This window comes from Akebia trifoliata, chromosome 5 (assembly GCF_017979445.1).
Source record: "Akebia trifoliata isolate Shusen 1 chromosome 5, ASM1797944v1, whole genome shotgun sequence".
Taxonomy (NCBI): Eukaryota; Viridiplantae; Streptophyta; class Magnoliopsida; order Ranunculales; family Lardizabalaceae; genus Akebia; species Akebia trifoliata.
Window position 1 is genome coordinate 20732104 of NC_141379.1, and position 72089 is coordinate 20804192.

The 72089-nt window shown below is 34.7% G+C and overlaps 1 protein-coding gene across 1 annotated transcript; it reads right to left on the reverse strand.

Annotated features, from left to right (window-relative positions):
• Nucleotides 1–15418: 15418 nt before the first annotated feature.
• Nucleotides 15419–26207, reverse strand: PFD5 (prefoldin 5). Its single transcript, XM_086442973.1, has 4 exons — nt 25990–26207; nt 25786–25889; nt 22354–22431; nt 15419–15754 (listed from the first exon to the last, which is right to left on the reverse strand). Exons 1-4 carry the CDS (start codon nt 26144–26146, stop codon nt 15671–15673), a joined length of 423 nt encoding a protein of 140 aa, XP_086299099.1. The 5' UTR covers nt 26147–26207; the 3' UTR covers nt 15419–15670.
• Between the last annotated feature and the right edge of the window lie 45882 nt (nt 26208–72089).

The following is a 72089-nucleotide window of genomic DNA, read 5'->3' on the forward strand; positions in this document are numbered from 1 at the left end:
CATCTATCGTACCTTAATTTTGAATACCATCGTTATTATAGTGATCACTAGATGGTAGTATAGTTTTTTTCATAAGTCGATCTTTTATGAACCCTTTTTCTATGGATTATGTGATTAGCAAAAGAATATTTGTTTCGTGGATTATGATTTGGATTTATCATATATGGATTATGTTTCTATTTGTTTCTGATTTGTGGATTGTTTATTATGTCTTATGGATTATGGTTTGGTTGTTAAAAATATTTTTTTAATATTTTATGTGATTTCTTATAGATTGATATATTTATGTGATTCTTAATATGAAATATTAAATAATATTTTTTATTAATAATGTAAACAGAAATAAGATGGATTATTTAGATTCAGACGATAAGATTATATGTATGATTTCACTTGTTATAGCAAATCATTATCATACAGCTTGTAAAAATAAATTAGTTCGACAACCCAAGACTAATTGTAATTTTACTAGACAAAATTATATGAACTATGTTTTATTTGGGAATAATGCAATATGTCATGAACAATTTCGGATAGAAAAATATGTATTCAAGAAATTGTGCAAAACTCTGCACGAAGAGGTGGGTCTCGAAAGAATAAAGAATGTTTCTTTGAAAGTATCCTCAGGAATGTTCCTAAAGATATTGGGACAAAATGAAGGCATGTGAAATGTTGGTGATCGATTTTAATGTTTCGAAGAAACCGTGAGTAGATACTTTCATAGAATCTTGAAAGTTGTCATTGAATTATGCAAAACTCTCATTGTACCTCATTCTTTGGATGAGATCCCTCTTCAAATTTGTATAAATCGAAGATTCTGACCTTTCTTTAATGTAATTTTAAAGTTACATTAAAAAAATTTATAATGTTAAATCTTTAATATAAAATTTCGTATTATATGAAGAATTGTGTAGAAGCAATTTACGGTACTCACATTGGGGCACAAGTTTCAATAACGGATCAACTTCGATATTTAGGTCAAAAGGGTATAACGTAAAATGTAATTGTTGTATGCTCTTTCGATATATTTTTCATATATGTAATTGCTGGTTGGGAGGGACAAACAAATGACGTGACATGTTCTTAAAAATCATAAATAATCATAATTTGAGATTTCCATACCCTCCGCTAGGTTGGTATTCAAAATTTTACTTATAAGTATATTTAATTATATTATATATATAATAATGAAAATATTATTCATTTGTAGGAAAATATTACTTGGTTGACTCTGACTATCCATTGATGGATGAGTACATGACACCATATAGGAGTGTTTGTTATCATTTACAAAATTTTCAACAAGATGCATGACAGAAGGAAAATAAAAAGTTATTTAATCATCTTCATTCCTCATTATGCAATGTTATAGAGATGTGTTTTGAGGTATTAAAGGCAAGATAGGAAATTCTTAGGGACATGCATACATACTACATTGATACACAAAGGGACATCATCATTGTTTACATGAGATTGCATAATTTCATTCGAATGGAAGCTTTGACAAATGTTGTGTTTGTTATATACTAAGAATTAGATTATATAGATGAAGTCGTCCCTAGGAGTATAGATGAGCTTGGACCCTCAAGACGTTTACAACGAGAAGGACAAAGAAATGGAACGCAAGAGAGAAGTCATAGTTGAAGTTATAAAAGAAGTTTATGATCGACGTAATATAATTATATAATTTTATGACTTAGAAGGTACTATTAACTGAATAAATTATATTTTTGGGTAAATTCAGTATGTTTTTACTATATTAACATCTTTTTTTATTGGTATGATGATCACATGTATATTTTGTTGATGGATATTTTCTTTTTATTTTACATATGTTAGTATTATTATTACATATAGTTTTATGTATGATGATACATGTTTTATAGTATAACAGCTGAGACATTTTTATACAGGTTTTATTTTTCATATGTCCAATATTTAGGGGAGATTCTGTAAATTTAAAAAAAAAATAAGAATAAGTATATTTTGAGTTTAAAATGATGTTATAATATTTTTATTTAATAAAAAACAATACCTGTTACTTCTTTTTAGCATAAGTTATTGAGTTATAATGTTAAAAATAATAATTATTACATATAAGGGCATTCTGGTCATTTTAATAGAACCCAGAATAGTTTTCAGACACAAAATTCTATGAGAAGTACTTCTGGCAGTACTTCTCAGATCCTACATGCAAACCTATGACATGCATCCAACTACTTCAGACAGTATTTCAAAAAATACTTTTGGGAGTACTTGTATTTTAAGTACTTCTGGCTCCTGTATCCTCATGGGCCCTTAGTGGTTGTGTTTTAATTCATATTGTAGGATTCGATGTATTTTGAGAATTTGCATTTGGGAGATTGTTATCGCGTGATTTGTTTATGAATTATGGATTTGATGTAGTTGATTGATGATGATTAGTTTTCACTTTACCCTGATTTTCTTAGTTTATCAAATATTCGTTTTTGCTGCATATATTTTCATTTCATAAGTATCATTGTCTGCGAGTTTTCTATTAGGTTGTGTGTGTGTTTATTTCATACCTCATGATTTTAACTGATGAATCCTCAATGTTCATTTTAGAGATTGGGTTGATCATTTCATGCCCAAGGTCAAGTTGAGCAAGGTTTCATGTGTATTGGTGTTTGTCAAGTTTGGGTTGGGCGAGGGTTGATCCCCAACCAGGCCAAACTTGCCCAAGTATCAACCCTATGGTTTTGACTTGAAATGGATTTGGTGAAAAATTTTAAAATTGAATACAAAAAAGACCTTTGACTTGAAATGGAAATAAAATCCCATCCTCCATTCCACTCTATCTAATGTGTCACATTGTGAGAGCAAGCTATAACCACACAAGCATAAAGCATTCCTCTTGAGATCAAGGACAGACCCAGAAAAGTTTAGGGAGCCGTATTGAGTTTATGAAAATAAAATTTTAAAAATTATAAATAATATACATATATATATATATATATATATATATATATAGGGAGGCGTTCAACGCCATCTCTTTTAACAGTCGTTTTAACAAATAAAACTCCATTGTTGGATATAGAGGAATTGGACGGTCGAGATTGCATTTGCGTTTAAGTTATGAATTTATGGGCTTTTTACAGCGCCATCCCTCGATTTTACAGTAATTAGTGCCACCTCCCTGGCACAATTAAAAAACTGATTGCTGTTTAGAACAAAGAGCTCTCATTCTCTCTAACAACTGAAACCCTCCTTCGAACCTCACTCTCTCCTTCTCGCTTGCTCGAGCCTTCTCGTTGAAACCCTCAAACCTCTCTCTCTCTCTCTCTCTCTTTCTCACTCCGTTGAAACCCTTGAACCATTAATGTTCCTATTGAAGAGATTGGACTGTAATGGTGGGGATATGTTCCTACAATCAATTATTACAGTCAAATTTATTACTTTGGGCTTCATGTATGAATCCACTAAAATCAGTTATTGCAGTCCAATTTATAAATGGAAATACCCAAAATGGAATTTTGAGTTCAGAAACCATACCCATGGAAGTATGGATTGAGGCGATGACAACAAAGAGATTCATGCATCCAATGGTAAAGAATGACAACAATCTCAGATCTTCTTAGATGATGGTTCTGCAAACAATTGTAGTACGTCACCTCTATATACTTGCAGTCATAGTAGATGAAGGTCTGCCTGTAATGGTGACAAATGGCCCCATATAACACATTGGGCTTCGTATGTCCAATGGGCTACACCATATCAAGTCCAATCTCTTCAAACAGAAGGCCTTGCAATTTGTAGGAACATATCCCCACCATTACAGGCAGACCTCTTCAATAGGAACATTAATGGTTCGAGGGTTTCAACGGAGCGAGAGAGAGGGAGAGAGAGAGAGAGAGAGGTTTGAGGGTTTCAACGTGAGGGCTCGAGCGAGCGAGAAGGAAAAAATGATTGTTCGATGGAGGGTTTTAGCTGTTAAAGAGAACGAGAGCTCTCTGTTCTAAACAGCAATCGGATTTTTAATTGTGAAAGGGAGGTGACACTAATTACTGTAAAATCGAGGGATGACACTGTAAAAAATCCATAAATTCACAACTTAAACGCAGATGCAATCTCGACCGTCTAATTCCTCTATATCCAACGACGGAGTTTTATTTGTTAAAACGACTGTTAAAAGAGATGGCGCTGAACGCCTCCCATATCTATCTATCTATATATATATATATATATATATATATATATATATATATATGTATGGGAGCGGTTCAACGGCTCTAAAGTTTGCCAAACATTATGCCAAACATTTTTCAAAACATGGGTTAGAAGCTTTGGAATGAGCTGATTTTTTGTAAGGATGATCTTTATGATGAGGAAATCATCCTAACTAAAAATCAACCTATTTCAAAATTTCTAACCCCATCAAAAGTGATTTACAAAAATTGGACGGTCCACAATTCTTCAATTTGTAGACTAGGGTTAGAAATTTCAAAATAAGCTGATTTTTGGAGAGGATGATCTCTTCACTGTAGAGATCATCCTCACAAAAAATCCGCTCATTCCAAAACTTCTAACCCATGTTTTGAAGAATGTTTGGCAAACTTTAGAGCTGCTGAACCACTCCCTATATATACCCAACAATTTGCCAAACATGTTTTGTCCTACATGGGTTAGAAGTTTTGGAATGGGCTGATTTTTTGTGAGGATGATCTCTACGGTTAGACAATCATCCTTACCAAAAATCAGCCCATTCCAAAACTTCTAACCCCATGTTTACAAGTTGAAAAATTGTGGACCGTCCATTTTTTGTAAACAATTTGTGATGGGGTTAGAAGTTTTGGAATGGGTTAATTTTGGTGAGGATGATCTCCTCACCATAGAGATCATCCTCACCAAAAATCAGCCTATTTCAAAACTTCTAACCCATGTAGGACAAAACATGTTGGGCAAATTGTTGGGTAAATGATTGGGTGCCGAACGGGACCCTATTATAGAAGTCATATCATATATATATATATATATATAAAATAGAAGTCATATTAAACTTGTTTTTAATGAATTTAGTAACTCGTTGCTGGTGAGATTTGAACCCAAGTCTTTGGTATCATCACCCAAAGACTTGCAACTCCTATGTGTTCATGTTGGTTGTTTTTTAAAATTACGAAACTCACGTTTTCACTAGGTAATGTTAAAAGGCTAAGATGACTCACGTACTTATCTCAGTATCCAACGGTGTATGTGGTCCAACTCGTATCCTTGAACCAGAAAAAAAGAATTGAAGAATTAGAAAAATAAATACCTATTTTGGAATCTCATTTCATTCATGAACAAAAGATCGTCTAATTAAAACAGAAGAGATTTGTTATTTCAAGATTTATGTGTTATGTTGATGAACCAATGGCATGACGTCATGTGTATTGAAAAACTACTGAAATAAAAAAGTTAAACTGCTCCAAAAGAGCCATGATAATATTACTCGCCAGGTGGCATACTCAATCGACTCCCTAACATGGACAAGTTCAGAAATTGTAAATCTATATGTGTCGGGATACACGATTCCCTTGGGATACATTTTTTATGGGGAAATGCTATCATGTATCCCGAGGCCTATAAATCTACAATTCCAGAATTTGTCACGTCAGGGAGTCGATTGAGTATGCACCCAACGAGTCATATTATTATGACTTGCTCCGAAATTCTCTCAACTAACCGATCACTCTTGCTCATTTAATACACATGGCGTCATGTCATTAGTTCATCAACTTAGAACATAAATGTTTAAATAGCAAATCTTTATACCACTAATGATTAAATAATTCTTTTGTCAAATTGGCCTAACTATAGTTCAATTTGGTTCGACTAATTTATATTTAATAAAATTGAGTGCTAGAGGAAACCATAGAAGTATAAGTTGTAGGAGTGTCAATGGTCGTCAGGGTCAACTAAAGCATAAGGCCACTTCGGCAATAGCCTAAGGTCCCACCACTGGAGAAGGCCCCCATTTTTTTAATACTTATTAATTTGATTTAAAAAAAAATAGAAAATAAAAACATTAATTTTTTTATCTCACCTCCTTAGGCGATGGAATTGGGAGGGGTTGTTTCCATAGTTAGCAATTTGGTGGACGGAGAAAAAACGGTACATAAATAAATCGGATACCATTCAGAATAGTGATGCATCGGTTCGTTCGAAAATTTGGCGAAAAAACACATGACAGTAAAAATACGATACGGAAATAATTTGAGAATGATTCGAATCCAACAATTTTTAAAACTTTAAAAAAATCGGAGATATATATAATATATGATATGACTTAACAATTGTAATCTACTAATCAAATTATCAATATTTAAATTAAAAATATCTTAAGCAAACAAATAAACAATCAACAATCACATTCATCCAATAAAATATATATTTGTAATTAAAGATTTAGTTTTAATCCATCTAATAATCAATGTAAATGAAAAATATAAAATATGATATACTAATTAATGCAAAAATCACCATGTCTCATGACCTAATTAAATTTTAAAAAAAAAATTTCTTGTCATTTCTAAAATGTTACTAATGCGAAGTAGACGAAAATTTCACCAGACGATAGACGGCCAACAAGTGAACTTCACGGTGGGGGTGATTTTCAACTTAGGATTTTTTTTTTTTTTTCCCTTCTCTTGAGTCTTGAGTTTTGAAGTAAGAACAGGAAAATACAACGTATTTTAATAAAATACTTACGAAATATATGTACATATCGCGATTTAGTCGTTAGGATTCAATGATCCGCGAATTAATCTAAATCTTTAAATCCAACGGCAATTTTGATCGAGAAGAATAATATACGTCTAATTCGTGAATCAATCGCAAATTTACTATCTATGGTTGTGCCTATGTAGCACGTGCTTGCTGGAAAACAAATACATTGGATTGCATGCCATGCAAGAAACAACTTAGTTAAGAGCTTAATGTGTCTCAAACTCCTACCAAAACATACCAGGTAGACAACATTTCTACAACAACACCGTCATTGATCCTAAGTCTTTCGAAAAAACAAATTATGAGCCTAACTAGCCTTACTGTGTTAGTAAGGATTTCACCCCTTCTAAGGGTCCTTGGACTCATCCTATGGCATTCACAAACATGGTCCGATGCTTCAAGATTGTAGAGGACAAAATTCTATAAACTTTCGAAAAACAATTTCCAAACAAAATTAGTTTTCACCGTTGAATTTTAATTTTAGGTTTGGGAGTTGGATGGAAGTTCAATATCATCCATTTTCAATACTTTGGATGAAGCTCAAATGAAAAAAAAATAAAAAAATTTATATTTCCGATGAAATTTAGAGGGATGTTGTAATCCTTTTAAGCAAAACAACTCTTAGCAAGGCTTAAAATCTTACTATGTTAGTAAGGAAGGAGTTCTTGAAAAATTACTATACCACTTACAAGTGAAAAATTGTTATACCCCTTACAAGTTGGACGTGCTGGAACTGAAAGAGTTTTCCAAAAAAAAAATTTAATTTTTTATTAGACTTACCATATTCTTACTCTAAAATTTTCATACGATCTGTAGTCGGTAAACTTGGGAAGCGTACGTAACCATAGATCTTTTGCTTCATAATACACAAGGAGAAAGATCTATGATTTTCCACGGACCCATAAATCTTTTGCTTTAGGGTACACAAGGAAAAAGGTCTAAGATTTTGTGAACTTGCCAAGTCAACTGAGTAAGACCAAGTGAAAATTGTACAGTTATATTATCATTAGTCAATTTATTACACTCACATACGTGGGAATTGGGATAGTTTTAAAAAAATAAAAAAAAACTAAGAAGAGAATCTTCTAAGATGATTAAATATTAGTTTTCAACCAAAATAAACTCTTTCATCTTAACCTCATCCATTTAAAGTTACATGTAAAATATAAATATAAAAAAGGTGATTTAGACATACCCACCTATGTTTTGTTGAATATCAGAGGATATCCTCTTATACTTTGAAACTAATGACATGCATCCCTTAACCTCAATCTTTTAAATAGACTAAGGGAAAAAGACTCAAATGCCATCATTTTCTATCTCTAACCAAAAATTCAGATTTTTCTTCTTCAAATCGTGATTTTTAATCTCATTGAATAAAAAATTAACCCTCATAATGAAAATTCAAAAAAATTAATAAAATTATGAAAATACCTCTCGTGGGTTCCACACTTTCAAAATATCTCAAAAGTACTTTTATTAATTCTAGAATGTGATTTCAAGTCTAACGAGATTAAAATTAGTGAAAATGAAAATATTTACAAGAAATTGCAACAATGATTAAAATACCCCTAACATTCGACTCTTACTTAGAAACCTCGGTTCCTATAAAACATGACTCTGGGGCTGAAAATTTTAACACTATTCACACAAATTGATAAAATTTAGAGACCTCGACGCTTAGGAAGATAAAAACATTTCACATGAAATGATAGAAATTTTTTACATAAGATAACGATTTCCATCACCTAAAATAACAAATTTTCACATACAATAATTAAAAAAATCACATGAAATGACAACCCTCGATCGCATGAAATAATGGAATTTAAGCTATGACAAAAAAAATCGAAACTCTAGCTTGAAATGGAAAATATATTCTAAATCTAAACCAAAGATTATAATTTAAACATCAAATCGTCTAATTACCTGATTGATCTCAAAGTTAAAACCTCGATCAAGACAATCTTCAATTACTGATCTACAATCAAGATGCTCACTAGGAATAAATTGAATTCGATGACCTTTTCATCCAAATTTTAAGATCAAACACATCATAAAAATCCTTGTCAAATAAATCCGTTAATTAAATTTGGCTGTAATCAAAATTTTCTTTACAAAATGCTAATCAATCAAAATTTTGAAATATTGCCCACGTGATTTGCCGAAATTAGTTGATGAGTTCTAATTCAAAGTGGGCGAGATCTGTAGGATCATTACCCAATGTCTAACTTCTATGTGAATAGGTGCGGCCAAGCAAACTTAGTGAATATGTAGAACAAGAATCCCACAAACTCTAAATTGATTCAATTTCATTGAATATACAGCCAAGAGAGAGTTCTATTAGAACTCAACCTCATGAATTGAGAAGAAGAGTTAGAGAGGAATTCAGCCTCCTCACTCTATAAATCAACAATCACCAATCCAAAGGAAGGGGGAATTGAGCCAACTAAAAAAAATTCTGGAAGAGAAGAAAAACAAAAGAGAAAAAAATAGAAAAAGATAAAGAGAAAAAGGAGCTTACCTGTGTCCTTCTTCCCATTTCATCTCTCCCAACCTTCTTCTCATTCTTTTTGCACAGCACACCATAACAGTAAATCGCCAATCTTCTTATTCTTCTTTGCACGCATAGCCCAACAACCAACTCCCAACTGTCTCCTTCTTCTTTGCACGTACAACCCCTATTGATCTTCTTTTCTTCCTCCTCAAGCAGTCCCTATCCCCTTTTGTTTTCAGTTCCTTGAGCAGCCCTTACTCAGGGCGGAGCTAGTAAGGAGTTGGTGCGGGAAATTGCCCCCACAGAACTTTGAGACACCCCTATATTTTCAACTAATTACATGCCCCATTTGCCCCACTCCTTCACCTCTCCCCCACACCCTCACCTCCCTCCAATTTTTGCCCTCCTTCAATTTTTTGTTAGTGACATTGCCTCTTGACCGGGCCTTTTCACATACTAATTTGAAATGACCTAAATATCTTTTCCTTCAACTTCTAACCAAAAACCTCTGAAAAATCAAAAATAAAAAAAAGACAAAATTGAAGAGCCTCAGGATGTGTTTGACCTCGATGAAGATCAAGCACCCACCCATTGATCCTATCTTAGCTTATCGAATAACTCAGATTGAAAATGTGTTGAAGAATATTAAGGACCTAGATGATCTCGTTATTGAATTAGGGGCAATGACATTGTTTCCTACTATTCATATGCCAAAAAAATTCAGTATGTCAGATACAAATAAGTTTGATGAGATTAGATGCCCCAGGACTCACATAAAAATATACACCAGAATCATACAAGCTCAAAGTCTAAGTGAAAAATAGATAGCTCAACTCTTTCAAAAAAATTCTTATAAGGGCTACTTTGTGTTGGCTCATGTTACTAGACTCATATTGTGTGAAAACATGGCATGAATTGATAAAAGAGTTTATTGATTGACATTCGTTTAACATAGATATCGAACTCATAAGATAAGATCTAAGAATGACTAAGCAAAAGTCCAAGGAGACCTCACTGAATTCATCGCCCAATGGAAAATAAAAACTACTTAGTTGTGGGACTAAAAGTGCCCTTAATTAGTGGGTGCGGATCCACTTTTAATTCCGCTCAAGGTTTTATCTACTTAGAGGAAGATTCATCACTCATCGTAAAAGGAAAAGAGAGTGTTGTCATCAAGGTCTTCGTTACCACCGATCATTTTGCACTCAAGACCACCCAACCTTGATTTTTGTGTTGCCAACCTTGACTTTCGTGTTGTTCATTCACCTCCAACAACCATAATCTTTCGTAAGGGACTCTCAATTCCTATTACTAATCGTAGATTGCAAAAATTGCATTTAGGGCTTTTATCGAAATTGTGATGTTGTTTCAAAATGTAGATTTTTTTCTGTTTGTTTCAAATTCATACGAGACCTACATATTTAATGTGTGTTAATTGTATTTTAAACAATTGATTCATGGGTGGGATCATGGATCGAAAGACCGGTGAAGAAATCCAAAAAAAATTAGACGAAAAAAAACTTTTCTCGTAGATTACAACTTGTTGTCGACACCGCCGTCAAGAGCAATTTTTGTTAGAATTTGAAATCTGATTCTTGTTTCGTTCTTCCCACAACTTTTATGTATATTTCCAACCTTATTTTCATTAAAAATATTTAAGTAAATATTATATTTTAATTAAGTTTTTATTAAAAATGAAATTAAGGGATTACCCCACATTTGGAAACAACGGGAATGATTTAAAATCTAAATCTCAAAGGATCAAAATTTAATTTTTGGTTCTAAGAATAAAACGTAAATTTCAATGTTTTCGTCAGATTTTCAAACCGAAATATCTTTTATGTTACTTTTTAATGGAGCTATAAAAATTATGTAATGTCTGTGCATTTATTCAAGGCTTTCAATTTCAAAAACCTGTTTCCAATTTAAATAACTTTGGAAAATCACTTTTTCAATATTAAGCCAAATTTCCATCAACTTTTCATAGTTTTGGTAGTTTGGCTTCACACATTTCTCAGGACCCCGTCTTGACTTAACTTGCGATGATTTTTTAGTTGAATTGTCAAAATGACTTTTAAAGTTGGGAAAATAATTTAATATTCAATGAACTCATATTGAGTTGATGATATCAGAAAAAGAATGTCGTGTTTGAAAAACTAAAAAGTAAAAGTATCAAAAAATGAGAAAATGTAATGAAATGGTAAAATGTCAAAATCACACCCGAGGGGTGATGTCTGCATTTTACATTGTTGTGTGTGGGTTAGTGAACGAATATACAGGGATAATTATTTTGATTGCATGTTTATTTGCTTTCTATTAATGCAAGGCGTTTGTTTACTTTCTTTATTATTATTTATTTTAGGTCGATGGGCCACAATTGCATGGTAGGAAATTGGATATCCATTCTCAACTCTATAATATTAATTTCTCTTTCGCTTTTAAAGAAAAATGATATACATATATGTGATTATTTTGTGAGATGTTAAAGAACTTGTAAATGCTTAAAGGGATAGTTCGTCAAATCATTCGGAGTGATGTACTATTCGGGGATGTACGGTAGGGACAACCAGCCCATATGTGGTATGGGATACGTATGAACTTGTAATGTAAAGGTGGTACACAAATTGGGGATGTATAATGGAACCACATGTACGCCTAGATAAGCATAGACAAACATGATTTGTCAATGATCACTAACAATCTAAAGTAATCAAATGTTCTGACACATTGAAAAGATACCCATTACTTACGATCATGTCAAACGACTAGCTTGAGTCGGATAAATGGTAAATCAAGTCTAGTAATGCAACGACCAGGCACAAAATCAAGAACTAAAACTAGTAGAGGTTTGGAACATCATGTCTCAACATGGAGGGATCTAGTCGTAGAATCTCAACCCTCTAATTCTAGTATTCCACCATTGTGTATTATGTATTTTTTACGTTATTTTGAATTATAAAATAAGAAGCATGTTTAATATTTCAATGTTATCAATTAGAATTGTATAAAAAGAAAATGTTATATTTTCAGTTCTACTGCTCATTGTAATGTAAATTTTTAATTGTTTAGTTGCATATCCCTGGCCATATGTACCAATTAAACGAAGTTTATCTTATAAAATTATGCATGTATTTAAATGATTAAGAATGCTTACTCGTTCATAGTAGGAGGGTTATTAGTGGGAATTGTTTATTTACCTATTGGATAACCATTGTTACTCACCATTTTCTTTTTTTCTTTTTTAGTTTCAGAGCCTGTACTTGCCAAGGTAGGCATGAAACCGACAAATGAAGAACATCTGATTGTTTATATAGATGACCAGAGTTTACTACTTAGTGAGCATTGGGGCTATACCTAGCCGTGTCAGTTCGTCTGGGTTGTATATAGATTTTGGGTCGAAGGTTAGGATTCTGTTAGTAAAAAGACATTTTTGTAATCCTATATATTTCTAATCCTTCCGTACTCTGATCTATCTTTATGTTGTTAAATGTATAAAGTCTTTTACTACTTGTTCATTTCTTGGTATATCTATATGCAGGAATTTGTGTGTTATGATTTCATTTTTTTCCTAATTTTTAATAAAAATATTGAGTTTTTTAATTGAAAACTAGGATACATCGAAATCTACAACTACTAGGAAGATCTAGGAGTCCCTACCTTAGATCCAAGCTTTGAATAAGCTAGGAAGGGCGTATTAGGTCGATTTCAGTCGAAGATTCACTCTCAAATATTGACGAAGCTTTTCTCTTTTTTTTGTTTCCTTTAAAGTTTGCAACGAGTGGACTGATCCTCCCTTCTACGATGAAACCCAACGGAATCTCTAAGTACATAATACCCGAGGTAAAAGGTGGAAGAAAGTTAGGGTTTTTCTAAGATTTGTCTTTAGAAGAGAAAAGAAATAAGAGATAGAAAATTCTAAAAATTCATTTAAGTTTGGTATTTATAGTATCTCAGAGATAAAAATGTTATTTTTGTATTTTTTTTATTTTAATGATTACTTGTCGATCGAGATTCAAATTTTTTTTAAAATTATATTCTATTTTTAATAATTGTTTGCAATGTATGAAATGGTGTGATCGGATTTCCCAAATTCTAACTCCAATAATCATTTCCTCTTTTGGATACAAATTTGACATAAAATTTGAGAATTTGACAATTTTTTTATTCGACTTTGATTAATGCATACTTACAAGCTAAAGTATGTTTCTCAACAACTTTGAATTTATTGATGAAATCGGATTTTATAAATAGTTTGGAAATCAAAATCTATAATTCAAACCATATCAAAAATCTTAGAATTTAAAACCTTAATTTTTCCAATTTTTTCTCCAGTCACGAGATAAAAATTCAAGTCATTGCAGGGGACGATGACAGAGGGTACAGTGTATATGGTAGAGGAGGATGGTGGGATAATGAATTTGTTTTGAAAATTGTGGGTCCCACATAAAGGGATTTGTCTCCCACAAAAGTGAGCCCTACAATTATATTCTATTATATAAATGGCTTGTACACTGATTAAAAAAAGTAACTATTTTATTATAATAATTAGTCACCAAATAAGAAAAAATTTCTATCTTCATAGTTTATACTTAATGACCGAAGTAAAGGAGTAGGAGATCAATCTAAAATTATGTATATGCACAATGTGACCCAACTTCCACATAATGAATGTCAATTCCCTAGGAAACAAGTTCTCCATTTTCACTTGACAATAATTCCGGAAAAAATCTGACTCCAAGGGGGGATCCCTTTTCATTCCATATTCAAAATTGCAATCGGATCTATCCATTAAAAAAAATGATTCAATACATTTCTTATGTATCTATAGGTGCTATATTGGATTTGAATCAGATTTTAGATCAATCTATATTGATTGACTGCCTTCATTATGTTGTTGGCAACAATAACAAATAATTACCAATTGAGTAAAATTGTTTCTATCTTTATTTTTTCTACTGTGTAAAATAGTAACATAACAACTATTTTACTTTCTATATGTATGCATGCTTTGTACAGTTGAAAATAAAGTAACTATTTTATTGTAATAAATAGTTTCCAAATAGGGGAAAAAAAAGGTCTATCCTTCTATTTTATACTCTGTAAAATAGGCAGTAGAATAATTATTTTATAGTAATAATTAATTACCAATAAAAAAAAAATTGTTTTATCTATACATTATAAAATACTTCATACAATAGAGAAAAAAAGAGAATAACTATTTTCTGATAATAAATTTTCACCAATCGGAAAAATAATAATATATACTTAAATAGTAATAAAAGAATTATTTTGAGAGATTTTAAAAATATGTTTTTAATGGATCTGAACCCAACCCAACCCAAAAAATCTGAGTTTGGTTCGGATTTATGTTTTGTATAAAAAACCAGACCAAACCTGAAATTTTAGATTCGGTTCCAGTCATAGAAAAACCCAAAAATTTGAGATTGGCTCGGCTCAGGTTTACCCGAATATACAACAAAAATAGTAATCTTGTTGATTTCTATGCATTGGATTTGGTAATTCCATTAAGACATGATTGGAGAAACCTGAGTAATTTAAGACGATTACCTAACTCTCTAAGACCCTACACATCACCAACTGCTCAAGTAAATTAACGATCCAAATAGAGATTTTCCAAACCCAAAGGTAAGGATTAAAGCTTTGATGAAAATCACAAAATGAGCAATTAGAAATTCTACCGTGAGGAATGGAGGTGTACACGTAATCATAGATGATTTTTACTTGCATCTTGAGAAAACACATCTATGATTATATGCGTACCTCATGTCAGAAAGAAATGTAAAAATCGCAATAAATCCAATGTCACCCCAGCACGACTCAAAAAAAAAAAAAAATGATACGCTAAGAGTCAATTAAGACATCAAATAAAAACAGATTATAACCTCAATTAATAAGAAAGTATATACCAGTTAAAGTGTCGCCAAGATCTGAGGATGATGATAACAAAGTTCGGATTCAGTAATTAATTCGCCGCAGCTAACCCCTAATTTGAAGAATTTTGTGACTATGATGCTGATGACAGGAAATATTCTCCATAATATTAAGTTAGGAAATATATATATATATGGGAGAATGAACTTCAGATTTTACTAGGTAATGTGCAGGTAAACAAGCAAGAATTGACTGTCTTTGAAAGATAGCATGACATTCAGACGGCGAGAACCACATACCATAGAATCACAACGTAAACAGGGTCTCCTTGAATAGATGATTCTTGTTTAAAACAAGAAAGACTTTTCCACACCCAACAAAAAAGAAAAGGAAAAATGAAAGGACACGAGGGAAGATAATCTTTTCCTGAAGAAATACAACCTGATTCTGATATCATAAACTAGTTCTTTGAGGAAGAACTCAGAATTCCATGTTTTTTTTTTTCATGTCCTCTGGATACCATATTTAATACCATTACAAAATGGATTTGATTGCTTATGTTGTTGGAGCTGTCTGTCTCAACTTTGCCTGCAAGATAACTCCAGCCTCATCTGCTATGCTTTTTTTCTTGGATGCAACCTGCATTATGCATAATCCGCTGTTATTAGAAGGAAATCACTATATAATGGGTAAGAATAAGAGGGAGGAGGGAATTTGTTGGCAAAGCAGATTAATAACGCTTTACATGTCATTTAAGTATGTTGCCAATCAGAATAAATGAATGTCCTAAGGTACAATAACAGAAAAAAGTGAAAATCTAAATGGATATCTAATGACATTAGGCCATGAAACCTATCAAAAAGAAATGGCATTAGGTCATGTAAAACACATTGGTTGACATTATCTCCAAACAACACTAAAACCTTAACTATTACATAGAGGCAGAGCAAGGATTGGTTAATGGAGTTCGTCGGCTGATTTATCTGGAGTTTCAGTGTTGTCAGGCTTGGTTTCAACAGATCAAAAGATTGAAGGATGAAGGGTTGAAGCTAGAAAATCCAGGTTTGTTCAACTTATAAGTATAGATGATGCAAATTAAAAGGGTCATGTCTGTGCCACATGGACTGGTCATATGCAAGGTGGAAAGCACAGTCAATGGGACAGTCAATGGCACAATCAATGCGAGAAGGGGCAATTACGTCATTTCATATTCTTTTGTGCCTATAAATAGGACATTAGGACAATAAAGGAAAATGGGGGCCTTCATTCTTTCGATCTCTAGCTTTATTTTCGCTCACAAGGGGGCTCTCTCCCTCTCTTTCTCATGTAACATAGATATTATAATAGCTTCAAGAATAGTGAAATAACTTTTGGGAGTCCGAAGATGTAGTCCGGATTTTGGACGAGCCTTATGAACAAATCTCTCTCTCTCTCTCTCTCTCTCTCTCTCTCTCTCTCTCCTCCTTCTTAGTACTTACTACACCACTCTCAAACCAAACCCAATGCGTCACTCACCTAAGACGCCATAGGCTAAGATCGTACAGAGATAATCAGAACCCGATGCAATACCAATACCGAACGGCCATGAAACGTGATTTAAGCGATGAGAAGACTACCCTAAGTACCACTTGGCATGTGACGTGCATAAAGACCTTATCCTCCGTGTACCTACAATAATTGCCCATCAACATTTGATGACTCCAGTGGGGACGGTAGTAAATAACAACTATGTATTGGTACACGAAAAACTATACTAAAGCATTACGAGGAAGATTAGTGTCTAAGGTGATAATGGCATGCTCAAATTTCATCATAAACGTCATAACCATTAGACTATGGTGGAAGGCGACAATCCTATGGTCTTATTTCATTTTAATGCAGCATTTCACAATCAAATTCAACCAAGGCATCTAAATAACAAGAGTATTGCCAAAGAATATGTCAATCCGCCTAATGATGTCAAAACGTGCCAAAAATACAAGAGTATTGTCAGAAAAGACACCAATCCACTCTAAGGTGTTAGACTTGCCAAAAGCTAAATTATAGCAAAAGTTCTTTTTTACGTTTTAGCTGCAAAGAGGATTTAATTACATAATTTTACTTTTTCCCAAAATAACATTTAATGCTACTTTACACAAAGACTATTCAAACAATACCCATTTTGACATATAAAAGTAAAAGTAAAAATAATATATATATATATTTTTTAATAAGTGTAAATTTATTAATAAAATACAAAAGGTGGTCAAAATGACCCACTAAAAGGAACTAACTAATCTCTCATAGGGAGTCCCATCTAAAAACAAACTCCTCAAAAAAGACACTTTCGAAATCAGGGGTCAATTTACACCAAAAAATTAACAAACCAAGAATTCTAAGTACCACATATTGAAAAGAAGAGAGATAATACCTTTGAAAATTCTTCCATTTCTTTATAACCATACCCCCCAAGTAATGGCGAAGGGAAAGAGTCTCCACAAGATTTTTTTCTGCCACGGCAACTTTGAAAAAGAGACAACTAGGAGCTAGGAACCACCCAATTGAATTTAAAAAAATTGAGGAAATGATGCCAAACTGACAAAGAGAAATTGCAATGAATAAGAATGTGAACCACCGACTCATTACTTGAGTTGCACAAGAAACAATAGTTTGGGGTCACTATCCCCTACTAATAAGAAGGTCAAGAGTGGGAAGTTTGCCTAAAGTGGCTAGCCAAGTGAAAAAACGCGCCTTAAAAGGAGCCTTCAATCCCCAAATGATCGTAGAAGGAAAATTTTCGATCAAATTTGTGGTGTGTACTAGCCTTGACGCAGAGGATCGAACAGTGAAGCCATTTCCTTTAGTACGAGTCCACTCCCTCCTACCCTTTTCTGTACAATCCCATCTTGCATAATCAAGGAGACTCGTAAGTTCTGTCACGTCTTGAAATTTACAATCATTGAAGTCCCTCTTAAAGCCCAGATTCTAAACATGCATGTTTCCCTCGAGGTTCAAAAAAGTAAACACTACTCTTTCTTTGACAAGAGATTGTAGAGGCATTATTTTTTAATTCATTGATACTTGATAGCAATGTTACCTCTACAAGTACAACCTTACATGTTTAATGCAATGCAAGCTCCATGTAATATTGGTCTCAATGTTATTTTGTCTTACTTGATTGTTCAGGTCTTTAAATAGTAATAAATACCCGAAGAAAAAGAAAGAGGTGAAAATGAAAATCTACAACAAGGGGATATGAGCACGCCGTGATCTTTAAGCACCACCAAAAATAATATTCAAATCTTTACAACGTCGTCAACTGAAACAAGTAGCCATGAAGGGATCGTGGTGATGTCGTCACTAAAAAATAAAAACAAATAAAGGTCTGAGGCACCCTAACAAAAGATGAACAGTCATGTTGGAGCCAAAATGCCATCGTGTACACTTTCGATTTTGCCGAATGTTCAATACCATTCACAGTGCCTTTTAACAAAAACTTGACAACATTACTCACAGCCGAAAGAATAACAGCTCATGGAACCCTCGTCGAAGGCCTTACTACCAATAAACTAGGCCAAAGTGGCTCACAACACCCTCACCAAAGCTCAATAGCATCACCCACGACGCCAAGCGACTTAGATCTGAAGCGCCCCTCAAAAAATCTTGCATAGGTGGTTAAGACAATAGAGCAAGTATGACGCCATACCCTGCGAAGACTCTAGAGCGACCCACAACCATTACCTCGACCTCATAAGTAAGAATAGGTGTCGTCGCCTATCCCCAAGGGCACCAAAGGGAGGGGGATGATGCCAACAAACCCAAAGTGTTGTCGTCAAAAACAAAAGACAAGTTTAAAGGCATTCAATGTAAAATAGGAAGTGAAAAAAGAGTTAGAAATGAAAAAATGTGTGTAGAACTTAAAGTGGTGGGACCTTTGCACATGGGTTTCTTTATTTATAAAGCACAACCTCAGGAATCATATGCAGTGACGACTCTCTGGCTACTTTTGCAAAGTGTGTAGGCCTTAGCTTAATAAATAGCAAATGTTCCCATGTTTCAGACAAACTTTAGGTGTTTGTACAACTTAACTTAAAGAAAGGATGACGTCCTATCCCATTAGTTGAGCAACACCAATCAAAGAGGATTCTTTTAGACTATTGTGGATGACGTTTGCTACCTTTCGCATGAACTGAAAGCAAACAAGACATGTAATATTAAAAATAAAATATAAAAAAATTGAGAGTTGGGGGGTGCTCAAAGACCATGGCGTGCTCATACCCCCTTGTTGTAGATCGTCATTTTCACCTCTTTCTTTTTCTTAAGGAATTTAATGCTCTTTAAAGACTTGAACAATCAAGTAAGACAAAATAACACGGAGACCCAATAAAGACATAGAACTTGCATTGCATTGAACATGTAGGATTGTACCGATAGGACTAACATGTATTAAAACATGAACTTGATTATCAAATATCAATGAATTAAAAAACAATATACAATTTTTACTTTTACTTTTATATGCCAGGATGGGTGTTATTTGAATAGCCTTTGCGTAAAGTAGAATTTATTTTTGGAAAAAGTAAAATAATGTAATTAAACCCACTTTGTAATTAAAGCGTAAAATTAAAAACTTTTGCTAGAACTTAGATTTTTGGCAAGCTGACGCCTTAAAGTGAATTGGAGTCTTTTTTTGGCAAGTTTAGACACTTTTGAGCAAATTGATGCCTTCTTCAACAATACTCTTGTTGTTTGGACGTTTTCGTTAAATTTGACCGTGGAATACTGCTTTAAAGTGAAACAAGACCCTTAACTTGCTGCCTTTCGCCATAATCTAATGGTCATCACACTTCGGATGAAATTTGAGCATGGCATTGTCGCCTTAAACAATAATCTTCCTCGTAATGCTTTCATACGTCTCGTGTTTCGACGCATGGTTATTACTAATTACCGTCCCTAGTGAAGTCACCAAATATAAATGCTCAATTTTGGTATGTACATGGAGGATAGGATCTTTGCGAGCATCACGTGCCAAGTGGTACTTATGATATTCCTAACATCGCCTAAATCACATTTCACGGTCGTTCGATGTTGGTATTGCATTGAATTCTGACTGACTCTGTACGACCTTGGCTTATGATGTCTTAAGTGAGTGACGCATTGGCTAAGGTTTGAGTGTAACGTAATAAATACTAAGAAGGATAAGAGAGAGAGAGTACAATACAAAGATTTGTTCACGAAATTTGTCCAAAATCTGAACTATGTCCCTGTATTCCAAAAAGTCATTTCACTATTCTTGAAGCTATTACAATATTACATTACATGAGAAAGAAAGGGAGAAAGCCCCTTTGTGTGAGAAAATAAAGCTAGAGATCAAAGAATAAAGGCCCCCATTTTCCTTTATTAAGACATAATTGTCCCTTCTCCCATTGACTGTATTTTCCACCTTGCATATGACTAATCCATGTGGCACACATGGCCACTTTAATTCGCATCTACAGTTGCACAAGAAGCTACTTCCATACTCATGAACCTCATTCTCAAAAGAAATGAGAACACACAAGAACAAATCAATAAATTCCTTAATTTCAATATCCTTCGAAATTCTTCAAAAGTTTGAAAGTGAAGCGCTATGTCACCATCGATTTCAAAGTAATCTCTAAAAGCCGTTTACTTTCTTGGGACTACAATGTAAATTTGCAAGAAAAAAAAAAAACCTATAAAGATTTTTAAAACCACTCACTTCTTCCCATGTTATAGCAAGTACCTTTCCTGAGATGATCAACAACCTTACTCAACCCCTCAAAATTTCCCTCTAGCAACACTACCCACAAGATATATTGACTTCTCATGGTCCCATACTCCACTCTATTTAGTTTGCATAAACCCCCTCCCTCTACCCCAATAATCAATTCCACCAAGTACCACACTTCCTCAAAAGAATTTCAGTGGTGATTATAGGTTTCTAATATCGAGGCATTCCAATTTTGTAAGATCTGTAGACCTATTTCCACTCCACAAGATGATACTTTTTCTTTATTTCCACTCCACAAGATGATACTAACATTCCAACCCTCTTGAAAAGGCTTGTCCTCAAGGTCGAAATAACCCAGATCCCATACTGCATTGGAAGCAAATATGCATCCATTTAACATGTATCTTGCAAGCTACTTTTCCCTTGTAGTTAAGAATGATGTTCTAACAAATAATGTAGGTAATTTCTTTGTCTTGGTGCTTCTCAAAAATGTATGACTTGATAACATACAACTCAAATTCAATAGGGAATACAAAGTCGATTCCCAATATCTTTCAAGAGTAGCAACTTAACCAACAATCTTGAATGCGGATAAACAACCAGCAATCCTGGTTGATGGTGATGCCATCAATATTGAATTGGGCCTCATCATATTTAGTGACAGGCCCCTACAAAAGATGCATGATTTTGGGACATGAAATAAGGTATAATTGACACTATGTTACAAATATTGATTTGAGCCTCATCATAATCATAGTTAAATTCCTAATAAACAGATTTTTCTTATTTATAAACCGTAAATAGATTCAGCATAGTTTGTCAACAATACTGGTTTATTATCATTAATGGAAATTCATATGACAGATGGTTTTGATAATTATTAATTTACCCAATTGTCTTGTTACTTTGGTGCATCTTTTGGAAGAATGTCGTGGAATTTGTACAAGATTCTAAGGAACGCTCCATATTTGAGGATCTTTAGAAAGTTCAATTAGAGATTGGCATGGCTTTATTAGGATGAAACCATGTGATCATTAAAGTAAGAAAGGTTAGATAATGGGTTTGATAAAAGCTTTGATGTGTGATGAGAAAGGTCAGATAAAAGCAGAATTAAATGCATACTTATGTCTTCTCTTACAAAAATTACAAATTACGAGTTTCTAACGCCTAGAGTGCACTTTGACAGGCTGTGTTTTTGTTACAACACAAATTGTGCCACAAGTAGTTATTCTATATATTGTCCAATGCAATAAATGCAACAAACGTGTTCAATTTATATCATCATTGTGCAGATACAACTTGTGTGATGCACTGCATCAGAATAACAAGCTCAGATGGGGTTAATGATTATGATCTATAATCCTTAAAATGTAAATTCAAAAATAAGGTCCACAAACCAAATAGTAGAATGCACATCAAATCCACTACATTTTAAAGTACGCAGATTAACAGTGTTTTCCAACTTTTCAATTATTTATTTTAATGGGTATCTGTCTTGAAAACATACCTCAATAAGTTGGTCATAATTAGATTTCAGCAAGTTGATTTTCCGCTCACAATATTCTTTCCCTTCAGCCATTGTTTTCTGATTCAAACACAGTAACAATATCAGGTCTGGACTCTGGATAAAGACCTTATGAAAATGAACCAAAAGAAATGCAAGCAATACGACAATAACTGTCATTTGATTTCTACATATTATACATAGGCTACATCTAATATCCTTCTTCATTTTTTGTCTGATTCTCACAAATTCACAAGTTAACATCACATAACCTTCAAAAAAATCGCCACTCCTGCAACCATCCAAGGTATGATTTTCTGCAGATTTTTATACTGTCTTTTCTAAAGACTTTGGTGATGGCTTTCCTACAGTTATTTGGTTGATTTTCCTTTCACAAATATTGATCATCAGTTAAGTTCACTTGTTTGTAAACTCTTTTGACAATCTCGAATAATTTCCACATAATAGAATCTAGTAGTCCTAATTTAGTTTGGTATTGCAGAAAGCTTTGATTCTTCATGAAAGACTTACAAAATTTCCGACAAAGAAAAGTGAATAATTAGCAAATATATGAATCCAAAATCGAGACTGATCCAATAGTGTCGAAAACCACCATGATTTTAGAAGATTAAGTTCTATGAGCATTTGTTGGACACTATATAAACAAGACATAGTTGATTTGAGTTCGAAGATGGAATGATGTTAGATTGTGGGAGGATTGGTGGTGAGGCGATTCTTCTCTCTACTCTCGTTTTTCTGGTCTCTACTACCTTTTTTTGAAGAAATGATTGCCATGTGTTGCGTTCTTGAACTTTGAGGGAATTGAACATGTGTGGGACATTGGTTTCAAGAGGGGATTTAATGATTGGGAGATTCAAGACCTTCAAAACCTGACATCTCAATTTGATCAAGCTCATTGAGTGGTCACGGAAGAAGATGGAAGGGAGTGGACTCATACTAAAGGATGTAACTTCATGGTTAGTTCCTTTGCCTTGGGTACGTCCTTATCTACCAATCCTTTCTTGAATTTTCCTTTTGAACTCATATGAGGTTCGAAAGCCCCCTCAAAAGTCTATTTCTTCATTTGGCAAGCAACACTTCATAAACTTCCCATTCTTGATCATCTAATTAAACATAGATTCATCACTCCAAATATTTCCCATCTCTGTAATTCGAATGGGGAGTCAGTTAACCATATTTTGATTAATTGTAACTTAGCTAATTCCATTTGGTCTCATTTTTTTAGTCTTTTCAAAATCTCTTGGATGAGCCCTAATTCGATGCGTTCCTTATTGCAAAGTTGGAATTTGTCCTTGTTTTCCGAGAAGAAAGAAAATCCTTTAAAGGTTTCTTCCTTTTGCTATTATTTGGCAGATTTGGTTGGAAAGGAATAGGAGGATCTTCAAAGGTGTTTCGGTTTCTAGTCGGGATATGATATCTTGAACATTTTGGGGTTGTGTTTCTTTTGGTGCAAGATGTGCTCTAAATTTAAAGGATTGTTCTTTAAAGATTTTGTTTTAGATGGGACTCTATTTGTAATTATTAGGTGCTTTTGCTTTGCTTCATTGGCCATCTCGATTGGTGGTTGTATTTCCCTTCTTTTCTTAATAAAATTTATAATTATCAAAAAGAAACAAATCCATATATAATAATACCATCAGAAATTAACGTGGTTTATGAGCTTTACATTAATTTAAGAAAAAAAAACAAAAGATGGTATTAGAGAAGAAGCTGGCAACCTAAGAACTTGTTAGGTGGGCTTGAAAGCTTACTATTTCATATCTAAGTCGCTATATTAAGCTATATCATTGTCTAGGAGTATTAGGGACAATGACATTTAATTGAAATAAGGATTGTGAGATTTTCTCATCATTAGGAATTGTTGTTATCTAAAGAATCTTTGCCTCCCTCTTCAAATGCTCTCATTTAGATGGAAAAACATATTGAGAAAGGATAAGAGGGACTTTATTCAGGGCAAAAGAGGAACAAAAAATGTTACCATTTTTTAAGATCATGAAAGTTTATGAACAAAAATAAATATCATTAACAAATTTGAATTTCAAAAGGCTGTCAGTGAAAAAGATGAGTTGGAAGCAAAAGTAATCAAGGTGTGAAAAAAATGTGAATCATCGCATGAGGTTTTCGATAACAAGAGAAGACAGATTAACGAGGACAAAAATCTCTCAAATAAGGAAACTGATGTAGACCAATCTCGTCACTATATTTCTCAATATAATTCTGGTCTCATTCTTATATGTTTGTGAGTTGGTATGCCTCAATTTATATTTGTTCTAAAGCTTTTCTTTAATTAGCTCCCTAACGGACCAAAGCTTACACAACTCAAACATGAGGTAGTTTAAGTTGGGAAGTTTTTTCTATTATTAGTTTGAAGTGGATTAGAAGTTAAATAAGTTTGGGAAGAACCAGTTCTAGAAATTTCTGTCAAACTAAAAACAGAGGAAGGTATGTGATGTGAATGACAGCCATTTGGTGATTATGCTTTAGGGAATTTTTTCCGAATTTATTATGTTCTGTTTAAAGTGTCTACATGTGGATTTCTTCAAGTTATTTGTTGATTGGTCTTTGGTTAAGTAATTTCTGTTTATCAGAACTCAGAGTCCAGCATCAAAATCTTCAATGTGTGAGAAAAATCACATCTTAGCAGGAAAGGATGTTTGTTGTAACACCCTGGATTCCAAGAATACCTTTCGCCATCCTAAGTTGGATACCATCCAAATCCTAGTACCATATTAGCATCCAAGAAGCAACTGCAACAATAAGAAACTTAGGAACACAAAACCAATGTTACTAGATTCATTGCTACTAGACCAAATTGTGACCTTGTACGAAGCAAACCAATTCGTGGTACATTTCACACAGGGTCCATGCACTAACCAATTTGCCAATCCAACCAGTCTGATTCTTTGAATTTCGTTATTGGGTTCGGCAAACCAAAAGATGGAGATTTCGGTTATGCCTTTACATATTCCTTCTCCTTAATGTAAGCAATTTTTCTATTATGTTTAAAATTCGGATCATTATATGAGTTTCTTTCTGTTTAACTCTTAGGATTTTTTAACATTATAATTATACTTGTAACTATAGTATAAAATATCGTATCAATTGAATGTTTTGGTTAATGAAGAAACCAATAACGGTATTGGTCGATACATTTTACACAAACCGATTCAATGTTTCGTAGTCTCAATATTTTAAATCATGCTTGGAACTTACATAATTGAATCATACATATGCAAAAGCGAATAGTGACCCAAAACGAACAAAGAAACAAATTATCTCTGCCTACAACCACTGAGAACTGGGTTTGTTGGAAGTTGGAACTCGAACCAAGTGAAGTGTTAAAAAAACAAAAAAAAAAAAACATTTCCAGATGCATAAACCCTAAATAATTCTCTAACGTCCAAATTGAAATACCTCGATGAAGTATCCAGTGCCGACATCGACAAGGACTTTATCAGCATCATCGAGAGTTCCAGGAACGTAGAGAGATGCCGTAAGAGGTACTAGCATTTTCTTCCCTGATATCGAAATATTTTAAAATCCAGAAATAAGGCTATTAGATCATCAGAATGATAGAGAGAAATAGAGAGAGAGATAGAGAGAGAGAGAGAGAGAGACCTTGGGGGCGGAGAGAAAGATCATGAAGAGCGTTAGAAGCGAGTTCGAGACGAGTAGTGGCGGTTCTGATGTTGTTCAAGCTGTCTTGGAATAGATTAACCTCCAGATCCGACTGTTCTTTCACTGCTTTAAGCTGTTCCACGCTCATCTTCTCCATCTCTCTAACCCTAACCAGTAACCACTCGTACTCTTGACCACGCCATGGATTTCTGGGATACCTGGTTTTAAAACTCGGTATTCCGTCTCGTCTCGCCCCCCGGTTCCGAGTTGACTAGCACGACTCATTTCATATTAGATGTCAGACGAGTTAAACTAGGTGCCGGTATGACCGCAGTTAGCTCAGGTAGTTCGGTCTCAACCCCAGAGGGAGCGAGCGGAGTATACGGAGCGAGCACTAGAGCCCTTGATCGCTCTCGCTAGCTCCTAGTACGAAAGTGGATGAACCATAGCCAACTCCTGACCGGGTGCACACGTAGGATCAATATTTCTAACAAAAAGAGCTCGTGCCCCTAGTGGTCTGACCCATCTCATTTAAAGCTTCCCTCGTGAGACTGACCGGGAAGTGGTTCGTTACGAGTCTATTCAAATCCGTGCAAGAAACGAGTGAAGAAGCTCAGGAATGGCGCAAGGGGAGACAGAAGCTGTTCAGCTTTGGATGATCGAAAGCAATCGATTACAGGTCTTGACCAGAAGCGAGCAAAAGAGACCAGAAAAAGGGAAATTATAAAGGCACCTCAATTATTAATTAGGGCCACCCGTGTACCAAGGGCTACCCCGTATTTTTTATTTTGCCATTAGTGCAATCCACTTCTTCTCAATTTGAATAATTTGGATTCCCTCCATCCATTACAATCACTGGAACAGTCACCACTACCGAAGTTTCTTTAAAAATGCGGTTCTCTTCATCCTTTTTGACACAACACAACTACCAGAGTCCAATATCAATCGTTGGAGTTCCTATCGAATAAGTTTTTGTTTTATTTCTTCATGAGTTGCACCACCACCACGTTGAGTACCACCACCATGTCAAATTACCACGAATACCACAATCAACCTCTTCTTAAATTTATTTTTAAGTGTAAATTAAGTTAGAAATGTTTTTAAAAAGCCTACTATCACAACCACATACTCTCAAATGCTTGTTCGATACTTTGTGTTATGTAAATCAATGTTCGACGAAATACATCATTGAACACTTATGTAGCATTGTGTTTTGATAAATGATTGATGTTATGTACACAAAATGTTCGATGAAATACATCAACGAACACTTATGTATTATAGAGTCTTGGTGTTATGGACTAACATATTCATTTCTCTATCAATTAACGTTTAGCTATGGGAAGAGAAAAAAAAAAGAAAGGAACACCCTCTACTTCTTCTAATGAAGAATCTCGTCTGGTTCCTCTGACAACTTTTGAAAGGAGAGGTTGTGCGTGTGCAGAACAAGAAAACAAAGATGAATTAGAAGAAGAAGAAGAAAAAAAGCAAAGATGAAAATGAATCATTCCTTGGGGGTCTGAAAGATTCATCATTGCTCAAGAATTACAAGAATCATATGGCTTTCTCTATTTGGAATAATGAGGTATTACATATTTTTAATTGTGTTTATTATATCTAAAAATGAGTATTCATGTTTATTATAATTTTGACTATGTACGAACTCCCGATTCTACATTACTTCAATCATTCACATAAACTCAAAAAATGAAATCTGAATAAAGAGTGTAGTAGAGTTAGAAGTCGAGTGAAGAATTCGAGCCTTCACAACTTGGTCCTTTATGGATACAAGTCGATAAACAAGAGTCTTGTGTCTGTTATAGTTAAGTGGTAGCATCCTGAGACAAATACCTTATTACTTTGGACAATGTGAAGCACCTTATCGGCCTTCCTATAAAGGATTAAACTGTTAATGGATCTAATGTAGGGTCAGTGGAGACGAAATATTTGGTTGTATCCGCATTAGATATATTAAAAGATGTCGTGGCGGAGGAATTAGACAAAAATAAAGGCTACCTTGTTATAATGGAGTGGTTGTTGGTCAATTGAAAAAGTGTCTAAATAATGCATACTCGCATAAAAAATACTGTACTGCCCAAGGTTATTTACTGTACTTTTTTAGATGCACAATTTTTCTGATAAGACGGGTACAAAGGTACATGTATTGTATCTTAAATTGTTGATGGACCTTAAAAAAGTCAGTCAATGTGCTTGGGGTGTAACTGCACTTGTATATCTCTATCAACAACTTGGATATTGTGGGGTCAAATTCCAGTGAATGGCTCTGATGAACTCTACCTCATTGATCTGAAGTCACTCCTTCCACCTCCCAATCAGCACCGATGTGGTATATGCCAAAAATTCTCCGACACTCAAGTTAGGATTGTAGGAAAATAAAGGTCCTTATTGGTTAGACTATCAATCAACCAAAAGATCCTTAAGCTTGTGCCAACTTCGTTATTTATGGATCCTCCCTCTGAATCAGGGTTTTCCCTTCTCACGGGAGGTGATCCCGGAGAATCCCCTAATTACGAGGATCCTAAAAGGATTTGGGATATTTTGGATTAGGTTTTATATTCTAGGGAGATCTCATTCGAGATCTTAAGGCATGTCGTGCGCAAATCAGTGATTAAGATATTCTTTGACCAGGCCTACCCTGCTTGGCAAACCAGGTCTTATTTAATGTTCTGCTACCCTTCTAGCCAGGCCATATGATTTTTACCTTGGTCTGCTCTTCTGCTAGGCAGCACTACTTATGCTGATTTACGTATGGTACCACTTAACCGGCTTGGACACGTGTACAATCTGGATAATTGCATGATGATTTCCCTCTACAATTACCCCCTCTCAAGGAGACACGAAGTCTAACCGTCTTCTCGAGACATGTATCCTCCTTCTAATTGGCTTTCATGATTCTCTATCATTACTTCTACTCTTAATGAATAAACATATTCAATATAATGTCATTTCAAATCTTCTTTGATGGTTGAGACGAATCGCCTTTTATTTGTGGTCATCCACATACCCTAGGCTACGACGGTTAGGTTGGATCAGGCTATCCTCCCAAACGTACATACTCCTTTACGTTCTCCTATAAATAAAAGACTTGCATCAATTTCTCCTCCTACTGTGCTATTGCCTTTGTGACCTCATCTTTCTGTGCCATTGACGTTTTTTTCTCTCTTTCTGTATTATCACCATCTTTGCCTCTCTCAAGCTAAGGTAATTCTCTTTTTTCACTTTAACTTTTCTGCTAGATTAATTTCTCAATAGACGCTAGCATGACCCAATTTCGAAAGGAATTATATATCCCTACCTCTATGTCTATCTGGGTTTACAAAAACCCCCCAACAACCCTAACGAGCGTTGTCAAAGGAAATTATGGTTTACATCGGGCAAATCAAGGCTGGCCTAAGTTTCTTTCTCTCTCCCTTCCTCAGGGAGGTGTTAAGTAAAATAAATCGGGCCCCAGGCCAAATGTCTGGTAACTTTTACCGCCTGGTGGAGATAGTGGAAAAAAATAGATATAACCCCCAATGACTTCTTTTCCAAATACAACTTGAAAGTTATCCCCCAGCGCCCTGCGTATTATTCGTTGTCCTCCAAGAGTGTAACAGTTGCACTGGTTCTGTCTCTTCCTAGTGTTGGCAAAATGTGGTATTAGGACCCCCTGCTTGTCTCCAAGAATTGGGAGTTTACCCCTGGTTTTTCTTATCAAGGATTCAAGGTCCCTCAAACCTTCAAGGGTAAGTTTAGCTTTTAGGCTTCTAGTTGCGTCCCATTTTTTGGCTTTATGCAAAGTCCAATCTAATTTTGATTTTTTCCCTTTTTGCAAACTCTTCTACCCTTTCTGCTACTAAAGTTAAAAAAGAGCAGCGCAGAGCATCCAAATATAGGAGGCTAGTTATAGTGGATCTCCAAACTAGGGTGGTCGACAGGATAATCAAAAGATATCAGACCTATCTTTCCCCTTCTTCTTTGCCACAACCACTTACACGACAGGCTCCTTTTGATCATGTTGAGCAGATCTCGAAAAGCCTACCTCATCCCTATGTCCCAATACCTGCCCTTCCCCCTCATCTATTTTCTTTCGAGTCCTCTGACGTCATGAATATTGACCTCTCAGAGTATCATCTCTTCCTTACCCTTACCGTCAAGGCTACTCCTCCCCCTGATCAGGGTAAAAAGAAGAATCTAGCTCCATGTGCCCCTTTCCAAACTGTAAAGGCTGAGCAGTCCGTACTAGTAGGTGGAGAGCAGGCTGCTCATAATTTTGTTTCTACTTCTACTTCTACTTCTATTTTTGCTTCTACTGTTGTTGTTGCTCATGTTGAGCTTCTTGAGGTGATTCATGCTCAGGAAATGTAGAACTCGAACACCATCAGGGAACCCAGTCATGTTCCTAAGCTTCAAATGCGCAAGAGGTGCATGCTCATATGGAAGAGCTTGAGAAATCCTACACCCTCAATGGCGTCTGAGCAAGAGGGCCTTAGTGACCTCAAGACTCCTCTAGAGGAAACAACTTTCTCTCATCTTAACTGAAACTTTCTCAGGTCTAGATGCCATAAAAAATGGTGAGCGGGAAAGCTTTAAAGGAAGCCCCTACTTATTCTATATGTGACTTTGTGATCATCTCAAAGTTGTAGATGTTCCTTCAAACCTCGAGTATGGACCAGAACACTTTTTTAAAATAAACCTGTTAGTGCGTCACAGAACAGTCAAGGCTTGGAGCAAATGGTTAGACTTTCGCCTTGCCCGTCATATCGGTTTAATGTGTCCTTGATGGATGACTGATCCCCCTATTTTAGGAATCAAAGGATTCTACTTAGAAGAAACCTCTTTCTACCAACCTGCATTGATCTTAGAGCAGTACGACATACCTATAGAATTATCTTTACCTCAGCACAAAGCTTTCTTCCCTCCCAAGCCATTAACTGAAAAGCTAGTGCATATCATTGAAATGGCTTGGAACAAACGCACCTTAGGGTATCCAGGCGGACCAGTAGAATTCAAAGAACCAGTTGTTAGAGTCAAGAGGATCAAGTCTAATAACAATCCTGATGACCATCAAGACAAAACCAAATGTCCATGTAAAAAATAGTTTAAGTCAAATTTGTTGAAATATGTTTTAATGAGAACGTTTTCTTTGTCAATAATTTTCAATAAAGCTATTTTCTTTTGAGTAAACATTTATTTCCCTTTTGAATGATCATTGCGTGAATGGATTAATTAATGGATTGGTGCACAAACCTTAATAAAATGACTCCTTAAAATGTTATCAAGGGGGTAACACTGAAATTGATTAAATCTACCTTTGATGGGGTCATATAGGATTATCACTATGCCCAAACTCAAGCGTCCACTTCTTAGTTGGAGTCGTAAGTCCAGTCGGTTAGAATGAGTTACAATACCAGGTCAACAAGCAGAGATGACTTCAGAATCTGAGCTCACAGAGATCCGTAAGATCTTGACAGCTTTTGCCAATGATATCAACAGTATAAAAGGCAAAGTGAAAGTCTTAGAACATATTTCAGAATCAACGGGCAATCCCCTTGATGATCCAAAAAGAAAAAGGGTAGAAGAAAATGCAGCGATACGTACACATGAGGTCTTTGAGCTTGACGGAGCTGAAGAACATTTCAATGAAAATTTGATGTTAGTTAACAAAATATCTCAACTAGAGTCAGCTATAAAGAGTATAAAGGGAATCGATGAAATTACAGCAGACATTGAAGCTCTGAACCGTATCCCGAGAATTCATCTGTCAGAAAAATTTGTAATGCCTGAAATGGACATGTTCAGTGGGACAGGGTGTGCAAAGACACATCTTAAGGTGTATGTTACTAACATGCGCACTATGGGGCTCAGTGATGAACAAATGACGTTATTATTTCAGAGAACTCTATCAGGATCAGCACTACGTTGGCTGATGTCTCAAGATCCAGTAACTGTGGGTACCTGGGAGAACATCTCAAAGGCTTTCTGGCATCAGTATAAGTACAGTACTGAGATTGAGACTTCAATAAGGAATTTGGAGTCAACTAAGTAGAAAAATGGGAAAACTTTTACTGATTTCATTGGCTGTTGGAGGGCCAAAGCTGCCCAAATGTGGGATAGGCCATCAGAAAATGAACAAGTAGCCTTTATCCTGAAAACCTTACACAAGGATATGCTCAGCATTTGGTTGCTCAATATCTTCCTACCTTTGAATCCCTATTACAAGTCGGAAGCCAACTAGAAGATGCATTTGCCTTTGGAGTTCTTTCTAACCCCTTGGATAACAAGTCGAAGAAACCTTATGTTCCCAAACCCAATATCAACCATGCTTACATCGCCAACACCTTAGTTTAACCACCAACCCGGACCATTAATCAAGTTCACCTAAGTTAAACCCGAACTTCGTGCAAATTTACCAATTTAGGGATGGCCTTTACCATAGCTTTCCAAAAACTATTGAAAAAAGGGTTGCTTACCCTGATTCAACCCCAACCTTTACCAAATCCCCTGCCAGCCTGGACACAACCCTAACTTGTTCTATGAATTTCTTCAAAATCCTTGCCATCACACTGATCGATGTATCACTTTTCGTCATGTCATTCAAAATCTTATTGACAACAAAAAGGTCACAATCCCCAGCCCAACATCGCTGAATGTTACCACTAGTCCACTACCCACCTATCAACCTCCACCAATCCTGAACATGGTTTCCTACACCCCATTACTGTTCAATCCCGTCTCTCTCATCCATCCAATCCAAGTCAAACCACCTAGTTACTCCCTTGCTAGGATAACTTTCACTGATGAAATTTTCACTACAAACTATGAACTATTTGATCTAATCTCGGATGATACGTATTGTCTATCCCCACCTCATTACAGTAGCCCAACATTCACTAGTTATCTTTTAGTTCAAATGAATCCGGAAAGCCCTATTTCATTGATAGAGGAAGATTCATATTTGCTGACTGAAGAAGATGAGCCTTTCTCCCTCTCTTGTGATGAAGTTAGACATATGACTCGAGGGGGTAGAGTTTTTAAGCCATAAGAACTCTGTGTTGATAACCCTGCGGTCTTGATAAGAAAAGAAAGAGAAGATCCTATAAAAAAAATATCGAAGAAGATGACTCCGTGATCAAGCAATTCAAGAGATGAGGGGCCAATATCTCAGTTTGGGATTTACTCATGGCTTCCATTGCTCATAGAGAAGCCGTTCTCAAAGCACTAAACACAGCCCAAGTCTCCCTTGATACTTCTCCAGATCAGCTGACCAGTATAGTAGGGGCAACTTACGTAGAGAATATCCTATTCTTCTTAGACTTAGATCTCCCAAAAGAAAGAGCAAGCCACACTAAACCTTTGCACATCACAGTCGATTGTAACGGGATGAGGGTACCTCTGGTTTTGATTGATAATGGGAGTGCACTGAATGTTTGCCCTTTAAAGACTGCTACCTACCTCGAGTTTAAGGCTGAAGATCTCAAGCCCACTAATCAAAGTGTTAGGGCCTATGATAACATTAAGAGGGATGCACTGGGAATTTTGCACCTTCGATTGTCCACAGGCATAGCTGAATTTCTTGTAGAATTTCAGGTTATCGATATCCAGTCTTCTTTCAATTTATTGTTAGGGAGACCATGGTTACACCAGATCAAAGCCATCCCTTCCATACTGCACTAGAAAGTCAAGTTTATGAAGGATGGGCTAGTGATTACTCTCTATGGAGATGTTGAAATTATAGAAATAGTAAACAATACTGAAGCTAAGAGCGAGCCATTGCTTGAGATTCAGTCAAAACAACAGGGGGTAGAGCTCAATGGGTTTGAATTTGAAAAGATATGCCTAGTTCAATGGGATCACTCGGTAAAAGAATACTTTCCTATTGAGAACACCTCTAACTGCTACATGGACAATATGTTCAAAAAAATGAGATTTTTCCCTGATATGGGCCTAGGTTGCAAGCAACAAGGTATTAAAGAGGCACCAGTGATTAAAGAAGTCATCGACTCATTCAGACTAGGATATAAGCCTACCAAGGAAGATTGAGCCCAATACTGGAAGACAAAGCGGGACAAAGGAATTGCAAAAAAGCAAAGGTGCATCACGGGTCTCCTTAAAATGAAGCCTTATCGTAAGACCCTTAATGGCTATGTCGTGAAAGAAGGAGAAGATTTCTGTTATTGTGGGTTCCTAGAGCCGTTCATTGATCATATCACAGGTACTCGTCTATCGGAGTTTGAGATATTCTTTGGGATGGAATGGCCTGAAAAGGACGTAAGCATAGAAATTGAAGAAAAGGAAGTTGAAGACTGGCAACTCAATCTGGATTCCTTCAATATTGATCAGTTATTCATTAAAGATCACAATATCCTAGTGTTGTCAGTTGAGAAGGGGATCTCAAATCCTCAGTCTGTAATCAAACCCGTTGTTGGGTGTCTCTTTAATTATTATGTAATTAGTCATATGCTGCATGTCAAGACTGGGTCTGTCAGTCCTATTAGTCCTGTTCAGTTTGACGTACCTCATGAGTCCTTTATTTCTGTTGAGTCAAGTAAGATAGTTGTTTCTGCTGAGTCTGTTATTTCTAGTGAGTCTGTTTTTCCTGCTGAGTCAAGTGAGTCTATTAAGTCTGCAATGAGTTCTGTTACCCCATCTCCTTTTAATGAAATGAAAGAAATTTTTGATTACCCTGAGTGCAATAATAATTTAACTAATAATCTGGCTTTGGAGGGAGAGTCTTCTAACGAAGAACCTCCCCCTGAAATAATCAAATTACTCGAACAAGAAAATGAACGTCGGGCTCAACTTCTAATAGAGAAAGTAGAGGTTATCAACCTCGAAATAAAAGAAAGTCCTCAAGAGATTCAGATTGTGGTCACCTTATCTCCCGATGAACGCAAAGGGATAGTAGACTTGCATAGAAAGTTCAAAGACGTATTCGCGTGGTCTTCCGAGGATATATCGGGAGTAAGCACAAACATTGTTCAACATCGGATTCCATTATATCCTGATGCTCGGCCAATCAAATAGAAATTTCAACTTATGAAGCCGGAATGGATTCTAAAGATTAAAGAAGAAGTTACGAAGCAAATTAACGCTGGATTTTTGGAAGTAGTAGAATACCCTGAGTAGATTGCTAATGTCGTCCTCGTGCCTAAAAATGATGGAAAAGTCAAAATGTGTATGGATTTCAGAGACCTAAACAAAGTAAGTCCAAAAGATAGTTTTCCATTACCACACATAAATGTTCTAGTAGATAGTACGGTAGGACATGCTTTGCTGTCCTTTATGGATGATTTTTCAGGGTACAATCAGATAAAAATAGATCCTCGGGATATGCAAAAAAAGTCGTTCATCACATAGTGGAGAATCTTTTGCTACAAGGTTATGCCTTTTGATTTGAAGAATGCTGGAACCACCTATCAAATAGCAGCCATGACTTTACTACATGACATGATATATAAGGAAGTCAAAGTCTATGTAGATGATATGATAGTCAAATCTAAGAAACGACTGAGGCACGTTGCTGCGTTAGAAAAGTTTTTCACAAGGATTCAAAAGTACCAACTCCGTCTCAACCCGTAGAAATATGTATTTGGAGTAAATTCTGGAAAATTATTGGGATTTGTGATCAGTTAAAGAGGGAACGAAGTAGACCCTGTGAAGATTAAAGTTATCCAAGAGATGCCACCGCCTGAGACTAAAATGCAGATCCGAGATTTTTTGGGCAAAATCCAATATGTCAGCAGATTTATCGCTCAACTCACCAACGTCTGCGAACCTATTTTCAAGCTTCTCAAGAAGAATGAACCAACAGTTTGGAATGAGCAATGTCAAAAGGTTTTCGACCAAGTCAAGGAGTATCTCTTGAACCCGCCTATTTTGGTTCCACCTACACCGGGTGAACCACTTCTTCTTTATCTGTCAGTTACAAAAGAAGCTATGGGATGCATGCTTGCATAGTATGACAAAAATACTCGCAAAGAAATGACTATCTACTACATTAACAAAAAGATGTTAGAGTATGAACGAAAGTATTCGACCCTCGAAAAAACTTGCTTAGCACTAGTATGAGCTACTCAGAGACTCCGGAACTATATGCTATCTCATTCAATTATCTTGTTATCTCGGATGGATCCTTTCAAGTATCTCTTCGAGAAACTAGCACTGACAGGGAGAATCGCACGATGGTTACTATTATTATCAGAGTTTGACATCACGCATGTTACAAAGAAATCTATCAAGGGGAGAGCTGTGGCAGAATACTTGGCAGATTATCTAATGGTAGAAGGAATAAGGCCTTTTGATCAGTTCCCAAATGAAAATATCTTGCATGTTGAAGAAGAGTCGCAGAATCAAACATGGCAGCTATACTTTGATGGGGCCGCCAATCAGAATGGGTATGGAATAGGGACAGTTTTGTTTTCTCCTGAAGGATGCCACATTCCTATCGCTATTAAGTTAGCTTTCTCCAATACCAATAGTACAGTAGAATATGAGGCATGCATCGCTGGTCTCGAAGTTGCTTTGAATTTGGGTATCACAGAAATTGAAGTTTTCGGGGATTTAGCCTTGGTCATACATCAGTCATTGGAAGAATGAAAAATTAAGGATGGAAAGTTGAAGGCTTATTATGAGTATCTACTAAACTTAGTGAGTAAGTTTAAAGCTATCCTATTCCAACACTTGTCAAGGGAAGATAATAGATTTGCTGACTCTTTAGCCATTATCTCTTCAATAATCCATTTGCCCCCTGACATGGAATTGAGACCGAACACCGTCGAAGTCAAAGATAAACCTGCATATTGCCATCAGATCAACATTGTTACTCGACTACCCGATGGGAAACCATAGTACACAGATATAAAGAAAGTGTTGGAAAAGCAAGAATTCCAGGAAGAAGCATCGATGAAGGAATGACAAACCTTACTAAGATTATCATCTTAATTCATTCTGTGCGTAGGAGGTTTATACAAAAGGTCTTATGATGGGATTCATTTGTCATGTATTGATGAAGATCAAGCTGAACAGATAATGGTTGAACTACATTCAGAAGAATATGGTCCCCACATGAGTGGGAAAATGTTAGCTAAGAAAATTATGAGACAATGATACTAGTGGCCCACGATGGAAACATATTGTCACCATATGGTCAAGACTTGCCACAAATGCCAAATACATGCAAACCTCATACATGTGCCACCTTCTCAATTAGTTGGTCTGACTTCACCGTGGTCGTTCTCAATTTGGGAAATTGACATTATTGGTAAAATATTGCCTAAGGCATCAAATGGGAATGAATACATTCTAGTTGCTATAGATTATTTTTAGTAAGTGGGTCAAAGCTGTCTCTTATGCTGTCCTCACTGTCTCGAGTTGCAAAGTTCATCTAAACAAACATCATCAGTCAATATGGTGTACCTTCGGAATTGATTTCTGATAATGGATCGCACTTCAAAGTCGAAGTTATTATACTGTATTCGAAGTTCAAAATCTCGTACCACAAATCATCTCCTTACCATTCTCAGACTAATGGAGCAGTTGAAGTGGCTAATAAGAATCTAAAGACAATCATCAGGAAAATGTGTCAATCACATCGAGATTGGTCAGAAAAATTACCATTTACACTATGGGCATATCGAACTTCAATTCGATCCTCTAGTGGAGCTATTCCTTATTCCTTAGTATATGGCATGGAAGCAGTCTTACCAGTTGAAATGAAAATTTTGTCTCTCAGGGTCTTGTTGGAAAGTCAGTTGTCAGAAGCAGATTGGGTTCGTCAACGGTATGAAGAATTAAATTTGATCGAAGAAAAACGACTAAGAGGTGTGTACCATGTACAAGCTTATCGAAGAAGAGTCGCCCGTACGTTTGACAAAAAGATCAAGGCCCGTCACTCACAAGTCAGAGATTTGGTACTAAAAGAAAATCGAGTACCTATCTTTGACCCTAGAGGGAAGTTCAAACCAAATTGGGGAGGTATGTTCATCATCAAAGAAATATTACCAGGAAAAGCTGTCAGACTTCAAGATTATGATGGATTCAAATTACCAGAACTATCCGACCTTGACCAAATTAAACGGTACTACATTTAAGGAGGCCATCTTTGGCCGAATCAATTCTTTCTCAACCCCTTTACAGTCTTTTCAAAAAAAAAAAATTAGGCTTTTTTATTTCTCAGCCCGATCACCTAACCTAGAGGAGGGAAGAATTACGTTTTTGGTCGGATCCCAAAAGTCTGGGGTACGTAGGCAACCTGAGAATTTTTTTCAGGCCCGACCACATCAAAATAAAAAAATATATATTGTCAAAATGGGGAAGAAAGATCAAAGAAAAATAAACAATACCACACAAGGGGTATTCGGGTTTTTGAGCCTCAAAATTCCTTTCTTCTTATGCCCAGTCCTAAGCCTACCTATGAAAGTCCTCATGAGTAATGTATGAAAAAGTCAAGGAAGGTAGTAAAGGATGATCAGATGGTAACTTTAGAAATTCAGAAGGGAAGAAAAAAAAAATGATGAAGCCTACTAAGTTGAAAACTCGAAAAGGGTGACTTAGGCAAAAATTAAGGCAGGCTCGCAAGGTTGAAAATCTGAAAGGATGACTTTGGCAACAATCAGAGCAAAGAAAAAAGAAAAAACTCACTAGATTGAAAACCTGAAAAGGCGATCTAGGTAAAAACTAGAGCATGCTCGTGAGTTTGAAAACCTAAAAAGACAATCTAGGTAAAAGTTAGAGCAACAAAGAAAAATAAAAAAAAATCTCTGGGGTGTTAAAAAGTTAAGAGCGGTCCGAGCTGAAACATCAGAAGTCTGAATAATCAAGTTCAATATTTAGCTTAAACCAGGCACAGACTCAGAAGCCATAAGTATCTTGTCTACGATCTATCTGAAAATTTTTACTTCCCCAAGTGAACCAAGGAAGAAAAGGGTGAATTCTATGATGAGTCTCAAAAGAAAATATTTTATTTTCTTGAGTCTGACTTAAAATCTTCTATAAAATTAATCAAAATTAAAAGTTGGATCTTTATTGCGCTTGTGGTAATCAAATACTTCAAACCTTCATACAAAGGGCATTTTCTTTTCCCTCTAAATATGTAGTTTCCCCCTTATACTAGGAGCATTTTTTTAATATTTTTTGCATGATGTATTCGATTATCTCCAATGTCATGTTCATTGTCAAACTAGGGGCATTTTGTTTTTGAGCAATGTTAATCCTAAAAGATAATGGGAACCCCAAACTTAAGGTTACCCTCTTGATAACACCTTTTCGAAAAATCCTTGAGTTTCAAAAGAAATAAAAACTCAGGTTTTAAATTCATAAAACTTTTGGAGAAAACCTTGAAGTTCAAACAAAAGCACTTCGGATCTCATATTTGGTTGTGCCTAGAGATTAACTAATAAGTCATTTACCTAGAGTCGGAGATAGGGCATTCTTTCGTTTCTAGATTCTTTTCCAGATCTATTTATTCTTGGATTCGATCATTCTCTTCCAGATTCATTATCTTCCAGATTTATTCATTCGTTTTTCGATTCAATCATTATTCTCCAGATTCATTTTCAATCTCATCCAGATTCATTTTAATCGAATCCCAGAATTCATTCATTCCTCTGTCAATTTTGCTCAGATGCCGCCAAGGGTTATCTTGGATTTTATTCAGTTGCCGCCAAGGGTTATCTTGGATTTTTGCTCAGTTGTCGCCAAGAGCTATCTTGGATTTTGCTCAGTTGCCACGAAGGGTTATGCTCAGTTGCCAGATGCTGCCAAGGGTTATCTTGGATTTTACTCAAATGCCGCGAAGGGTTATCTTGGATTTTGCTCCGTTGCCAAGGGTTATCTTGGATTTTGCTCAGTTTCCACCAAGGGATAACTTGGATTTTGCTAAGTTGCCGCCAAGGGTTAACTTGGATTTTGCTCAGATGCCGCCAAGGGTTAACTTGGATTTTGCTCAAATGCTGCTGAGGGCTTTCTCGTAAATTATGCTTAGATACCGTCGATGGTTTTCTCGGAATTATGCTCAAATTTTACTCAATTTTACATAGTACACACACTCACACTTGCACTTTTAGTTAGGGAGAATTCTTTAAAGTCAAGGATTTGACATTGTCAGTGAGAGTTCATGCTCAAGGACTTGACAATCTTTTAGATCGGGGAAAGTTTTACCCTCAAGGATCCGAACATCTCGACGAATTGCTAAATCAGGCTGCAAAATGAATTGTCACTAGCTTTGGAATTTGGATATCGCACTATCTACCAAAATTAATTTGCTATCTAGTTTGCTTCAACCCTCTACCAAAGAGGGGCATCTGTAGACACCCCATTTTTGCACTCGCCTGATTAATCAACTCGTCAACCCGATTGCAATGGTTCCTAATGATGGATGATCATTCTAATGCTTTATTTTGTTACCAGATATGTTTCAGAAATCCGAATGAGGTATCTCGGACTAACAAAACTGTAGAAATCACGCTACGCTAAGAAAATATAAACCTCAAAAATATAGAAATCATCATTTTACAGACAAAAAGAAGCTTTATGATAAAAATTACTAAAAAATGATCACATTACCAAAATACCCTAACCTCAAAACATCCTTAGAGCCTGCATTACACTTAGGAAAACCCTTTCAAACATATAAAATAACAAATCGAAACCCAAAAATCATTTCGCCAATTTTTACAAAATTTGACAAAATTATGAAAATGCCCTTCATAAAGTTCACGACCATTTCTCACAAAAAATTTCATAAATGACACAAACCCACTTACGAAAATCGATTCCAAAACATCTTAGAACATTGAAAAATGACTTAAAACGTAAAAAAGTCATCTCCAAGGGTAAAATGATAATTTCACAATTTTAATAATTAAAAATTCTGAAATTAATAATTAAAACATTAAAGTGAAATCTTAATTAAAATCTTAAAGTCAATCAAGTATGACTAAAGTCAAGATCTTAAAGTCAATCAAGTAAGACTAAAGTCAAAATTAAAGTCAACCAAGTATGACTAAAGTGAAAATCTTAAAGTCAATCAAGTAAGACTAAAGTCAAAATCTTAAAGTCAATCAAGTGAGACTAAAAAGTCAAAATCCTAATAGAATTCTAATTAAATAAAAACTCTATTTAAAACAATCCTAATTAAATAATAACTCTATTTAAAACAATTCTAATTAAATAAAAACTCTATTTAAAATAATTCTAAATAAACAATAACTCTCTCTAAATGAATTATAATTGAATACTAACTCTATAACAAACACTTAAAAAAAATCTATAAATAGGGGTCCCTACAACCTATTTTCGTATAAAAAAATAAACCCTAAGAAAAGTAAGTCAAAAAACTTTCCTAGCCTCCCATAAACCCTAATTTTGAAGCCCCAACGCCTTACCTAACATCCATACCCTAACTTTAGCTCGAAAAACACCTGGAAATCCTTCCAAAACACTCCAAAAATCCATAAAAAATTAGAAAATTTAGAAAGAGATACTTTATTTTGGAGATCCGAAACGAATCCGGTGACAAAACGAAGCGAGGAGTGCTGTACGAAGAACTATTCTACCAGATCTAAGGGAACAAGACCGTTGTCTTTGTAAAGGTAAAGATTAAAATTTTTTTTTATTAATAAGGGAATAAGTAGAGACTGGCATTGGTCGGGCGGGGTTGGTGCCTAAAACCTTCCAACCCCGTAATGTGATCCCCGGACTCAGTATGTTTTTTTAGTAGATTAGTTGTTTTTATCCGTTTCGAGTCTATATTCGATTCCTAGATCGTAATAACTAGGTGGCGACTCCCAAACCTCAAAGGTCAAAAGCGGATCCGCGCACCCCGGGGATCAAGGGTGCTTTCAATGACATCTGGCTGAGCATAAATCCAAGAAAACCTTCGGCGGTATCTAAGTATAATTTCGAGAAATCCCTCGACGACATCTGAGCATAATTCTGAAAAAACCCTCGGCGGTATATGACTGAGTAAAACTGGGAAGAAATGAATGAATCTGGGAATAGATAGATCTGGGAAAGAATGATTGAATTGGAAAAATAATAGATTTGGGAAAAAATAATTGAATCTGGGAAAGAGAGAATGCCCTGTCTTCTATTCTAGCTGAAAGGGTAATGCGTTAATCTCTAGGCAAAATCGAATGTGAGATCAGAAACGTTTCTATTGATACCTCAAAGTTTTTCAAAAAATTTATGACTTTTTTAATTTTTTTGTACCTCAGGGATTTCCAAAAAAAAAATTGTTATCAAGAGGGTAACCTTACATTCGAGGTTCCTTAAGATTAACATTGATAACAAAAATGCCCTTAGTTTGACAAGAAACATTGTGCTGGAGATAATTGAACACAATTTTCTTTATTTTAAAAAAAATGCCCCTAGTGTAAGGGGGAGAACTACATATCAAAAAAGAAACAAAATGCCCTTTGTATGAAAGTTTGAAATATTTGATTACCACAAGCGCAATAAAAATTCAACTTTTTAATTTTGACTTTTTATATTGAAGATTTTGAGTAGGCTCAAGAAAACAAAATATTTCCTTTCGAGAATCATTGTAGAATTCATCCTTCTTCCCCTTGATTCACTTGGGGAAGCAAAAATTTTCAAATCAATCATAGATTTGTGGCTTCTTAGTCTTTGTCTGGTTTAAGCTAAGTGTTAAACTTGATTATTTGGACTTCAAATGTCTCGGTTCGAACCTCCTGAGATTTTCTTCTATTTTTCTTTGTTGCTCTAACTTTTGCCTAGATCGCCTTTTCAAGTTTTCGATCTAGCGAGTTTGCTCTAGCTTTTGCCTAGATAGCCTTTTCAGGTTTTCAATCTAGCGAGTTTTCTTTTCTTTTTTCCTTGCTCTAATTGTTGCCACAGTTGTCCTTTTAGATTTTCAACCCTGAGAGCTTGCCTTAATTTTTGCTTAAGTCGCCCTTTCCAAGTTTTCAACTTAGCAGGCTTTTTTTTTTCTTTTCTTTATGAACTTCTGGAGTTACTGTCTAATCGTGCTTTATTACCTTTCTTAACTTTTTTGCATGGTATTTAGGAGGACTTTCATGGGTAAGCTTAGGACTGGGAATAAAAAGAAATGAACTTTGAAACTCAAAACCCGAATGCTTCTTGTGTGCATTTTCTCTTAAATTCTCTTTTTCTTTGAATTTTCTTTCCCATTTTGACAATATCTTTTTTGAATTTTTTCTTCTTTTTGTAGGGAAATCTATATTTTTTATTGTGATGTGGTCGGGCCTGAAGTAACTTCTCAAGTTGCCTACGTACCCCAGAATTTTGGGATCAGACCAAAACGTAGTTCGAATTTTTCCCTCCCCTAAGTTAGGTAATCGAGCTGAGAAATATATATATATATATTTTTTGAAAAAAACTGCAAAGGGCTGAGAAAGGAGATGTTGAACTGGGTAGCAAGAAAAATTGATTCGGCCAAACATGGCCTCCTTAAATGTAGTACCGCTTGATCTGGTCAAGGTTGGTTGACTCTGATAATTCAATTCTATCATGATCTTGAAGTATGAATCTTTTCAATTGGGTTCAGGCTTCCTCCTATGGTCAAGGAGGATTTCTTAATTTTCTCTGAAGACTTCCTCGACTTGTGAATAACAAACTTTGACCTTCTTGTCAAACGTGTGAGTAACTCTTCTCTGATAAGTTTACACGTGGTACAGAACTTTTAGGTTGCTTTCTTCAGTCAGATTCAGTTCTTTGTACTGATGTCGGACTCAGTTTGTTTCTAACAATTGACTTTCCATCAAGTCCTTGATATACGGGATCTCTATTTCAACTGGTGAGACTGCTTCCATATCATACATAGAGAGTAGGGAGTTGCTCCAGTAGAGGATCAAATTGAAGTTCGATATGCCCATAGTGCAAATGGTAATTTTTTTGACCAATCTCGATGTGATTGACACACTTTCACGATGATTATTTTGATACTCTTATTAGCTGTTTTAACTGCTTCATTGGTTTGAAGATTGTAAGGAGATGATTTATGATGTCGAATCAAGAACTTTGAACACAGAGTGATAACCTTGACTTTGAAGTATAACCTATTATCAAATATCAATTCCACTTGAACCGCTCCATAGGTCTGAGGAAGGTAGGGGAATGATTTGTGAGGTCGGATCTTAAACTTTGAACATAGGGTGATGACCTCGACTTTGAAGTGTGACCCATTATTAGAAACTAATTCAAAAAGTACCTTGTATTGACTTATGACATTTGCTTTGATGAACTTTGCAACTTGAGATGCAGTGAGAACAACATCCGTTTTGTAACATCTTCTTTGATCTTATTGGTATTTCAATTCCATCGAGCGAATACGTATTCCGTGTCTGATAACACCAAGGCTTACATCCTAACATATCCTCATAGGATCACGCGAACCAGTCTTTTGAAATTTCTGAGTAAATTCATTATCCCCTCGTGTTCCTCTAGGGGTAGGATGGTTTCTATTTGAATTTCTTGGGAATTTTTTGTTTTGAGGTCAATAACCTTTACTTTTTCAATTAAAAGTTGAGGCCAACCCTTATTTTCTTGTTTAAGAGAGAAATCTACCCTTGAAGTTAATTTGTTAATGCGCTCGAGGTATTCAAAAAATTTTCTTTATCGATAAACTAACTCGACTCAACAAGGAAGGAGTAGACTCGATCTAAAGAAAATATGACATTGATGGATTGATATAAAAAAAATGGATTCAGACTAACCCACATGACTTATGAAAACTCAAGGTAAGTACCCACAACGGATTTGATTACGGACTGCAGACTCAAGATATTGCTTACAACCGATAGGACTGAGGCACTATGATCTTTAGGGAATAACTGGGTCATGTTGAGAGATTTTGAGGTCATCTCTGACAGTTCACTTGGTGTTGACACTAGTTCTAACTAACTAGACTAGTGGCCCTAGGAAAACAGTGAACGATTGAGTTTAGGTGCAATGATAACCTTGTAACCCCATCAAAGGTGGATTATCAATTTTGGTGTTACCCCCTTGATAACATTTTAATGAATCCTGAGATTTTATTGAAATCTGTGCACCAATCCATTAAACAATTTATCTATTCAATGATTATTCAGAATGAAAATAATTTTACTGCACTCTTGAAAATTATTGAAAAATAATATTTTTATTGAATAATAATTTTCACAAATCTGATTATGTTTTTGGAATCATTTTCTTTTTAGAAAAACATATTTTGGTAATTTTCCAAGGTCCATGCAAAAAATAGATTTTTGGTAAAAAATATATTTCAAAAATTTTTCATGTAAAAATAGATCTTTTGTAAATCATTTTTCCTTCCTTTTCTTTTCTTTTGGAAAGTATTTTCTATTGAAAAATATTTTTTCTAAAAAATATATATTTTTTTTTAAAGAACACTTTTTCTGGAAAACACTTTTTTAGAGAACACTTTTTTTTGGAAAATACTTTTCTTTTGGAATTTGTTTTTAAGATGGGTTGAAACTCGAATTAGAAAAGACTTTGATTTCTATTTTAATTTAAATGGCCTGGACCATCATGATCATTGGATCGAGATGGACTGGGTCATTATGAATTATTGCTAAAAATGGATTCTTTATTGGGTCGGTGTACCTATTAGGTTAAACAAAATTTTTGATCCTTGAGGACAACCATACATTCTGATCTCATCATTCACATACATTCTGATATTATCATTCACATTCATTCATCATTCACAAAGTCCAATAAACAACCTGGGAACACCCACAATAAGTTTGAGTCGTGATCTATAGTGTAGGTTTCTAAACTCTAGGCTTATTACGTGCAATACATTTTTATCTGGCCACCCTTGCCTAAGTACACCTATATACCTCTCGAGCGTACTCAATCAGACTGTATGTGGTGACTTAGTTTGATATACCGTATAGGTGATAATCTAAAACTTCAACTTACTTCTCTGAAGTCAAAAACATCCAGTTTAATCCTCAGATCAGAGGTGGTGCGCGATGCTTGAGCAAAGACACTCTTAAATCACCTCTTTTCTAGAATAGACGTAATCTATCCTCCTAGTGCCGTAGTACATCGAAGCAGGATCTCGTTTAGGTACTGATTTTGACCAAGAAGTGCAACTGATGTACTTGGATCATCTTTGATATACCTATGGGTACGAGTCAAGAGTTATAGCTTTCATAAATGTTTTGGCATCCCACGAAGGGACTGACCATGTACTAGTACTACGTTGACAATCAGGACATGTGACTGTGTGGCATACAATAGGTCAAAGACTCAGGTTGCTCCAGCCTAGGTGCATCGATATACCTTTCAGAGTCACCTGATCAAACGATACTAATGTCCTAGTTTGATATACCCTAAGGTACGTGACTGGAGTTGTGGTTTTCATGAATGACGTCGCATCTCCGAAGAGACCGGGCCACGCACTAGTGTCACGTTGGCTATATGGGACGTGCAAGCGTGAAAAGTAGTAAACGTGCTAGTGGTATAAGCAAAACAGGGTAGGGTGTGCCAGGGGCCTTTTCCAAACAAATGGGCCCATGTGTCCAATTAAACCAATACAAGTAAAGGTATTAAACCATACCAGTAAAATGTATACATTGATTGAGAAAGATTAAAAACATATCTATATGGTTCAATGCACATTTCATGTATATATCAATAACAAATCAAGCAATGAATATGGCATAAAATAATTGATCAAATCCAAACATTGAAATAGGCATAATTTCTATAATTTTATGGTCCAATCAATGATCACTTTTGGGTGATCCAAAATAAATCGAGATTCCAATAGATGTTACATTGATGATAGAATGATAATTGTTGAGATGAGGAGCGATGAACCTCCTTTTATTTTTTATTTATTTTATTTTTTTAAATTATAAAAAAAATTAGAAACACATCTCAAAAGAAAATCAAAGAGAAAGATCCTAGTGCCAAATGAGCTCGCTCTTACAAAATAAATCAGGAACATTAATTGTGCTAACACTAGATAAATTTGAATTTTCTGTAAATTAGGAAAATACAATCCGAACTTGCATCGATGATATCTAAGGCCCCCGATAAAGAAATAGAGTGAATTCAGATTCTAAATTAATCTACTCGATGGGATCTACATTTTATTAATAGGTGCCCAGACCTAATTCTAACTAGAATGTTTTGAAAAACCATTTTAACATTATTGTCCCAACCTTCTTTCAACAATAATTTCAGATTTACAGATTAATCCGAACTTGCATCGATGATATCCAAGACTCCCGATAACGAAATTGAGTGAATTCAGATTCTAAATTAATCTACTCGATAAGATCTACGTTTTATTAATAGGTACCTAGACTTAATTCTCACTAGAATGTTCTATAAAAATGTTTTAACATTACTGTCCCAACCTTCATTCAGCAACAATTTCAGATTTACAGATTAATTCGAACTTGCATCGATGATATCCAAGGCTCCCAATAATGAAATTGAGTTAATTCAGATTCTAAATTAATCTACTCGATGAGATCTACATTTTATTAAGAGGTGCCCAGACTTAATTCTCACTAGAATGTTCTGTAAAAATATTTTAACATTGCTATCCCAACCTTCATCATTCCATCATTTTCATATGTTAATTTGAATATTTCATTATTTAGGGGTCATAAAAAAATGACCCTTAATTGGACAAAAATACAATACCCAAAATCATCCACAATCAAGCCACCAAAATAAATAAATAAATAAATAAAATAAATCGAATTAAATAATAATAAAAAAATTGGGTCATCCTGGCAATGCTCCCATACTTGGAGTTTTTCAAGTCTGATCCTCAATAGTCCCCAGTGGAGTCGCCACTGAAAGCGTTCTCGATCCGCGGGGTGTACGGATCCACTTTTGACTTTGAGGTTTGGGTGAGTCCGGGGATCACATTACGGGGTTGAAAGGTGTTAGGCACCAACCCCGCCCGGTAAACGCCTATCTCTACTAATTCTCAAAAATGATTACATTGTTAAAAAGACCTAAATAATAATAATAATAATAAAATAAAAATATTTATCTTTGTAGCGCAACGGTTTTATTCCCTCAGATCTAATAGAACAGCTCATCGTATAGTACTCCTCATTTTGTTCTATCACCGGATTCGCTTCAGACCTCCAAGACGAAGTACCTCATTCTTAGATCTAAATATTTCTGATTTGTTTAAGGATTTCTAGGTGTTTTTGAGGGGTTTCTAAGTATTTTTTTAGCTAAAGTTGGGGTATGGATGTTAGGTAAGGGGTTAGGACTTCAAAATTAGGGTTTAGGGGATGCTAGGGAAGCTTTTTGACCTACTTGTCTTAGGATTTATTTTTTGATACAAAAATAGGTTGTAGGAACCCTCATTTAAAAAAATTTTGAAGTGCTTTTTAGATAGAGTTAGTGTTTAATTATAATTATTTTAGATAGAATTAGTGTTTAATTAGAATTATTTTTAAATATTGTTACTGTTTAATTAGAATTACATTAGATAGTTTTATAGTTTAATTAGAATTCTATTAGATAGTTTTAGAGTTTAATTATGTTTCTTTTAGATAGTTTTTGAGTTTAATTAGAATTCTTTTAGCTAGTTTTTGAGTTTAATTAGAATTTTATTAGGGTTTTGACTTTGGTCTTATTAGATTGATTAAGGTTTTGACTTAAGTCTCACTTGATTGACTTGACTTTAAAATTTTGACTTAAGTCTTACTTGATTAACTTAAATTTAGGGTTTTGACTTAAGTCTTACTTAATTGACTTGAATTTTAATTAGGATTTCACTTTACATTAATTAATGTTTTAATTATTAATTACAGAATTTTTAATTATTAAAATTATAAAATTATCATTTTGCCCTCGAAAATGATTTTTTACGTTTTAAGTCATTTTTTAATGTTCCATAATATTTTTTGCAACATATTTTGATAATTTTTCAAGGTCCATGCAAAAATAGATTTTTTGTAAAAACATATTTCAAAAAATTTTCATACAAAAATAGATCTTTTGTAAATCATTTCCTTCATTTTCTTTTCTTTTGGAAAATATTTTTTCTGAAAAACACTTTTCTTTTGGAAAATATTTTTTCTAAAAAACACTTTTCTTCTGAAAAATATTTTTCTTATTTTAAAATGGGTTGGAACCAGAATTTAGAAAATGATTTGATTTCCATTTTGATCTAAATGGCCCGGCCTATTATGATTGTTGGATCGAGATGGACTGGGTCATTATGAATTATTGCAAGAAATTGATTCTTTATTGGGTCGGTGCACCCATTTTAATCAGGTAAAATAAAAACTTGAGGACAACCATATATTCTAATTTTCACATTCACATCTTTCACATGCATTCATCAATCACAAAGTCTCATTCAATGAACAACCTGGGAACACCCACGATAAGTTTGAGTCGTGACCTATAGGGATGGTTTCTAGACTCTAAGCTTACTAAGTGCAATGCATTTTTTATCTAACCACCCTTGCCCAGGCACACCTATATACCTTTCGATACGTGGTGACTTGGTTTGATATACCATATAGATGATAATCTAAAACCTCAACTCACTTCTCTGAAGCCAAAAATAGCTAGTTTGATCCCCAGTTGAGAGGTGGCGCACAATGCTGAGCAAGGGCCCACTTAAATACCTCTTGTCTAGAATAGACGTAGTCTATCCCCTTCGTACAGTAGGGTACAGCGGGGCAGGATCTCGTTTAGGCACCGGTTTTGACCAAAAAGTGCAATTGATATACTTGGATTATCTTTTATATACCTACGGGTACGAGTCAAGAGTTGTAGCTTTCATAAATGGTTTGGCATTCCACGAGGGGATCGACCACGTACTAGTTCTACGTTGGCAATCGGGACATGTGACTGTGTGGCTCACAATAGGTCAAAGGCTCAAGTCACTCCAGCCTGGGTGTATCAATATATCTCTCAGAATCACCTGATCAGACGGTATTGATGCCCCAGTTTGATATACCCTAAGGTACATGACTGAAGTTGTGGTTTTCATGAATGACGTCGCATCTCCGAAGAGACCGAGCCACGCACTAGTGCCACGTTGGCTATATGGGATGTGTAAGTGTGCAAAACAGTAAACGTGCGTGTGGTGTGTGCAAAACAGGGTGGGATGTGCCCAGGGCCTTTTTCAAATAAATGGGCCTATAAGCCAGATCAGATCACCAAAATATGGATATTAGAAAATGTAATATCCAAAGCATCAAGATCAAGACTAAAGCATGCACATCAAAATGTATATAAATCAATATCATGTCGTATCAGACAGGCAATCAATCAAGGTAGTGCAAAAGAGAGTAAGATGATCAATCAATCAGGACCGCACTAAAAAGAAAATCAATCATCAATGAGCACAAGAAACACCAACAATTTTTCCTTTTTTAATTTTTTTATATATATTTTTTTTATCGAGTAGACTTGTAGCATTTTTAGCACAAAAATTCCCTTGCCATATTAGTTTGCTACTCAACCAATCTTGTGAATAAGAACTTGGGATGTCCTAACCACTAAGTAAGATTTAAAACTTTACTAATTGAGTTCACGTGGACCATCATGTCGCAAATCCAATGTCACAATCTTCTAGATTTAATGGAAAAGTTTGGATTAAAATTCACATTTTTTTTTTTAGCTTTGATCTAAGGTTTTTTTTTTTTTTTAAATGGGTGGCTAAAAAAAAAAAAATTCTATCAAAATCCCAAATTTAGAATCAAAATTCTATGATGAAATATATACAATTATAAAGCATAAAATTTTAAGAAATTTGAAAAATGATCAATTTTCACTGTTGGATTTCAATTTTCAAATTAGGAGATCATAGCCATCTAATTTCAACATCGAATATTAAGATCAAATTTTTTGTTTTTAAATTAGAATTTTTTCTAGGGAATCTAAAAAGTTGCAGCGTCATATTTCTAATTTAATGCTTCAAATAGACCCAATGACTCCTAGTGAGATTTAATATCTTACTAAGTGAGTCATGATAGCATGGCTCATAAGGTGGGTTTCAACTAAAAAAACAAAAACCAAAAAAAATTTAATGCTAACAACACACATCCTTGTTTTTTTTTTAATAATATATATGTGTTGCTGCTAGCAACACATTCCTCACCTTTTCTTTATTTTATATATGCTGTTACCACAACTCACAGCAAAAAAAAAACAAGCTCTTTTTTATGAATGTTGCTGCCAGCAACATAAAACTCAACTCCTATTTTCGTTTTTTTTTATTTATTTAAAGCTCAAATCAGTGAACCCATCTCTTGAATTTCATCATATCAGACACCGAAACCTGGAACTCAAAAATTACTGATTCATTTAACCCTGCAAAACAGAGAACATAAGAAACCTTGCTTACAAGAAACCATCATTCAGATCTTCCAAACTCAAGAAGCAAGAAAAAAAAACTAAATCTCATTCTATCCAGACCCTAATGGTTCCCACTCGTCAACCTCTTACCGATCTCGAACGAAACAAAAGCATCGAAGCAAGCATGCTGAATCTGTTTGTAAGTGATAGATTCATCATCCCATCTAATCATAGTAACCCACTTTGGTTTCAAAATTTCTAACCCAAGAACCTCTTTAGCCAAACCCTTCAACCCTGCATTCTTAAGCTCTTTCGGACCCAACTGTTCCTCATCCAAACGAAATAAATCAACAATAGTAGCGATCTCCACATTTTTATCGATTCCAACCCCAACAAATGTGAAATTAGAGTTATTAAGAAAATTAATTAAGGATCGATGGATGTAGGATACGTAGTAGATTTGAAATCTAAGACATCTACGACCGATGCAGAGTTGAAAGATGGAGACAAGGTTGTTTAAGTTTCAACCGAAGTTTGGGCGCCATTCGACACCGAGACCAATAATCAGATGAATAAGTCTGCAACGATGGATATGTTTCGATTTGAAAGATCCAATTGTCTACAATGGAAGTAGTATGTATGAGGACCGTGTTGATCTGCTCTTCAATGGTGATAGCAAATGGTGGCTAGTTTCTACTTTAGCAAAGAGAGAGAGAGAGATGAAGGAGGAGAGAGAGACGTCTCTCTTTGCTGCCTCTTCTTTCTCTTTGGAGAAGAAGATATAAGAAGGAAAATACTCAAAATGCTAACAACACACCACCTTTAAAGTTGAATTAAAAGTTTGAAAATAATAAAAAAAATAATTAAAACACACCTCTCGTAACGTATTACTGTTGCTAACAGCACCAAAATTTTTATTTTTTTAAAAAAACTTGTTAAACAAAAACGCATGTACCCAAAAAAAAAAAAAATTAAATTAACTAAAAAAAAACATAAAAAAAAAATACATAAAAGTTTTTTTGTTTTTTTCAAAAAAAAATCTTCATGCTTTAACAGCCCTCATTCTATTTCTCCCCATGATCTTCTTTCCAACAATCAGATTATTTGGGAGACTCCAATATCAATCTTTAATTGGGATCATTATAATAAAAAAAAATCAAGAATATGATCTCCAAATTTTTATAGCCAATTTAACATTATTCCATTTCAAATCATATGTCAATTTGAATATTTCATTCATTGATTAGGGTCATCAAAAGGTGATCCTCAATTGCACCATAGAGAACAATAAGATAAAAAAAAAACCAATCAATAGATGCCAGTAAAACGGAAATAATAAAACCTAGGAAAGAATAAATAAACCAATAAAAAAAAAACTTGATGCCAACATGACAGAAATAATAAAAACTAAGAAAGGATAAATAAACTAATAAAAAAATATAAATAAAAAATAAAAAAATAAAAAAATAAAAAAAACAGGTCGATCTTGCAATGCACAAATACTTGAGATTTTCAAGTTTGATCCTCAATGTCCCCAGCAGAGTCGTCACTGAAAGCGCCCTCGATCCGCTTTTGACCCTTGAGGTTTGGGAGTTGCCACCTAGTTATTACGGTCTAGGAACCGATCATTGATTCTAAAAATAAAGACAACTAATCTACGAAAGAAAATACGGATTCGGGGATCACGTTACGGGGTTGGAAGGTATTAGGCACCAACCCCGCTCGACAAGTGCCGGTCTCTACTTCTTCCCAAAAATCGGTTACATTGCAAAATAGACCAAAAATAATAAATAATTATAATAAAAAAAATAAAAGAAAGTTACCTTGTTGATTACAACGATTCCCTTAGCACCAGCGAAGAATATCTACGTATGTATTTCCTTGCTATTTGTCCGTCACCGGATTTGATTTCTGATCTCCAAGTTGAAGTATCTTCTTCTTAGATCTGTGAGTTTTCTGATATTTCTTATGGATTTGAAGGTGTTTTCAAAAGATTTTTGGGTGTTTTTTGAGCTAAAGTTGAGGTATGGATCTTAGGTAAAAAGTTAGGACTTCAAAATTAGGATTTTGGGAAGGTTGGGGAGGCTTCTTGACCTATTTTTCCTAGGGTTTATGATTTTATACGAAAATAGGGTGTGAACATCTCTATTTATAGATTTTTTTTAGGGGTTGATTTAGATAGAATTAGTGTTTGATTGTAATTCTTTTAATTAGAGTTGTGTTTTAGTTAGAATTGTTTTAGGTAGAGTTGTGTTTTAATTAGAATTATTTTAGGTGGAGTTGTGTTTTAGTTAGAACTCTATTAGATAGAGTTATTATTTAATTAGAAATCTATTAGGGTTTTGACTTTTGGTTTTATTTGATTGACTTTTAATATTTTGACTTTAGTCTTAATTGATTGACTTTTAATATCTTGACTTCAGTCTTGTTTAATTGACTTTAATTTTGACTTTAGTCTCACTTGATTGACTTTAATACCTTGACCTTAGTCTTGCTTGATTGACGTTAATTTTTTGGAGAACCCTCCTCTATTATATCTTTAATTCTTTGGACCCCTAAATGGAGGGGTCCTTAAAGAAATATCTCACGAACCCTCAACAATTTTTCATGAGAGTCCGATTGATCGATTTTTTTAGTTCAAAATTTTAAATTAATTTAATTAATGTTTCACTTTAATTATTTAATGTTTTATTTATTAATTTAAAAAATTTTAATTATGAAAATTGTGAAATTACCATTTTACCCCCGGAGAGGACTTTTCACGTTTTAAGTCGATTTTTTATGTTCCAGGATGTTTTAGAATCGATTTTTCGTAAGGAATTCAATGAGAATATTGGTTTGTGTCATTTATGAAATTTTTTGTGTGAAATGGTCATGAACTTTATGAGAGGCATTTTCGTAATTTTGTCGAATTCTGTTAAAATTGGTGAAATGATTTATTTGGTTTCGAATTGTTGTTTTATGTATTCGAAAGAGTTTTCCTAAGCGTAACGTAGGCTCTAGGGTCATTTTGATGTTAGAGATATTTTGATAATTTGGTCATTTTTAGTGATTTTTATCGTAAAGCTTCTTTTTGTCTGAAAAATGATGATTTCTAAGCTTCTGGAGTCGTATTTTCATAGCGTAGCGTGGTTTCTAAGGTTTAGTCAGTTCGAGATACCTCATCCGGATTTCTGAAACACATCTGGTAACAAAATAAAACATTGGAATAATCATCCCTCATTGGGAACCATTGCAATCGAGTTGACGAATTGATTAATCAGGCGAGTGCAAAAATGGGGTGTCTACACCCCCGTGGTGTTAGTTCGTTCAAGTAGTATTATGGGTCTTGTACTGAGCGTTATGACTTTTGTTAGAGTGAGGAATGTTTGTATAATCTGGTATTTTGTTTATCCTTCCATATTCTGATTTATCGTTCATTATTAGATGTATATAGGCTTCCGTTATCATTATATTTTGTATGTATATATAGGATATTATGAATTTTGTTTATCAAGTGGAACATGTAGAACGCCTTGGAATGCTAACATAAACAGAGGAGACCATGTCGAAATTTTGAGACGTCACCTAATACCTCGGGGGGCATCACTGTCGCTCTTTCGTCACAACTTTCCAGGGTCATCGACCTTTTCCTTGAATCTCCTCATAAATTCTTTGAAGCTCTTCTCAAATTGCATTCTCATGCTAAGCAAATCATCCATATCTCCGTTGTTCTTCATGTTGCCAATGTAACGAGTTACAAAGGCAATACAATGTTCATTAAAGGAAGCTACTGATCCATACTGCAACTTGTGGAACCAAGTCAACATGTTTCCCTACAAGCTTGAAAGGAAAATTTTGTACATCAAAACCTCATTTCCCTTCCACAGAGTGAGCATCTATTAGAAGTGAAATAAGTGCTCCATTAGGTCATTCGTCCTAGAATATGGGGTGAACCGTTGTGGTACAAATTTTTTCAGAATCTCTTCAGCCAAGTTTTTCGCAGCAAAGGGGGATCTCTGAATACCTTTGACGACCTGCACCACCATTGTGCCAATGTCTGCACTCTTCATAGTCTCTTTCTCCTTCTGAATCATCTCTTTGATTTCTTCTCGGGTTAAACCCATTGTGGGTTAAACTCGAGTAGTAGCAGTGGTAGTTTCTATTTTTTCCTCCCCAACTGCGGTTGAGAGCTACCTTCTACATTCGAGGTGCGGTCATCTTCAAAGGGAGGTAGAGGATCTTGTAGTGGGAGATCTTGTCTTACTTTCTACTGATTTTCTAAACGCTAACTCATATTTTGATTTTGTTTAGCCAAGTTGTTCATTTTCTTATGCATATCCTCATGATGCTTCTTCATAATCTCTAGCATTGCTAGAAGGTGAGCATATGTGACTGGTGCCACGGGTGGGGGAACATTGACTTCGATTTTTCCAATGGATTTTCCCATTGTTTCGACTGAAATCAATATGTTGATGGAGTTCCCACGGATGACGCCAGATTTGTGGGGTCAAACTCCCAATCAGCATCGATGTGGTACCTACCAAAAATCCTCCGACGCTCAAGTTAAGATTGCAGGAGAATAAAGGTCCTTACTGGTTAGACTTTTAATCGGCCAAAAGATCCCTAAGCTTGTGCCAACTTCATTATTTATGGATCCTCCATCTGAATCAGGTTTCCTCTTCTTACGGGAGTTGATCTCAAAGAATCCTCTGATTACTAGGATCTTAAACGAAATTGGGATCTTTTGGATTAGGTTTGCTATTCTGGGGACATCTCCTTTGAGATCTCAGTACTTGACGTACGCGAATCAGTGATAAAAATATTCTTTGACCATACCTATCTTGTTTGGTAGACCATGTCTTATTTAGTGTTGTGCTACCTTTCTGGCCAAGCCAAAAGCTTTTTACCTTGGCCTGCTTTTTTACTGGACAACGCTACCTATGTTGATTTGCGCATGGTACCACTTAACTGACTTGGGCACGTGTATAGTTTGGATAATTGCATGATTATTCCCCTCTACAGATACGCATTGAGATCAAAAGTGCATCAAATGAATCAGCATATTTCCCTTTTAAAAGTATAAATTGTAAAATCATTTCATATTTGATTATATTTTTTGTTTATATTTTTATAATCCATTATATAATAATTCATTTTTTGCTGGCATGTTATTTAAGCACATCCCAACCCCATAACTCAATGGAAAACTACGTATAAAACACTGGAACCCACAAACCATGCACAGAGAAACAAATCAAAACCTTATATTTCTACAAGAGTCTATTGATAACTTACAATTTCATGATGTAAAGTTCGAATAAATTATCTACATATAGTGGTGTTTTTTTTATTGATAAAAATTTATAATAATTATTTTGTATATGAAACTTTCACGTGGTATGGGACCCATATCGTGATTGTAAGGCAGAATATCCATTAGACGAGATTGTCTTTTTTTATTTCTGGGTGGTTGAGAGTATACAACATCATTGAGCCATATCATCCTGCTCACTTCCTCTGACAATTTGGTTATATTCAAATACTCCCTCAATAACCATTTTAGCCTTGTCAAGCAGAGAAAAGTCTTACATTTAGTACTTAGAAGGTGAAATATAATATTCTAATTCAATATTGAGAACAATGGGATAACCATGTATTGTAAGAAAGGAAACGGGGATCGAAAGTTATCGATCCTTGGGACTGTTATATGAGATATCCTTTCTGATACCATACTCATTTACATGCAATCGTCTAGAACCCTGTTAACAGAGTTGGAGTCGATCCAGAATGTCAAGGAGCTTTTATACCCGAGGGGAACAATGATTTAGTACATTTTCGATCATTTATACATTTATTTTATATCAATGGTTTTTATTCAAATTGTGAAGTAGTTGATATTTGTTTACTTGACACAATTGGGGAACAGAGACAAAGCTTCGACACTTTTGAAGTAATTACTTCAGTTGGGTTTTCAACAAAACTTCTCAAGTGTATTTGAGAAAGAATGAGAAATCTTCAAACTCTTACACTTTGATCATAGGCCGCCAATACCAATTCAGGATGATGCCGATAAGGACATGCTAGAAAAAATTTGGTCTAAGAAAAAATGTAATTTAAAACTCTAAAGTCCTAATTTAATCTCTTTATAAATAAGGGATCAAACCAGAGCTTTAGGGAGGCTAGATATCTCTACAATTACGTTTAGAGAATTATGATTTTCATATTTTCTATTCTTTCTTTCTTAGTTTTGATTTTTGTAAGGAGACTCTACTAGATTCGGTTCCAAGATCTATGAAGATAAATTCTTCTTTTTCATCTTAATTGATTTTACAATGTTTCTTGGCTAAACCTACGTTAGAAAGGTCAATGCAGCCAAAGAAAAATATAATTAATGAATTTGTTCTGAATCTATCATGCTTTAATATTCTTAATTGATTTACTTTTTTGTTATAAGTATTGAATGTCTATATTAAATTATTGAGAGTTCTGATGGTTTAATCTTAGATAAGGTTAAGTTAAATCATGCTTAGTTCCGATAATTGATTTTAGATGTCTATATCTATTTATTTAAAAAGGAATCATAATTTTTAATTATTATATGTGCTAAACCAAATTCACTTTCCGATCTACAGACATTAGCTTTGTCTAAATAGATTGAGATAAAAACGATTTATTTATTTATTAGTTGGAAAAACAATTTCTTCAAAAATTTGATAATGTCAATATACTTTTTGGCAATTTTCCAAAAGAAAAAAAAATTTCATCAAAACTCAATTCTTGTACCCTTTGAGAAAAGGATATTCCCACAGGTGAGAAATATTAAGGTCGATTATCTTAGGCTAACCGATTTGAATATATTTACATCAAAATCCATTTTATTTTTTCACTTTCATAGAATAATTATTTTAGTCAATGACTTATATAATATGCTTTAGAAAGTATTTAAGATATTAAATCAATAACAAAAGGTCAAATTATTTTTTAAATATAATTATCAAAAGAGAAAAATACCATAATAGTACATAAAAATTGAAAAATTACTAAAACAGTGCACTATTCATCTTAATTCTGAAAATTGGAATTTACTATTTTTGGAAATGAGTTATTTTATCAAAATGGTAAAATTTGATATGAACAGTGTTTTGATACCAAAAATGCTCTTTTAACATCTTTTTTTTATATTATAAAATAGTATACATATCCCATGTTTAAGTAAACTAGTGGGCCTTGCACGTGCGATGCGTATGCAGGTTGTATGATCCAAAATTCAAACAGAAAAATGATGAATAAAATAATATGTTTAGTAGGACGAGGACATTCATGAATTAGACAATCTTGATTTTAATTTAAGTAAGCATTATTAGATTTGGAGATTAAATCTAACACCATCCTTATTTTATATCCTTAAATTCACAAATACATAAGTGTAGAGCCACTTGTTTTCAAAAGTATGACAATCAGAGCCACTCACCCAATACCTATTGGATGGGTCAAGAAAATCTACAATGAGCCCCGGACTTGAGAAACTTACAACCACAGTACATCATAGTCAACTTTTGAACCCATGTTATCATACAACCATGCCTCAACATGAACATCAATCTACAAAACCATAAGGGCTTTCAAGAAAGAAATCATGTTGGAACATATATAAGATAAAAATTGAAATTCCCAAAACATAAGAAAACCTACAAGAAGTCCTGGAATTGAGAAACTTGAGATAAAAACATAACTTCTACAACCATAGTGCATTATAGTCAACTCTTGAACCCATATCATGATACAACCATGCGTCAATATGAGAATAGATCTACAAAATCTTGACACATTACAATTTTCTAATCATTTAACTTAACTTAAGCCATTTGATCATAAGGGCGAGTTAGAGCCTCGATTTTAGGAATTTACAAGTTCAATTAAATCATTGAGTGAAGTTATGATAATTTAACCAAGGTTTAGGGAAGATTTAACAATGAGAAAATATAACTCTTATGTTTGTTATATGATACGGCTCTTCTTTAGATTGCATTTAGTTAGAGCATATGGAATTCAATTTCAAGTTTTTTCAGCCATATTTTCTCTCTCCACCACACTCATCTTTATGTCTCTGAAACTTGAGAGAATTACACATTCTAATGTCTTTCTTCATTGTTTCCTCATGAATTCAACCTAGGTTTTTTGTTACACCTCCAACCAATCTCTTCTTTCTATAGCAATCAGTAACATTTTTTTTGTTGTTATTATTTTCAGTTCTAATTGGATTCTATTTGTTTTCAAATAGCTATCAATAAATTTGATTTTCTTTGTTTCTTTCCAAACTCCTTTATTGCATTGAGTCCTACTTGGATTTTCTATGAAAAAAAGTTATCCTAACGTCCATATTTAATTCCCATGGATTCATTAGGGAGGAATTTCATTCTTCCATGGATCCCAAACTTTCCCTCCCATCAACAATTTTCGGTCTATCAAACGCTTACGCCCTCTCTCGACACCAATTCCCCAATATAAATTATTTTCATAATAGGAATCAAAATCATTTTTTTTATAAGCAACTACATTTTTGTGATCAAATGTTGGTTGAATTTATATCATATTGATGTATGGTTTTCTATCTCAAACTCATCAACAAGACCCATTAATGTGCTATGATCCTAAAACTGCGAATCAAGGTACCGATGATTCAATTATTCGAGAAATCCCAACTTTCCAATTCAAGAGAGGAGGAGGAGAAAGAGAAGATGAGGAGAGAAGTTTCTATGAGTGTGTTGTTTATTTAAATGAGTTTCAAGATGATGGTTATGTTCTCTTTCTTGTTTCTTTGGTTGGTCTCCTCAACTGCCTTTGTTAAAATTCTTTACATATAAAAAAAAGTGTATATGATGAAACAATCAAGATATATAAGATTTATTACGTGGTTTGATGAGGTTGCCTAGGTCCACGAGTGGTGATGAGATTCTTTCACTATTTTCATGAAAAGCAAAGTTACAATCTTTTAATCTCATTTCCTCTAAGAAAAATTGAAAATCTCCCTTATAAAAACTTTAAAATGATTTGGCGATGAATTTATAGTTCGTACAAGAGATGCAATTATTCCATAGAATTGCACCTAGTGTATATTCCGTTCCACCGATATAAAACAACCAACATAATAAAATTCGTTGTCATAATAATATCATACAATAAAACAACAATGAGTGAAAGAATTACGTTGAAAAGCTAACTATCGATTTCAAAGCTACTAAGAGGAAGTGAGCCTTCAAGGAGAAGTATAGGAAGTTGTTCGTTTATAGTGATTCTAAGTAATACTTTGTATTTCTTTATTCTAATATTAGATATTTATATTCTCTTGCAACCCCTACCTTTTGATGGTAGCTTGGGATGCCACATATGTCCTTTCAAAAAATCTTGGAAGAAATGAATAAGGAGGATTTCTTTGTATACCTTGAGGCATCTGTGTTGCATATTGGCCCTCAAAAAGTAGTTTAAAGTGAATATAACTAGATGTTTTTGAATGCTTGGAGGTTGACCTTTTGAGGAAGGTGCCACGCTTTGTTGTCATGAAATCCAAAACAAAAATAACATTAAATTCCTACATAATTACTTTATCTAAATTCATCAGCCCAATGAAATTTTTGCACATCTCTTGGTGGTCTTATGAGACTTCTTTTGTGCTTCATAAATATTTTAACTTTCCTTGCAATTGGCATCTCTCTTATGATTGCTACCCACCCTTCTCAATATTTGGTGTTAAAATTCTACATGCTTATGATGTTTTACGTCAATATTGTGTTCTTGAATTTGCTGCGACCTCTTTTTATTTTTGTTTTATATCAAACCTTTAAGCGTCAATGTAAAATACAAAAATTTCTACCTTTAAAAACATTTGCTTCATGCTATCAAAAAAAAAGAAAAATATATAAGTGGATATGTAATTTAAGTCAAAGAATATTATGTCTAAGAATCACTATAAGTGGATATTTAATTTACTTGTAATGAAATTGAAAATTTTGAATGTGAATTAGAGTTTTATGAAGTTCATGAAAGAATATTATGTAAATAGTACCTCCCTATGGGTATGCTCAATAATCACTCAAGTTTTTAATGACTAATTGTAGACACCCCATTCTTGCAGTCACCTGATTAATCAACTCGTCAACCCAATCGCAACGATTCCCAATGATGGATGATTATTCCAATGCTTTATTTGTTACTAGATATGTTTTAGAAATTCAGATGAGGTATTTCAAACTAACAAAACTATAGAAACCACGCTACGCTAGGAAAATTTAATTTCAAAAACATAGAAATCATCATCTTACACATAAAAAGAAGCCTTACGATAAAAATCACTAAAAAATGATCAAATTACCAAATACCCCTAATCTCAAAACATCCCTAGAGCCTACGTTACTCTTAGAAAAATTCTTTCAAACACATAAAACAACAAATCGAAACCAAATAAACTATTTTTCCAATGTTCACAAAATTTAACAAATTAGGAAAATGCCCCTCATAAAGTTCACGACTATTTCGTACAAAAAATTTCATGAATGACACAAACCAATATTCTCATTGAATTCCTTACAAAAAATCGATTCCAAAACATCCTGGAACATTGAAAAACGACTTAAAACGCGAAAAGTCCTCTCCGAGGGTAAAACGGTAATTTTACAATTTTAATAATTAAAAATTCTGAAATTAATAATTAAAATATTAATTAATATAAAGTGAAATCCTAATTAAAATTAAAGTCAATCAAGTAAGCCTTAGGTCAAAATCCTAAAATCTAGTCAATCAAATAAGACTTAGGTCAAAACCCTAAAATCTAGTCAATTAAGTAAAACTTAAGTCAAAACCCTAAAATCAAGTCAATCAAGTAAGACTTAAGTCAAAACCTTAAATTCTAGTCAATCAAGTGAGACTTAAGTTAAAAATCTCATCAATCTAATAAGATCAAAATCAAACACTAAAACTATCTAATAGAATTCTAATTAAACTTTAAAACTATCTAATAAAATTCTAATTAAACTCTAAAACTATCTAATGTAATTCTAATTAAACACTAACTCTATCTAAAAAACTCTTAAAAAATCTATAAATAGGAGTCTCTACAACCTATTTTCGTATCAAAAGAAAAATCCTAGAAAAAGTAGGTCAAGAAGCCTCCCCAACCTTCCCAAAATCCTAATTTGAAGTCCAAACTACTTACCTAACATCCATACCTTAACTTTAGCTAAAATAACACCCAAAAACCCTTCGAAACACCTTGAAATCCATAAAAAATCAAAAAACTAAAAGATCTAAGAAGAAGATACCTCAACTTGGAGATCAGAAATCAGATCCGGTAACGGGCGAATAGCAAGGAAGTACATACGAGGATACTTTCCGCCAGTGCTGAGAGAATCGTTGTAATCCGTGAGGTAATTTTTTTATTATTATTATTTATTATTTTTGGTCTATTGGGCAATGTAATCATTTTTGAGAATTAGTAGAGACCGGCGTTTGTCGGGCGGGGTTGGTGCCTAACACCTTCCAATATCGTAATGTGATCCCCGAACTCAATATTTTTTTAAGTAGATTAGTTGTTTTTTATCCGTTATGAGTCGATATTTGATTCCTAGACCGTAATAACTAGGTGGCGACTCCCAAACCTCAAAAGTCAAAAGTGGATCCGCTCACCCCGCGGATCGAGGGCGCTTTCAGTGGCGACTCCACTGGATATTTTTGAGGATCAGACTTGAAAAGTCCCAAGTATGAGAACATTGCTAATCATTCGGTTCGATTTTGAGTGCGTTGATCTAACATATTTTTTTCTGTGGTTCAATTGAAGGTTACTTAGGGTGACCCTCAATGGTGCAGGATTTCAAGAAATCGGTTTTATTCAAGATGGATTAATGATTGTTAAGGAATGGAGGTTGTCGATTGTAAAAAAAAAAAATGAAATAAAATAAAATAAATTTTAATTTTTAAGCGTACGATGATCTATCCTTTGATAGTTTTTTTTTTTTAAAGGCTGGTGTGTGTTAAATTTTTTTTTTAATGTGTTGTTCAGGAGTAGCAACGTTTAAAAAGAAAAAAAAAATTTAATGTGCTGTTAATGGGTAGCAACGTGGCTGGTGTGCAGAAAAAAAAACTTGGTTTTTATTTCTTTCATCTTCTTCTTCACATTTAAAAATAAAAAAAAAATAAAAGAGAAAAATGCCTCCTTTCTCTCTCCCCCCTCCTCTCTCTCTCTTGTAATTTTTTGAATCTTTTTAAAAGTTTATTGTACACTCAAAGGTTTAAGGTTTCGCTTGGTCGACTGAAAACAATGGATTTATCAACGAGATCTGAATCGATTCAAGTTCATGGAGTTAGATTTTCCAACTTAAATCCACTCTTTCTTTTATAAGGCTGTGGAATTATGTATGGTTGGACTAATTACTAGATCAGCCCAAGGTGGGCTGTCAAAGTGGCTACCAATAAGAAAAAGAGGTTTTATTTGAATTTTGCTGAAATAATGGTGCTTAAAAGCTCCACCATTGAAAGTGCAGGGACTGCAACTAGTCCATGGATTCATTTAATCCATGTTCGATTGAGCCTGATGAAGATCAAAGTCGAGATATTATTCTTTCTGGAGGGATTTCAATCCTAAAAGTTTCAAAATCGATAAAATGTGATAAAGGGGAATGGATGAGGCTTGGATCATGAACTGTTTGCTGCTATGTGTGGTGAAGAATAATAATAAAAAAAATTCTCTCTCTCTCATAGTTTCGATTTCTTCTTTGCTGATTTTCCATTAATGGCGTCAAATTCATCTTTTGAAACTTCATTCTTGGAACAAATCAGAACTGCCAGACATCCCTCATCTTTACTTCCTCTCATCTTCGATTTCTTAAACTCCCCAAAAATAGAACCAAATGATCATCCGTCAAGATTGCTACCGTGAGTGATGGTTATAGGTGTGTGGTCTGTCCTTTGGCGGCAAAGTCAAAAAGATGCAGAAAGAAAATAATTATAAGTGGGTGGCTTTGTTAGCCAAAAAAAAATAAAAAATAATAATAATAATAAAAAAGGGGTGCCCTCTCCGTGGCCAAAGAAATGTCTCTTTATTGGCACACCAATTTTTCTAATGTTACCTTAATTATAGTAATTACTTGGTGATTTACATTGGGGTGGCATTGGTAGAAGTGGGTATGGCAATAACGACTCACTTCTTGTTTTTTTTTTTTAGGATTTTAATTTTTTGTTTTTTTATTTTAAAAAAGGGTTATTTGATTTTAAAGAAAAATCTCCATCCCAACAATTATCATTATCTCCTTAATATTATTTAAGAATCTCGATGTATTTGGGGTCACCAAAGCGATTTTTGATTGAATTAATAAAAGAAAAAAAAAATTGGACTAAAAAAAAAAAATTTATGTGCTTGTTTCAATGATTGATTCTAATTATTAGTCCTATGGTGATTACTTATCTAACATGCCATAAATTGAGACATGTGTGATTATCTTGATCCTAGTATTGATGTGATGGGATGTGATTGGTTTGTGTATTATTGGGATTAATATTTCAAGGTTGTAATGATATGATCAAGCCAATGGGCCCTTTGGTTTGGAAAAGGCCCCAGGCACACCCCACCCTGTATTGTACATACCACAAGCACGTTTACTGTTTTAAATGTTTGCATGTCCCAATATAGCCAACGTGGCATTAGTGTGTGGCCCGATCTCTTCGGAGATGCTACGTCATTCATGAAAATCAAAAATCCAGTCACATACCTTAGGGTGTATCAAACTGGGACATCAGTACCATCTGATCAGGTGACTTTGAAAGGTATATAGATGCACCCAGGCTAGAGCAACCTGAGCCTTTGACCTATTGTAAGCCGCACAGTCACATGTCCCGTTTGCCAACGTAGTACTAGTACGTGGTCGATACCCTCGTGAGATGTCAAACCATTTATGAAAGCTAAAACTCTTGACTCGTACCCATAGGTATATCAAAGATAATATAAGTACATCAGTTGCACTTCTTGGTCAAAACCAGTGTCTAAGCGAGATCCTGTTCCAATGCACTACGATACTAGGAGGATAGATTACGTTTATTCTAGAAAAGAGGTGATTTAAGAGTGCCTTTGTTCATGCATCGCATGCCACCTCTGATCTGGGGATTAAACTAGCTATTTTTGGCTTCAGAGAAGTGAGTTGAAGTTTTAGATTATCACCTATACGGTATATCAAACCAAGTTACCACGAACCGTCTGATTGAATACGCTCGAGAGGTATATAGGTGTACTTGGGTAAGGGTGGCCAGATAAAAATACATTGCACATAGTAAGCTTAGAGTCCAGATACCTCCTTTGTAGGTCACGACTCGAACTTATCGTGGGTGTTCTTAAGTTGTTTATTATGATGAATATATGTGAATGATGAGATTAGAATGTATGATTATCCTCAAAGATTAAAGTTTTTGCTTTACCTGATTAAAATGGGTGCACCGACCCAATAAATAATCTATTTTTTGTAATAATTCATAATGACCCAGTCCATCTCGATCCAACAATCATGATGGGCCGGGCCATTTAAAGCAAAATGGAAATCAAATTCTTTTCTAAATTTGGGTTTCAACCCATTTTCAAAGAAGAAAAATGATTTACAAAAGGAAAGTATTTTCTAGAAAAAGTGTTTTCCAGAAGAAGTGTTCTCTAGAAAAAAATATTTTCCAAGAAAAAGTATTTTCTAGAAAATATTTTTCATAAGAATAAGATTTTCAAAAAGAAAATATTTTCCAAAAAAGATGTTTTACAAAACAAAGAAGTTAAAGGAAATTACGAATGGATTTCTTTGAATAAATATTTTACATGGACCATGGAAGTGTGCTAAAATACCATTTTGTATCAAACCAGGATGTTAGCCGTCGGCAATAACCCGATTGACCAGTTAGTCAAAACAACCATCATAGGGATGCACCCAATAGAGAAGATCAACTTTGGGAAATTCATGCTGAGATGTGCTCTATACTTCCACGAAATTGAAATAGACTGGAACCTCTTACGTGTTATGGCTAAACGCTGGAACTCCTATCTTCACATATTCCATATGGGACGTATGCATTTGTGCCCCACTCATGAGGACTTTTGTGGCATCATGAGAATATCTACTTCAAGACTTCTAGTCAGGACCTCATTGAAGACATGATATTTTGGTGATCTCGCCACAAGACTGAACATTTCCAAGGAAGAAGCCAAGGCCCTAGTCCATAACGGGAGATTGAACTTAGTACCTTTACTAGGCCCGTATCATTCCCGCAGTCATCCCATCAATGTAAAACCAGAAGCCCAGCAAGCCACTAGAGACAATCGATTGTGCCTAGGAATCCTAGCCCAATACATGCTGACTTCCAATAGTGATGGCAAACTATCCCTAAGTCCTTCATAGATATAGCCTCTCAACTTTCAAGGAAAGCCAACCTTGTACCTCTTTTCCTAGCAGAAACTTTCTCAGGTTTTAATGCCATAAAGAATGGTAAGAGGGAAAGCTTCAAAGGAAACCCACACCTACTTTATATGTGGCTGTGTGATCGTCTCAAAATTGTAGATGTTCCTTCAAACCTCAAGTATGGGCCAAAATATTTTTCCAAAAGAAACCTGTTAGTGCTTCACAACTCAGTCAAGGCTTAGAGCAAATGGTAGGATTCTCGTCTTGCCCATCATATCGGTTTAAGATGCCCTTGGTGGATGATTGATCCCATTATTTTAGGAACCAAATGATCCTATTATGTTCATTTGATCCGACTAGAAGAAATATCTTTTTAGAAACCTACATTGATCCTAGAGCAATACGATATACCTATAGAGTTATCTTTACCTCAACACAAAGCTTTCTTCCCTCCCGAGTCACTAACTGAAAAGTTAGTGCATCTCATTGAGAAGGCTTGGAACAAACACACCTTAGGGTATCCAGACGGACTAGCAGAATTCAAAGAGTCAGTTGTTAGAGTTAAAAGAATCAAACCTAATAGCAATCCTGATGACCATCAAAATAAAGTCAAACGTCCATGTAAAAAATAGTTTAAGTCAGATTTATTAAAAGATGTTATAATAAGAACATTTCTTTGAAAATAATTTCAATAAAGTTATTTTTTCTTTTGAATAAATATTTATTCTTCTTTTGGATGTGAAAGTGCCCTCGATCCGCAAGGTGTGCGGATTCGCTTTTGACCTTTGAGGTTTGGGAGTCGCCACCTAGTTATTACGGTCTAGGAACCGAATACTGACTTTAAACGGATAAAGAAACTAATCTACTAAAGAAAAACTGAATCCGGGGATCACATGACGGGGTTGGAAGGTGTTAGGCACCAACCCCGTCCGGCCAATGCCGGTCTCTACTTATCCAAAATAAGACTACATTGCTAACAAAAACCTAGATAGAAAAAATAAAAGAGATTTTACCTTCGAACGCAACGGTTCTATTCCCTCATATTTGATAAAACTGTTCTTTGTACCGTACTCCTTTCTTCGTTCTGTCTCCGGATCTGGTTTCGGATCTCCGAGGCAAAGTATCTCTTCCTTAGATTTGGATTCTTCAAATTTTGTTATTGATTTTGGGGTGTTTTTGAAGGTTTCTAGGTGCTTTTCAGGCTAAAATCGAAGTATGGGTGTTAGGTAAGGAGTTGGGGCTTCAAAATTAGGGTTTGTGGGAGGCTAGGGAAGCTTTTTGACATACTTCTCTTAGGATTTTTGATTTGATACGAAAATAGGGTGGGGATGCTCCTATTTATAAAGTTTTTTAGAAGAATTAAGATTTGATTAGGATTTCTTTTAGGGTTTTAATTAGGGTTTTGACTTTAGTCTTATGAGATTGACTTAGTCTTTAGGATTTTAATTTAGGGTTTTGACTTTAGTCTTATGATATTGACTTGATTAATTTAGATTAGATTTTTGATTTAGGGTTTAGACTTTAGTCTTATGAGATTGACTTGATTAGTTTAGATTAGGGTTTTGACTTTAGTCTTATGAGATTGAGTTTAATACTTTGACTTTAGTCTTTCTTGTTTGACTTTTAATATCTTGACTTTAACCTTACTTGATTGACTTTAGTCTTACTTGATTGACTTTAATTTTTGAAGAACCCCTTTTTATTATATCCTTAATTCTTTGGGTCCTAGATGGAGGGGTCCTTGAATAAATATCTTGGCAACCATTAACAATTTTGCCTGAAAGCCTGATTGATCAATTTTTTGGTTCAAAATTTTAAATTAATTTTATTAATGTTTCTCTTTAAATTATTTCATTGTTTATTTATTAATTTCAAAATTTTTAATTATTAAAATTGTAAAATTATCGTTTTGCCCTCGAAGAGGATTTTTTGCGTTTTAAGTCATTTTTCAATGTTCCAGGATGTTTTGGAATCAATTTTTCATAAGAAATTCAGTGGAAATGTTGGTTTTTGTCATTTATGAAATTTTTTGTATGAAATGGTCGTGAACTTTATGAGGGGCATTTTCGTAATTTTGTCGTATTCTGTGAAAATTGGTAAAATGATTTATTTGATTTCGATTTGTTATTTTATGGGTTTGAATGAGTTTCTCTAATCATAACATAGGCTCTAGGGTTGTTTTGATGTTAGGGGTATTTTGATAATTTGATCATTTTTAGTGATTTTTATCGTGAAGCTTCTTTTTGGTCTGCAAGATGATGATTTCTATGTTTCTAGGGTCGTATTTTCCTAGCATAGCGTAATTTCTAAGGTTTTGTCAGTTCGAGATACCTCATCCGAATTTCTGAAACATATCTGGTAACAAAATAAAGCATTAGAATAAACATCCATCATTGGGAACTGTTGCGATCGGGTTGACGGGTTGATTAATCAGGCGAGTGCAAAAATGGGGAGTCTACAGATGTCCCTCTTTGACAGAGGATTGAAGCAAACTAGATAGTAAATTTATTTTGGTAGATACTGCGATATCCGAATGCTAAAGTTAGTGACAGTTTATTTTGTAGCCTGATTTAGCAATTCGTTGGGGTGCTCGGATCCTTGAGGGTAAAGCTCTCCCCGAACTAAAACAAATGTCAGGTCCTTGAGCGCGAGCTCTCACTGGCAGTGTCAGATCCTTGAATTTTAGAAAATTCATCTTGACTGATGTAACAACTGTGTAAGTGTGTGACTTAAAATCTGAGATAAATTTCAAAAAGTTTAAGTTGGAACTGAGTAAAATCTGAGCATAAAATGAATATAAACTGAGCATAATTTGAGCATAACTGAGCATAATCTGAGCATAACTGAACATAATCTGAGTATAATTTGAGTATAAACTGAGCATAATTCCGAGAAAACCCTCGACGGTAACTGAGCAAAATCCAAGATAACCCTTGGCGGCAACTGAACAAAATTCAAGATAACCCTTGGCGGCATCTGAGCAAAATCCAAGATAACCCTTGGCGACAACTGAGCAAAATCCAAGTTAACCCTTGGCGGCAATTGAGCAGAATCCAAGATAACCCTTAGCGGCATCTAAATAAAACTGGTAGAGGAATGAAGGAATTTTGGGAAAGAAATAATGAATCTGGAGAAGAATGATTAAAATGAATCTAGATGAGATTGAAAATGAATCTGAAGAATAACGATTGAATCGGGGAACGAATGAATGTCATATCTCCTACTCTACGTAAATGAATTATTAGTTAATCTCTGGGCACACTCAAATGTGAGATCCGAAGTACTTTTGTTTGAACCTCAAAGTTTTATCGAAAAGTTCTATGAATTTAAAACCTGAGTATTTATTTCTTTTGAACCTCAAGGTGTTATTAAGAGGGTAACCTTAAGTTTAGGGTTCCCATTATCTTTTAGGATTAACATTGGTCAAAAACAAAATGCCCCTAGTTTGACAATAAACATGGCATTGAACACATCATGCAAAAATTAAAAAATGCCCCTGGTACAAGGGGGGAGATAACATATTTAGAGGAACAAAGATAATGCCTCTTGTATGAAGGTTTGAAATATTTGATTACCATAAGCGCAATAAAGATCCAACTTTTAATTTTGATTAATTTTATTGAAGATTTTGAGTCAGGCTCAAGAGAACAAAATATTTTCTTTTGAGACTCATCATAGAATTCACCCTTCTCTCCATTAGTTCACTTGGGAAAATAAAAAATTTTCAGATTGATCGTAGACGAGATACTTGTTGCTTCTGAGTCTGTGCCTGGTTTAAGCTAAGTATTGAACTTGATTATTAAGACTTCTGATGTTTTAGCTCGGACTACTCTTAGTTTTTTTTTTCTTTTACTTTGTTGCTCTAACTTTTGCCTAGATCGTCTTTTCAGATTTTCAATCTAGCGAGCTTGCTCTAACTTTTGCCTAGATTACCTTTTTCGATTTTCAAACTAGTGAGCTTTTTTTTTTCTCTTTGTTCTGATTGTTGCCAAGACCATCCTTTCGGATTTTCAACCTTGCGAGCTTGCCTTAGTTTTTGCCTAAGTCGTCCTTTTCGGGTTTTAAATCTAGCAGGCTTTTTTTTTTTTTTCTTTTCTTCTTGTTGAACTTCTGGAATTGCTGTTTGATTATGCTTTGCTACCTTCCTTACCTTTTCGCACGGTACCTAGGAGGACTTTCATGGGTAATCTTAGGACTGGGTATAAAAAGAAAGGAATTTTGAGGCTCAAAACCCGAATGCCCCTTGTGTCGCATTTCTTTTGCTTTGAATTTTCTTCCCCATTTTGAAGATATTTCTTTTTTTTTCTTTTGAACTTTTTCTTTCTTTTCTTCCTGTTGAACTTCTGGAATTGCTGTCTGATTATGCTTTGCTACCTTCCTTACCTTTTCGCACGGTACTTAGGAGGATTTTCATGGGTAAGCTTAGGACTGGGTATAAAAAGAAAGGAATTTTGAGGCTCAAAACCCGAATGCCCCTTGTGTTGCATTTCTTTTGCTTTGAATTTTCTTCTCCATTTTGAAGATATTTCTTTTTTTTTCTTTTGAACTTTTTCTAGATTTTTTCGAGGAATCTATTTTTTTTTATGTGGTCGGGCCTGAAGTAACTTCTTAGGTTGCCTACGTACCCCAGAATTTTGGGATCAGACCAAGACGTAGTTCAAATTTTTCCCTCCCCTAGGTTAGGTAGTCAGGCTAAGAAGTAAAAAGGGATAATTTTTCTTTTTCTAAACAGGCTACAAAGGGGTTGAGAAAGGAGATAATGAACTGGGTAGTAGGAAAAATTGATTCGGCCAAAGATAACCTCCTTAAATGTAGTATCGTTTGATTTGGTCAAGGTTGGTTGGTTCTAGTAACTCGATTCCATCATGATCTTGAAGGCTGACAGTTTTTCCTGGTAATATTTCCTTAATGAACGAACCTCCCCAATTTGGTTTGAACTTCCCTCTAAGGTCAAAGATAGGTGTCCGATTCTCTTTGAGTACTAAATCCCCGACTTGTAAGTGACGGGCCTTGATCTTTTTGTCAAATGCACGGGCGACTCTTCTTTGATAAGCTTGCACGTGATACAAAGCTCTCAGTCATTTTTCTTCGATCAAATTTAATTCTTCATACCGCTGGCGAACCCAATCTGTTTCTGATAACTGACTTTCCAACAAGACCCTGAGAGATGGAATTTCCATTTCAACTAGCAAGACCGCTTCCATGCCATACACTAAGGAGTAGGGAGTAGCTCCAGTAGAGGATCGAATTGAAGTTCGATATGCCCATAATGCAAATGGCAGTTTTTTAGACCAATTTCGATGTGATTGACACATTTTTCTTATGGTAGTCTTAAGATTCTTATTAGTTGTTTCGACTGCTCCATTAGTTTGAGGGCGGTAAGGAGATGATTTGTGGTGTTAGATTTTGAACTTT

Bases quoted from the DNA above. Each gene is read 5' to 3' on its own strand.
- PFD5 (XM_086442973.1), bottom strand. From the start codon at position 26,146: ATGGAGAAGATGAGCGTGGAACAGCTTAAAGCAGTGAAAGAACAGTCG. The intron at 25,890-25,989 runs GTCTCTCTCTCT...TTTCGATATCAG, and splicing joins TCTTTCTCTCCGCCCCCAAG to GGAAGAAAATGCTAGTACCT. The intron at 22,432-25,785 runs GTATTTCAATTT...TGTTTGAATCAG, and splicing joins GCACTGGATACTTCATCGAG to AAAACAATGGCTGAAGGGAA.